The 72,089-nt window shown below is 45.1% G+C and overlaps 3 pseudogenes; all 3 read right to left on the bottom strand.

Annotated features, from left to right (window-relative positions):
* Positions 1-22,786: 22,786 nt before the first annotated feature.
* LOC147728501 (28S ribosomal RNA) lies at positions 22,787-24,744 on the bottom strand (annotated as a pseudogene).
* A 469-nt stretch (positions 24,745-25,213) lies between these two features.
* Positions 25,214-25,365, bottom strand: LOC147728500 (5.8S ribosomal RNA; annotated as a pseudogene).
* A 1,012-nt stretch (positions 25,366-26,377) lies between these two features.
* Positions 26,378-28,161, bottom strand: LOC147728499 (18S ribosomal RNA; annotated as a pseudogene).
* Positions 28,162-72,089: the final 43,928 nt, after the last annotated feature.

The raw sequence follows: 72,089 nt of genomic DNA, 5'->3' as shown, positions 1-72,089 counted from the left end.
AACCTTCACCCCAGCCCAACTTGCACCAACCTTTTTCTCAGAACACTGCATGTGGTGCGTTTCCTGAGGAAAGGCCACCTAGACCTCTAAGTGGTCCAGATGTGCCAAAACAGATTGGATTATCTTGGGACTGTTTAAACCACGCACATTCCAAGTGAGGAACTTTATATTACCACTGAGCTAGATCAAATATGGACTAAAGAATAGTTTAAGAGCTAGTACCAGTGTCAGGCAATAAAGGTTCAGCGACAGTACAGTTAAAAAGAGGTGCCCCCCAACATACACCCCGTTCCCCCACCCACTTCAGTGTGCCCAACTTGCTAAAGCCATCCCTCCTCTGAATAAACAATCCCCAACTTAAACAACATTTAGTTTGCAACTTGCGGGGAACTCCCATAAGGGGAGCGCGGAGTGCTACTAGCCTCCTACGATGCAGGAGATGGCTGATCAGGTCTAGTATCTGTGCAAAAGTACTATAAGCAAAGTAAAAACAAATAATGCATCATTGAAACTAGCAGGCAAAGGTCATCCCATTGCTTAAGGACAATTGCAGCATCCTCACAGTCTACAACATGAGCTGAAGACATTGTCCCTGTAGAAACAGCAGGTGAACACAAATTTTGTTATTGTCCAAACACCCTACTGTTCATCATCCCCAGAATCAACTTTTGTTGCACGTCGCCTCTTTTTCAGTTTCTTAGCATGCTCCATCGCCACCTTAGGAGTGGTAAAAATCCTGCAATCTCCGTCTTGGAAAATTTTTAGGTGGGCCGGTTACAGCATAGCATAGGGAACGCCTTCAGTTTGTAGTAATTTTTTTACCATGCCAAACTCCCTCTGCGCCGCCCGACCTGCCACTGTGAAATCAGGGAAAAAGGACAGTGAATTCCCCTGGTAGTCAGTGGTGCCCTTTTCTCGTGCCAGGTGCAGTATAGTGTCTCGATCCCTACAATTTAAAAGCCTAGCAATTATAGGGCGGGGAGGAGCTCCAGGGACCGGCCTCGCTAGGCCCGCTCAACAATAAACATGGTGGACAAGTTCACCGGGGCAAAGGTATCTTTGAGCCGGGTCTCAATGAAGGTCTCCATCCTACATATGTTGGTGGACTACGGCAGGTCTGTGATTCGTATATTGTTGCGGCGAGACCGGGCGTCTAAGTCCTCATTCTTGGCTTGGATGTGCGCTAACACCTTTTCCATATTGAGCATTTTGCCCAATACTTCTCCAAGACCATCCTCTGTGGCAGAGGCCCCCAATTTCCGCCTACAGTGGTCCCAATTGTTTCAGGGACGACTTGCCTATCTGTCCTCCAGGGTTTGTTAACTTGATCCTACAATTTACAGTAGATATTTGTCGGATAGAGGATCAGCCGGGCAGAGCTGCACTAAAGTGTAGCCATCTTGCCGCACACCCTCGAGCGCCCCCCATACACATCTTCATTGTCATATGCAGGGTTTAGCTGCCTGTCTGATATGTTACTAGGACACCCAGCCTCTTTGAGCACCTTGCAACTCCTCTCTGCCCACATTTGTACATCACAATGTTTTATTTTCCTCATACATTTACCCCTTGACCCCCTTACAGCTCTATCTTCACCTTCCGATATGGAGTAGTACTCATCCTCCTCCTTATTAAAAGCTTTCCTCTTATCAAAAAAAGCTACTCTCTGTGACTCCTGAACTAACTCCCTAAATTCCTTTGTAATTAAATCTGTAGCCTTGGCAAATTGGTTAGCCACATTTGAAGTCTGATCTTCCACACCTAGACTTATTCCTTAACACTATATTTAATTCATATTTATTATTATTATTATTATTATTATTAATAATATATTTTTTAATGCAGTAAAATAATCTAACCTACCAAACTCCACTCTAAACCTACCATTACTGAGCAACCTAAATTTGTCTACTTCCTAAAGAAACAAGTCCAAAACCAAATAATGTGTAAAGCATTCCTAAAAACTCTAACAATACAAAACATTTCCCTAGAATCATTATCCAAACCTATCTCATATTTCCAAATTAAGTGTTTCATAGATCACATTTAGAAAAAATGTTTTACTATTTGAATGTCTCTTTATTTTTTATTCTAAGATGGCTCGCCAAAATGCTTGAGTCGCATACGTGTTTCCATCGTCATTGTGCCCAATTTCCTTTAAAAAAAGAGGCTGCACGGTGTGTGCCCATTTCAAAGATGACCCCCCGTTCTTAACAACTCTTGAAGCCAAAATGGGCCACAACTGCCCACACAGCACACGCGACCGTGCGCAAGCCAGCTGTTCAACTGTCGCTTTGGCGATTCAAATCCCAAAGGAATTTTTACCAAGCACAAACTTTTATTATTTGCATAGCAAAGTACTTTACCACTAATGCTTGAAATGTCCTTACATTTAAGATAAACTCTGCAATAAATTGTTACTTTTGATCTCTTCAAAGTAAAAAAGCTTCAAATTAAAATCAGTGGTCTTGATAAAAATACTTACCTTCCACACTTTTTATTTAGTAAATAAATATAGTTTAAATCCATGATGTGGATTTTTATCCTTACATCAACCACACTTACTCTTATTAACTTCCCTATAAAATCACCAATACCATTTACATTAAACAATATAATCTCAAAAGGACTACTAAACACATATACTTCTCTGCTCAGAAGCAGCATACAAAAGAGGAACAGGGCTGGCAGGGAGCATGTTTTGGACTGCAAAGTTCTATTTTATTGTTTGGTTGTTAAAGTTCTTTTTGGAATTCTGTAAAGGCTTGCTGCTTGGAAGTGCCAATAAAAGGTTTATGCATAATGCTAGCCTCCTGTCTTTCCATAAAATAACCTCCAGTATGCCAGAACAACAGCATACTTGCAGACATAGCACACATACACGGACACACACACATACTAACACACACACTCTCACTATATCTCTTGCACTCTCGAACATTTGGAATTCTGTAACACACAGATACACTGCCACTCACACTTCCATTAGTTCATCTGCTTTTATTGTGTCTGAAAAGCATGCCCTGCTGCTACTATTATACCTGCCTTGCCTTTTAGTGAAGATTAATAAAAATATATTCTCCATACGCTATTCAAAAGTAATAATATACTGCCTTGTCAATGTTTGTTGTGAATGAAAAGTACACTTCCTTAAAATAGCTGTAAGGGGCTTATATTTGGCTTCATGTGTGAATCAAGCAGTTACAGTATTGGAAATGAAATAATCAATTTTCTAACATGTAATATCACAGCATCCAACTGATCCTATGAAATGATTGACTTTTTCTGCAACCATGGATTTTATCCAGTAACAATTAGCATTTTGGGGTTTTTGAGACCCAACTTTTAAAGTAAAAAAAAACTACAAGTCCTGGAATCAAGAACTGTGGTGAAGGGAAAGCATATGAATGGCTGAAGGTGTTACATGATCCTCAATCCATCAGCATACCCCAAAGCCTCAGCCCTACTCTCCCTCCTCTTACCATCCCACATTATCAGTACACTCTCCCCTCTTGCACCAACCTCGTTGCTGCAGATGGAATTAAGTAGGCATCTAGTACTACGGAAAGAGTAGGTACTCTGTAGTTGCCTTTCTAGAAATATGTGCACATTCATGAGAGTTGTGTAATTTTTATATGTGCAGAGTAAAAGGTGTTCTCATGTAACTGCTGGGTGATGGTGAATAGTGTGAGTGAGTGCAACATGAGTGGTGCGAGTGCAGGGTGACAAATGTGCTGATGTGTCAGGTGAGCTGCATGAATGCAATGTGAGAGTAGGACCCATGTGGGTGTAGGGTGAGAGGAGTGTGTGCAGAGTGGGAGGAGTTGGTGCAGGCTGGTGGGAGCAGTGTAAATGCAGGGTGAGTGGTGTGCCTGTGTGTGGTGCAGGGTGAGCAACGAGAGTGAAGAGTGATCTGTGAAAGTGACTGGTGAGTGCATGGTTAGAAGAGTTAGTGCAGAGTGAGGGTTGTGTCCCTATGAGTTTTGGCAGACTAATGTCCCTATGTGCAGGCAGGATGAACAGAGTGCCTGTATGAATGCAGGCTGAGAGGTTTGTCCATGTGAGAGCGAGTGAGCGGAGGAAGTGCAGGGTGAGTGGTGTAATTCCAGGGTGTGTGCTGTGTACGTTTGCATCGTGTGAGTGTAGGTGAGTGCAGTGCCCATGTGATAGAAGGGTGAGCTGTGTGAGTAACAGAGGTGCCTATGTGAGTGAACAGTGAGAGATGTGACAGTTTAAGAGTAGGGTGAGAGGAGTGACTGCAGGGTGAGTGATGTGACAAATGAGTTTGAGTGTTGGTGAAAGTGCAAACTGGGAGGAATGAATGCATGGTGAGCGATGTGCTTGTTTGAGTGAGATTGCACAGTGAGCAGTGAAAGTGACAGGTGAGTGAAGTATCACACGTGCAGGGTGAGTAGTGTGTTTGTGTAAGTGCAGGGTGAAAGGTGTGAGTGCTTGGTTAGTGGTATGAGTACAGTGTGACCACTATGAGCGCAGGGTGAGCAGTGTGCTCATGTGACTGCAGGGTAAGTTGAGGGAAAACAACGTGAGTGGTAAGTGGAGGGAGAACAATGTGAGTTCATGGCAAGGGGCATAAGTGCAGTGTGACCGCTATGAGATCAGAGTGAGTGGTGTGCTTTTGTGAGTGCAGGGTAAGAGGACGGTGGACGTGTGAGTACAGGGTAGCATCGTGAGTACATTGTGATCACTGTAAGTGTAGAGTGCACAGTGAAAGTGACAAGTAAGTGCAGGATCATGTGCGTGCAGGCTGAGCGGTGAGTTCGTGTGAGTGCAGGGTAGGAGGAGGGTGAATGGTATGGGCAGTGTGAGTGCAGTGTGATCACTGAGAGTTCAGGGTGAACATGTAAGTGAAAGGTGAGTGGTGAGAATGAGGAGGAAGTTGTCTGAATTCAGGATGTATTGACACCTGGAGTAACTCAGCATTGTATTGATGGCTGACGTAGGGTTTCAGATATAAGCTAAACTATTGCTAATATGGCATCAACCAGGGATGGAGGGAGAAGGAAATAAATAATGTGCGGACCCTGCATCAAACTTTAAGTCTCCTGATTGGGGTTGCCAGCTGATTGGATTTCTACCAGCACAACCAGTATTTTGATGTCCCTGCCAGAACAAAAAAAAGCGAAATCACCTAAAGCCAGTTTTTTTAGCAGTTTATTGTGCATAGCTCAAATAGCACATATAAATAGCACTTTTAAATGTGTTCTAGGGCTTCATTACTGATCCATGACTAATAATTAAAGGAAACAAAGACAGAAAATTCATGTTACAAATAAATACATACCATCTTATTTACAGCCCTATTTAGTGTCAAGGTGAGGCCATGGCAGACTCTTTAAACAACAACAAATGGCCGGTATCTTTCTCTTGGAAAGGTGGCATCCCTACTACTGAGATGCCTTTCCATGAAATGCATGCTCCCACTGTGGCAGTTAAAATAAAATACAATTGTAAGGAATAGTCAGAATGCTGACCCAGGAGGTACTGGAAACAGTGAAAAACACAAAGCCTTGTTAACGTGTTCACAAAGGCATGTAAATATATAAATGTTCTTTTAAAGAACTGTAAAAAAAACTTGGGTCTGTCAGATATAAGATTCCAGACACTGCTCAGCCGAGCCAACAGCAGCTCAAGCTGCAGCAGCCCAGGCTGAGACAGACGACAGGGAGTGCTAAAGCCCTTTTAGACCTATGACGTTGCACACCGATCTGCAGGACCAAGCCCTCATAGCCCAAGTTGTTCCATCGCCAAACATAACTGAGGCTTTACTCCGAAGAATTCAGTCATGTGCTGGAGCCATTTTGAGACAGCTCAAAGGTTATTTTATTTTGGGTGGACTATTCATCCTTTTTTAGGGAGTATTTGTTTTAGCAGAGGTGAGGAACAAATTTCACAGTGGAGGTGCAGCCTTCAATGTTGTAATGCTGCAGTCAAAGTGTAGAAATCGAAAATAATTTCTGTTAGCATAAGCTGAAGCCATCTTGTCTGTGGCATCCATTTTGTTAGCTATGTAATTCTTCTGTCTTCCTGCTGCATGCCTTTCATTTCTGCTTGTGTCATCAGCTTTAGTTAACTCCTTCAGTACTGAGCCAGAGCAATGTATGAGCTCAGAAAGGCCTGTAGGTGCTAGAATGCACCTGTTTGAGAATGTAACCGTCTACCATTTCCTACTGATGTAAGCAGTTCTGTTTCCCCTCCCACTCTGCTGACTAAGTGATATCCATCTGCCCATGTTTGTCAGTGGCTATTCCTGTGAATACTTGTACCTTCTATTTGAATCTACATGCTTACCCTGCAACAAACCCAGTATAAAAGGCCCATCTTCTGTGTATTCAAGTCACTACCTCCTGGAACACTTGAGGGTGTTGCATGAATGTGGTCTCACTCATGAGTGAATAAACTTGTTATTTTGAATTTCAGCTTCAGTGTCAATCTCTATTTTGTTGGTCTAAGGACCCGTGGACAAAGATAAGGTAACCCCTGCACCGGTGTGCCCTTAAAAAGGCACATTTCCACAAAAGGGATTGTTAAAAATTCAAGCATCACACAAAGAGCAGGTGTAGCAAATGAGGCACACCCATTCACCAGGAGAGTGGTAAGGGTGTAGTAATTAGCTGGTGGGGCATTTTAGAGCACACTGTTGCAAATGTATTGCTAAAGCATGGTGTGATAGCACACCCATTTACAGACAACACATTTTCCATTGAAAAGGCCCCTAAAATTGCAGAGGCTTGCTGTTTCCCTGATAAAACCATATAGCGCACAAAGGATCGAGGGTCATATTTATTAAAGTCCAGGGACACTTTTTCACCATGTAAAGTGCTACATGCGTAATGCAGGGTTCTCATAAAGATGAATGAAGCCACACAAAGCCACCCAGCCTTGCTTTGAGTGGCCACATAAATCATGAGTAAGGTCATGCAACACAACCCAAATTGCTGCATTGCCTTACTCCGCACAAAGGGAGGTGTTTCATGGGCATTGTTGTGGGCTTTCCCTTTCAACACCCATGGAATTTGATGCTGCCCCAGATTTACAAAGTAATGTAAACCTGGGGAAGCACCAAATCCATACTCATTCTAAGGTGAGTCGTAACAAGGAGAAATATATTTATTTCTCCTCACTGTTTCCTCTTTCCATGAGTGCTGCATTCCGCAGCACACATAGAAAGAGGATAACACCTCTTTGGATTGTATTTTTTTCTTTTTTAGATTGTTTTTGTGCAAGAAGGTGCCCCTTCCTGCACAAAAACAATCCTGCCTGCAACAGAGCATTCTTTCACCATGGTGCAAGGGTGCCTACATTGGCGCTCGGTTGCCGAAACTGCTCCAGCACAGGCAGGACAGACAAGAATGAAACCTACTGCTTAAATACAGTGTACGCCTGCCCTTTCACTTCGGCATAGGGCAGCTCAGCAAAGTGCCATTCTGCACTGCTCTATGCCAAAATGCCATAAGTGAGGCCCCATGTCTGAAAATTGGGTTTCAGCAAATATTTATCATTTGCACATCACCTACTAAAGTGCTGTTAGAACCCGGAGTCTCTAGTTGGCAACTGTATGCACCTTTGTCAAATTGGGACCCTTCGTCTTCGTCAGGGCAAGGGAGTTACACGCTGAAGATAACCCCTACTCACCCCCCTGGTAGCTTGGCACGAGCAGACTGGCTTATCCCAGAGGCAGGGTGTTAAGCATTTGTAACCACATACAGTAATATAGATGAACCACTAAAAACTGATGCCACACCGGGATGTATCAAGAATAAGTAAACTTTATATATTTAACACAAGACCTTCATGACAAAAATCCACAGTACGAATATGCTTTACGGTTACTCAAAAATGGCTTTAGCTTCAAGTGTGTCTGGCAACAGATAACCCCAATGGGAGTTATCGCTTCAACGCACAACAGTTCTCGGAGTACAACTCACCTGCAAGGAGCGCAGCGTCGAGGCCGGAGTCACAGCTGGACTCTAACTGGACAGTACCTCTAGAAAAACAACAAAGGCTCTTCTCGGCATCAGGAAGCTGCGATGTCATGTGGCACATAGAAGCGTTGGTTCCTTGCTTCAGGAGAAAGCGACACGGCGGGGTCCTGAATGCTGATGCAGACAGGGGGGGCGGCTTCGGTCCTTACCAGAGAGGAGGTGACGTTACTGAAGTGCCGGCACCATAAGTTGTTGCTGATGTCTTCGAGGCAATGAGTGCTTGGTCACTCATGTCGATGATCGGCTCTGCCCAGATGACGATCTCGGGGCCGATTGCTGAGTTCCTCTGTAGCAGCTGAAACCGCAGTTCCAGCTTCGCTCAGACAGAAGAGGTGAAGTCGTTAGTATCCCTGCGTCTTCGAACAGGAGGCTAGCTCATCTCTAGCCCTTGGAGAATATTCAGCAAGATGATGAAAGTTTCTACCTTGGTCCTTTCTACCTCTCCTTGGCACAAGAGGCACCACCACAGGCCAACCCACTACAGCGCTCTGGCAGAGGGGCAGTACAACGGCTGCAGTATCCGGGTTATCTTCCTCCACAGAGTGTTGTCTTGTTCGTTCCCAAAGTGATCCTAAAGTTCTGGGGTCTGGGCCCCAGTATTTATACCCATAAATCATTTGTCCTCTGATGGCAGAGGGTCCTCTGCCTGGTCAGAACCAGTTCCAGGTGCATTCTACCAGTGTGTGTCTTTTTCCTTGTTTGGTGGGCCAGGGTCTTCAGACTCACCACAGGGAGTGGAGCCAACATTGTCGGAGATGGCCGAGCTCTATTCAGACCCAGGTGCCTACTCCTCCCCACCAATCTCAGGTTGATCAGCCTAGTGCCGTCGCACCCTACCTCCTGGAATCCCCCCAGCCCTGTCACTCGCAAACCCAGACACACAATACACAGACTAGCAGAAGCAGACTGGAATGTCAGGTAAAAGAAAACAGTCTTTCTAAAAGTGGTATTTTGAAACACAGAATGTCAAAATCAACTTTCCTAAAAAATGCATCTTATCGTTCTGAGTTCAGGCATATTAAACTCGCTTCTCTACCTTGTTCAGTTAGGATTATAGGATGCTGTAATCGAAACTGCCCAGTCTGGCCTACGGGGAACAGGTAGTCTTGCAATAGTGAAAAAACACACTTGGGTGTAATTCACTACCAGGTCACGCCACACTCTTCAGGGCATGACCTGCCTCCTACATACGACGCACCCTGCCCGCAAGCCTTCTGTAGGGGTGACTAACATGTCTCAAAGGCAATGTTCACATACGGCCGAGTGGTGGCACACATCGAGTCAAACAGCAGCACAGGCTGTGTACGGTGCTCTGCGGTGGTAGGCCCGAGTCATACTTTCAAGGTACTCCGGTGGGTGACACAACTGGTGCTGCAAGCCCACCAGTAGCTTTTGAATTTCAAGCCCCGGGCACACCTTGTGCACGACACGAGGGTCTGACAGTAAATCAAATACACTTATCATGGAATCACAAATTAAACATTACTTTACTCAGGAAGCACTTGCACTGCGCCCTGGGCGGCAGTGGCACTGTGCCCAAAGCGTCTAAACCAGCCAACATCAATAAAATTAGAGGAGGCAATCCATCAAAAAGAGGAAGGAAGACCCATGCCATTGGTACTAGGTCTAACAAGTGCTTTAATGTGGTTTGTTCTGTTTGTTTACATCACACTTCAGAAGTACAAAAAATATTCTTCATTTGTGCTTTCCGAACTGATATTTAAAAAAACATATATTTGTACATTGCCTTTACAGATATTTTAATTTTATAGTGTTTTAGAAAAATCATTTTACACTCCCTGTGTCCCAAAAGGATTGTTACATAGTTAAGTTTACAAAAGCGTCTCAATTTTCAGTGAAAGGAGGAAAAGTAAATGCCAATTTACATGTTAAAAGAATAAGAAACAATATAGCAGAGAGCATATCCTAACATTTGACCTCTGTCTTTAAATGAAGAGGAAATGAGTCAAAATAAAAAAAGCATCTTTATTGCGTGTTTACCTTCTGAAGCTCAGCAAATTTATTTTAGGGGTTCTGCAGCACTTTCCACACCCCTACTTCAAGCATCTATGTGTTTTAATGATGAAGATTACAAGACATTGAGACCTCATTCTGAGTTACTCAGAATCTCAGAAGTGGAAGGAAACAGTGGTTCTAACTGAATCGAGAGTTTTGAGTAATGCACTTAGTTTCATGTGCTGATACCATATGCAGAATAATCTCTGTTGTGTCCTTAGAATGTATTTGCTGGGTCAAACCTGGCAAAAGCTGTTCACAGGAAGCAGACCACTAACAGAAATTGCCTCTGAAAATTGGTATAAGAACACCAGGTCCCCAATAATTTTACATTCAGTTGTGGACAACTGAAATTTCCAGCTTTACAGAAGCACTTGGAATGAGAGTTTTAGATTATGACCTCAAATGCCAGCTATTCCTGCAATATACACCTCTGCCAAACACCATAAGTGTCCAGCACATTACTGTGAGACACACATAATGTATGAGCAAAATGTGAACCTTAGAAACGTCTGACCTGGGAAAGCTAGCTAGCAAAGGCGCCTCGGTCCCAACCTTAGAAAAGGGTATTAAGATTCATGAATCCTTTTTCATTGATTTAAGAAGCTTGTTTGTCAAGCCATGTAAGCCAAATAGAAAGCACGTCTACCAACCACCACGTTGGTGTACTGGGGAGTGCAGACAAGCCCGAATTGATCTGGGCAGAGCAATCAAAGGCAAATCAAGCAGGAGTGTCAGGCTTGTTAGGGCGGCATATTAGAATGTAGTTTCTAAATCTAAGCATGCCTGGGATGAGCAGAGATGGCAAGATCTAAAAGTAGCAGGTGCCCAAAAAGACCCGAGAAGATTCTGGAGGGTCCCCAAATGGGGAAGTGAGGGTAATCCTGATAAACCACAAAACTGGGTTGCGCAAGATGAATGGGTGGCATATTTTATACCACAGTATGCTAAGGGCGTGGAACCAAACATAATCACGGAGGTTCCACATTTACCATTCTCGGATGATCCATTTAACCTAGGTGATGTGCTCCATGCCTTAGATCTAGTCATCCCAGGAAGAGCACCAGGTATAGATGGAGTCCCTGCTGACATAATCTTGCAGAATAAAGACTCCTGGGGCAGGTATGTACTGCTCTTGGCAAATATATTAGCTAAAGGAGCCCCCTATACCCCAATCTTGGAACGGGGCTGAAATAATACCTGTATTCAAGAAAGGGGATAAATCACTACCTGGCAATTACCGCCCAATCAGCTTAATTGACACAAAAAATTTTGGTAGGCTGATTTTAAATAAGGTTCTGGAGTGGGAACAGGATCACATATCCTATCCCATCTTCAGGCGGGATTTAGAGCCTCTATTAGTACAGTCGACCAAGTCCTGCATTTTGCTATGCTGTACTGGAAGACTGTACAAATAGGACGGGGCAGCCTATATGCCGCGTTTATCGATCTTAGGGCAGCATTCGATCTTGTCCCTCGCCCAACATTATGGTGTGTCCTTAATGATATGGGAATGCCGAGTCCCCTCCTCGCATTAATCATAAAACTACATGAGCATAATTTTGCACAGATCAGATGGGGCCGCCCAGGAAATATTACCTCCCAGTTTCCTGTCGAAAGAGGGGTTAGGCAAGGCTGCGTCCTTGCACCAACCCTATTTTCTATGTTTATTAATGATGTGGCGAAAACATTGATCAAATCAAATATTGACGCCCCAATTCTGGCAGAAGCGAAAGTTCCCATTTTAATGTTTGCCGACGATTGTCTGAATATTGCAAAAACCCAGAGTGGATTGCAAAAAGCTTTAGGAATCTTTGAAAACTTTTGTTCCACTCATGGTTTGGAAGTGAATGTTTTAACGTCAAAATTCATGTCTTTTAACAAATCAAAATCTTTCAAAAGTATTGTAATTATGAATAAACAACCATTCGAGAAGGTTCAAGCTTTTAATTATTTGGGTGTCTACATCCAACATGAACTTTCTTGGAAACAACAGGTTGAGCTGGCAACCCTTAAACATCGCCAACTTGCCGGAGCATTGGGTCTAGAACATACCAGGACCCTCACAAAACTAATAGCCCCAGTTTTAATAGTATACAATGGTAAAGTTGTTAGTTCTGCACTATACGGTGCAGAGATCTCGGGGTTTGAGAACCTGAGTAAATTGACAGTTTCTGAAAATCGGTTTCTAAGAATCCTTATCAAACCACCCCAGAGTACCCCCATGAAGCCCTTACTTTACAATCTGGGAATGAGTCCAATTGCTCTTATTGCTTCTTTACGTCCAATTCTATACTGGAGGCAGTTATGGTCCACACCCGAACTGAGAATATATGCTAGTGGACTTATGGATGTAATCAAGAGTGACACTTTCCATAAGATCAAGTGGTTATCTAAAATTGGTGGGGTAATAATGGATTTAGGGCTGAAGTAATTGCGGGAAGATCCTGCTAACGCTAGGTTTCCTCCTAAAAAGGTCTTAAAAGGCTTGTATTGGAAGGCAGTGGCCTCTAAAGCTTATAGGAACACTGCCACACTTTCACTGACTGGCATCTTTCTGGACTTTAAAGATGGGGCCAACTTTGAAGACTTTTGGGATGTCATCACAAAACCCTTAGACCGTAAGCTTTACTTTCAACTCAGAATCGGAAGCCTACCAGTTAGAGCATTTATAATAGTTGGTCTAGCGGGAATAAGGTTGCCTGCCCTGGTTGTTTGGCCCCTAGGGAAACAATTAACCATCTATTATTTGTCTGTCCTGTGTACGCAGCAACTCGCCGGACCTGGTTGAGCCCTATGTGTAGACTATTGGGCACCAGGAGCGGGATGGTTGCTGTTAGAATAATTCGTACTTCTACCGACGAGCCTGTGTTTGTAGCTGTGGCTACGTTTTTAGGGTGGGCTTGGGCAATAAGAAGCAAATTGATAGCAGGGTAATCTTCTCTATAGGACCTAACGTATGCACTTTTCTACCTTTGAATCATGTTGTAACTATATCAAGTGAATTTTATGAGTTTGTAATTTTAATTCTATTTATTGTTTTATTCCTTGATGAACTGTATCTGTATTATATGCTTTTATGACAATTGTTGAATAAAGCTTGCTTGACTTGACTTGAAAACAGATATGGCTTTTGAGTATGACTTACAGAGCCGGTGTAACGGCCCTGTTGAGATCATGATTCTACGTAGCAGCTCACTAAACATTGCTGCTCTCACACGCTGTGACAGAGGGCCTAATTAACAAAAAGTGTAAAAGTGCGTGCAGAAACTGACACAAGATACAGCTTTCCAGGCATATTCCTGGCAATTTTACATAGGATTTTTTATGATTTTCAAATTGAATTACAATTCTAATTACAACTACATGACACATCTTGAGGCTTATTTACAAGCCCCGTGCGTCACAAGAACGTCACTTTTTTGACGTTTCGGTGGCACACAGGGCTTAACCATATCTACAAGACCACGTAAAACAACCCTGCGTGGCTTTTCATGGCCTTGTAGATATGGAGTAAAGCAAGCAGCACAAGTTGCTGCCTTGCCTTACTCTGTGTGAAAGAGGCATTCCATGGGTTTTGCTGTAGGTGTTCCCACTCAACACCCAAGGAATTTGATGTTGCCACAGACTTACACAATCTGGTAAACCTGGGGCAGTGCAGAAACAATGTGCCTCCCTTGAGCAGGTGTAAAGTGGAGAAATTCTTACATTTCTCCTCGTCTTTTCCACTTTCTACCTGTGCTGCATTCTGCAGCACACATACAAGACATAGAAAGAGGAAAAGCCTTGCCTGATTGTTTTTGTGTAAGAAGGTGTCCCTTCCTGTTCAAACACATTTGTACCAACAATACAGAAACCCTTGCACCATGGTGTAAGGGTGCCTGCGATCGTGCACTGTTGTAAATTGTGTGCCCGCACTGACTAAAAGGACAGGAATACATCTTATCAAGAAGCCCCCTAGTTATTTTCAGCATTCACAAACTTACAGTCAAAACACATCTGCTTCCATTTCGTCAGGGGTCGTAAGCGCTATATGACTACATTCCCTACACCGTGCATTAGGTCTCTTACTGCGTAATTCTGAAAATTCTTGGTAGTGAATCAGTCATAAAACCATTTATGCATGGCAGGTATCCTTATGTGGGTAACTGTCACGCAATAAATAGAGCCATCACGCCAGTAAAAGTATGTTTAGGGCCATAAATGGCTATGTGATGTGAACTAGGAATCTCTGATAGTATGATTAATGCCACGAGAACTCTAGACAATAGTGTGTTGAAAAATCGAGGTCTTAATTTTCATATGAGGCTCAAAGCATTAAATTAGTAGCTATGTATTCTCTACAGAGACATCTGTGAGAAATGTTTTCGCCTTTTTATCTGGGGGGCTGGTTGTGCTGCATAGTTGCATTTGCACGTTCACAGTGGAACCATTCTAAAGCAAGCAGCCAAAAGGATTACTGACAAAAATACATTGATTAATGAACCATTTGTAATACAAAATAGGGGAGTTGAAGAAAATATCAGGAGAAGTAGAACAAATCCTCGCAGGGCTCTTGAGACGTTTAACCTAAAAAATATTGAAAACATTAAGGGGCTATCCTATGTTTGTCCCAGACGACAACCCTTCCCCGACTTGGAATCATCCACTTGGCACGTTGCTATATGCAAAGGAACACTTTCTTGGTTCCTAGTTCTACCCCCCTTTCACTGCGCCTTGGTTTGTTCATCTTGTGACAAAGAAGCGCAAAAGAATACCAAATGACTTTTTGCTTAATTTTTTTAATATACTTTTAACAATAGCTGGAGGTTAAAAATACACTGCAGAGGCTTTAGCCTGGATGAGAGCATCGCCTCAAATGAGTATGCTTTATCCAAATCGAGTGTTCTTTTGTCTGTCACTGCATTCATATGGTTCATGTGGGGCAGATGTGCCTGTGGAACTGTTTTATATCTTGGTAGAGACGAGTTCTCTCCCCGCCAAGACTATGCGTTTAAATTGGTGGGCAGACAATAGTTTAACGTCGGTGGAGACAAATCTGGTAAGGTGCACTGAAAAGTGTTCAATGCCCCCCTTCCCATAGGAGGAAACTCCCAAGGTGGGGGGGTATTTATTTTAATTTTTAAAAAGAAAATCCTGCTACCTCAACCATCCCCTCACATTCTAGGTATCTGCCAGACAGCTCCGATCCTCCTACATCGCCCTTGCCTCCTTCCCCAGGATCCACAAGACCAGAACCGGAGGAAGGTCTTTCTCCCACCTCGCCACCAAGACCTGGAACAACCTGCCCCTCCACCTCAGGCAATCTGTGTCGCTGACCCAATCCAGCAAGGACCTCAAGACCTTACTCCTCCACCCAGTTTGACCAGCAGTCCCCCTCCCCCAGCACATTGAGACCCTCAAAGGTGAGTAGTCGCGCTATGTAAGACCCTGATTGATTGATTGAGAGCCGCTCAACAAACTTACAATGCAGTTGCAGGAACCGCCTTGACTTTTCACGTCAATGCTAGAAATGCCAGCTGGCATTTCTATATCTGACAGGTGGTATCTCTGTCAGGGCGATGGAGTAATTTACTTTGTGGCCCTGATGCAGGATGGGCCACCCGCCCGTCAGAAATTATGTCAGGCCATATACTAGTAGTTTCATGGAGGATAAAATTAAGCACTGCCTTTAGAAATTTCTATTTGTCAGTGGCATAGCAGGGTACCATGGGTACTAACGCAAGGTCATCACTTCATAATAAAAGACAGCCATAATCACGTGCCGGGCCCTCCAAGTCCACTGAGCCTTTGTCACTGCATGTGCCCCAATCCTGCTGTTCATGGTTCACTCAATGTAAATATGTTGCAATGTGATTGGGACATCATTTGATCTACCTCATAGGTTGTTTACATTTAACTTTGTGGTGACCTGTATACAACACATAGAGCTTTTATTGTTCTTGTCAATTGATCGTTGTTGTTGTGCATAATTTATCTGGATGCAGTATCTGATTGAGGAAAAAATCTGATATATATATATTTATTCATATATATATATTTACTAGCAGCCCGCCCCAGCGTTGCCTGGGGCAGAAGGGGGCTGGGGCAGCATTTCAGGCTTGCCCGTCCCTCCGCCCGTCCCTCGGCCCGTCCCACGGCCCGTCCCTCTGCCCGTCCCACGGCCTGTCCCTCCGCCCGTCCCACGGCCCGTCCCTCTGCCCGTCCCTCGGCCCGTCCCTCCAGGTTCACTTACCTTAGTCGCTGCTCCTCCTCGCGCTGCTGATTTTATCGCTCCACTGCTCCTCTGCTTCTCGCTGGTCACGTCCCTCGGCCCGTCCCTGCAGGTTCACATACCTTACTCGCCGATCCTCCTCGCGCTGCTGATTTTACCACTGGTCATTACCGCTTGTCCGCCGCTCCTCCCCGCCTGTCCGCAGCTCCTCCCAGCGATCATGTCCTCCGCACTTCCTGTTGCTCCTGAACACCGCTCCTCCCGCGCTCTCGATGTCATGATGCAGACGTCGTGGCCGGCGCTTCTTTCAGGGGACTACTTTGTTTTTAAAGTTAATTTTTTTAATTTACGTTTTATTTTAATTTTATGTAGCCTATGTCCATCTACACACCCTGACAATTTCAAGGATGTATCGGGTGTGTGGATTGGCACTGTGGTTCCCGAGTTTACCTTGCCAAAAGGGTTGTGTTCTCTCTTTATAATAGTAGTATGTATATATATACTTGCTGTAGTTTTTCACAAGTCCCATTCTTCTGTATGGGGTCATACTATGACAGGTGCAACAAGCTTTGACCTGGCTCCACTGGTCTGGGCCAGATGCTCATATGCCACTTGAGGAATTTGTCTGGCAGCGCATGCTGGAAGCAGTAGACTAGTGCAACCCAGTGGTGCTGACGGTTTGCCAGTCGTGGCACACCTGCTTGGCACAACTGTGGCTGTCTTCCTCCATTGAGGTCATGCAGGCAAAATATGCCTGACACTCAAAAACTACCCAAGAGCCCACATCAATGTTGGGTATTCAAGGACAAAACTGATGAGGATGAGTTTGTGGGAGCCAGATGGGAGACTAGAACTGGCTCAGTGTGCTGACCGTGGAGTTCATATTCCAGTACTAAGGTTAATCAGACTGTGCAGTCACTTGATTTGTCCACACTGCAAGAGTTTGGGACAGCATGGTGCATGGACGTGAAAGTCAGCCCATCCCTCATCTTTTATAGTGAAGCTTCTCTTTTGAGAGTAGCACAATTTGAGGTAGGCGGCAATCTTATGGCAGTATCGGATAGCATCACACTGGTGGGACCTGACTGCTGTCGGCTCTGTATCAGTTATCAGTCTACTGTCTTGGTTTTGGTCAGTATTTCTCATACAGCTCCCTATTTCTCCAGGCAGCTGGGCAGTGGGTCAATTTTCTAAGGAGCTCCTTACTGTAGGATACCACCAACACCTCTTTCCCCTCAATGCCACCTGCTTTTTTCAAACTTCCTCCAAAGCATCACTTTTAGCAGAACAGTTGCAAGAGACAAGGTATATTCCTGATCTGATAAGGGAGCTGACTACCGAAGATACCAGCCCTGAACTCAGACATATTTATTGAGTACAGTGAGTGTGCTGCCTGGTCATTGACTATTGAGAAATGCTTGAAACACTGATCTATAGCAAACTAGCACATTAAAATGTGCATAGTAGGGCTATGCTCAGGCTAGGGGTCTCTCTGATCACAGAAGGTCCACATGTCTTTCTAGGATTTGCTTATTCATAAAACGTTTCATCCCGGTCTGCCAGGAAGAAGGGTGCATCAGGGTGAGTCCTGACTCAGACATATAGAACAAATGTTCTGCCACTCTGTCTGCCATTGTACCTCTTTGTCTGCACTAAACCTCTAGGGATGAGGGGAAGCAGGAAGGGTACTAGGTGCTGTTTTGCACATCAATGGACCACTTGTCCCACCCATCCTTCAGTGGGGCCTGATTCACTTCAAAGGGACCTCAGAAATGTTCGGTGAGTTACCCCCAGCTGGCATTCCTGTCTGGCAACGTTCAGCTCTGACCTTCATCTTGTTGGCTGTTTGCATACAGGAATCCCAATATCGATTCCCATCTCTATACCGTCAAGCATATATGTCTTCTGCCCATGTTCATTCTACCACAGCTATGAAATGTAGACATGCACTTGCATGTGATATGTGAGGTCATAAGCAGAGCATCACTGTGGTGCAAGTTATATGTTTGTTAGTTAGGTACAACTGGTGAATGTCACTGTTTTATGTTTTCAAACAGTAGTGCTTGCACAGTAAATGTTAAGGCTTTTACCGTCAGTTAAAATTTTACTACCTTTCTCACATATAACTCTATCTTAACCTTTTCTTTTTTCAGAGGATCGTTTTTATTTAAAGTAAGTAATATCTTTTGATGATACATTTGCTGCCAGGCAACACCCCTCCTAGTGACGATCTGGTCACATACAACCACCTCTCATTTTCTTTTTTATGCTTTTTTACTCCTTGGGACTCCAAAAGTACTTCTGCAGGAGTCTCATGAAAGCACACAGGGGCAGCGCTAGCTCCTGTTGGACTTGAGTGGGTCCGCACAAATCGTATTTATTTTTTTTGCCCCGTAGCTAGGTGTGCCCTTATGTGATTTTTTGTTTTAAAGGAATTGGGGACCAAGCCTTAAAATGATGGCCACAACATTTCTCTTCATGTTAGGGCCACCAATAACATCACACAGTCCTGCTGGTGTGCCGAAGGATTGATCAATCATATTGTGTGTTTTGATGTTTTTTCCCATAGGTGTCCTGCGGAAGTGCCATGAGATTCCTTCCCGAACAGATATCCATACATTTTGAGCCTTAATTTCTCTACAACGGCTGAACAAAGTTACACCGAATCACATAAAAACACTCTTTCTGGATACATTTTTAGTTTTCTTCCGAATCTGTTGTAATTCCATTCAGCCATTTTTTTTATGTATCGTCAAATTTTTTCTATGAAAAATGCACAGAAATAAATGGGAAGATAAACTGGGTATTGATGCTAGACTTTTTTATGATTCTCAAATGGGAAGATAAACTGGGTATTGATGCTAGACTTTTTTATGATTCTTTGAAATTTGGATCTACGATATTATGTGCTGCCCCGCTGCAATCGCAGCATTATAAAACATTGTACTCTTTGTACTTTACTCCTGCAAAGATTGCAAAATGGGGAGGGAATCAAGGAATCAATTGTCCCAGATGTAATGAACTGGAAGCAGATAGCGTACACATTTTTGCTACATGCCCACAACTAAGAACTCTGATTAGGGAAATTGAGGGGTTGTTGGCGAACTCACTGGATATTGAGATATCTCTTACACCAGCTTTGATTATGTTAGGGGTGAGCGATGACGAGCAGACTCAATATGCTGAATTCCTTTTCGTAGTAATGGCTGTCTATAGACTAACAATAGCCAGGGTATGGCTAGATAAAAGCCCTCCGAAAATGCAATGCTGGCTGGCAAATACCCTATATGCATATAATATAGAGGAAAAATTTTTTGCCCGAAAGGGGAGGAGTGGAAGACGCTTGGGGAGAAGAATTTGGGAGCCATTATGTAAATGGAAAGAGAGACAAAGAAGGAATAGCTAGGGGTAGGGGTAGGTAGTTGCCTTTACTTTGATGTTGAGTTTTTATTTTTGTTTTTTTTTCTTTTCTTTTTTACTGATTGTGGACTCTGTTTATTAATTTTAGCTGATTTGTATAATTGTGTACATTGTGTTTGGTCAGATTTATTGTATAATTTATTTGTCAGTATTTAAGGCTTGTGATATAGGTAATGCTCATAATCTATTGTTGTAATGAAGAAAAATAAGAAAATCTTATAAATAAAAAAAAAAAAAAAAGAAAAATGCACAGAAAAAAAGCGTTTTGAAAGCACCCTATTCTCTCGCCCCTCCTTGACAGATCACCCCAAAACTTTCCAGAACGAAGCAGAGAAGGATGAATTTGTTTTGGAACTTTTCATGAAGATATGTCAAATGGGACCCCTCCCGGCCCTCAAAAGCCCCTACAAAAAAACAGAACCCCATTCCCGGGGGCCGGCTCAATGCTTGTGTCAAGGGGAGCCCTGCTCCGGTACAAATGCTCAAATTCTGCCACCGGGTGGGACCACACATTTGTTTCCTTGCCCGGGCAGTTGCAGAGAAACAGAGATTGCTCCTGTCCAGCAGGAGCAGAGAAAAAATCTGCTCCAGCTGGGAGGGAGCGAAACTGGATCCTGTGGCACCCAATATGGATGCATGAAGGGGAACTGGCGGGGATTGAGGGGGGACATGTGCTTCACCCGTGTCTCCCAACATTCAAAGTCTTGTGGATGCCGCAAAGCGGGACCTCATCCCCGGGGCCTAGGATGGGTATCTTAGGCCCAGGGATGAGGTCCTTGGGCCAAGTACTGGTTGGGGGAGGGGATCAGCACACCCCTACCCTTTAAATGAATTTTGGCCCCCAGGGAATGGGGTTGCCAGAACCAGTATTGGCTTGGAGAGGTGCGCCACACTTCTCTCCCCTTTAAATACATTTCTGATCCAGGGGATGGGGTCCCCGGGGCTAGCAGTAGGTTAGGAAGGGAGGACGCATGCCCCCTTCCAAATATACAAAAAAGTCAAAAGAATTGTCGGCTGCTGCTGACACCCAGGATGGCTGTAGCCCCTCTTTTATAATTCACTGTTCTTAACAAGGAGTGCCCTATAATACCCTAGGGCTTTTTTCAAGCACATATTTTATTGCTGGTGGTGCCTCTAGAAGAAGTGCGGGCACCACCAAACATTTATGTTATGTGGTTCAGGGCTACAGGGAGTGCAGCAGCCCCCAGAAACATTAAAAAAACAATACATCTCGTCAGTTATTAAAACCATGATCCAGGAAGCTTACCATCATTCTTTTAAAGCATTCTAAGTTGCAGCTGTAGGCTCATCAGTTGGAGCGCATGGACATCTAGTTGTTGTTTCTAAGGTTGCACCTTTTGCCTTGAAATGTTTTTAAAGAAAGAGTCAAAGGCATGATAATATTTTATTTTTACAGTTTTTATTCAAATTATATTATGGCAATTAAGTTTATTAAACATTCTAATGTGTGAATGTATGAAATATACATTTTATTATAGTTCTGGTGACTTTTTCACAAAGCCGAGGAGAGTAGGTGTGTGTTGGGAGGGATCCTTGATGAAGGTTTGACTGCAGGGCCTACCCCTTAACCTCCCCCCTGGGGTTATACTCTCCCAAAAATTGGGTCAGTCCAGAAGTAGCAGGTATTTTTACTGCCAATGCATGTGCTTGATTGCATGCCTCATACAAATTTACCAGTGCAAAAGGCTGTGTAAGTGGGGAGGTGATACATATTTAAGAATTACCCTGATTAAATCCCCGCACCTATTCAGGCCTGTGAGACTAGGGCAAAAACATGTTGGTTAAGGAAGGGTCACAAACTATTGAATCCTATATACCCCAAATTATTATTTAGTTTTATTGTCCCTAACCATTCCACAAATAAAGGGATACCTTGGAGCAGTTGAGGGATTTTTAATCTTTAGTTATGTCCCCTAATTCCTTCCTTGGAACATGGACGAGCCCACTCTGACCTTTTTGGAGTCAGGGTGAACCCAATGATGAAGCATGACATTACTAGAGTGTTTGAGTGATATTTAAAGAAAATTAGGATTTTCCTTTCCCTAGCTTTATGGTGGAGAGTCTAGTTGGGGCAAGTACTCCCTCATCACGTCACGTGTCATGACACTAGGTGGGATACCTGCGAGTATTGTAGACTTTTTCACAAAGCCAATATGTCTACCTCACATAAAATGACATCCTTTATATTGTTACACATATTCAGCTGTGCATGGGCCCCCAGACAGGCCCTCGACCCAACTCCCCACTGTGAGGTTCGGCACCCAACTCCCCGCTGCGAGGGTCTTCCCCCAGCTCCACAGGCCCAACTTCCTGCTGCACCCAAATTCCCGATGCACTGAACCCACCTTGCAATTGGCCAATGGCCATGCACAGTAGGGAATTAGCTGCCAATGGTGGCTCAACCCTCTGGTGTACATGGCCAAATATGGGTGTAGGTCACCAGCGAGGGGTTGGGCCATATGCAGCAGAAAGTAGGACGCTAGCGACGGGTTGAGCGCAGGGCCTGGTCACATGTCAAGTCCTGTTTCCAACCCCATGCCACAAAACAGCTATGAACATGTTACTTTACATTAAAACATAGAAATTCAGTGATAAAACAAAGGTTAAATGGGCGTGCACGTTGGGCATGGTAATGATATCTTACGTTCCATCAAATAATCCTTAGAAATTCACTGAAAAAACAAAAGATTATTACGAAATTATAGTTTGGTGGAAATATCAGTTAAAACATACTGTTCTAAACTAACAAAACAACTGAAATTCACCAGTTATAGTTATCTCAAGAACCTATAACTCATGACCTAAATTAACTTTAACTCGCGCCCTTGATCTGCACTGCTTATTGCATCCCACATTACATAACTCATAACACGCTTGATGACATCATTGATAAAATCACTGCAACATCTGAAATTAGATCATTTATGACAAACACTGTGCATGGCTGGAGCCAGACCGTCTACAGATGATTTGCAACAGGTGTTCCAGGAACAAGCTGTGCACTAAGGGTGATGGAGGCGGCCCCCTTCCGTACGCACTCCATTCCCTGAGGAAGCTGCTCTGTGCACTGGCGCAGAAGTTGGCTATTCCAGGGCAACAGAGGCTTTACAGCACTGCAGTGTCATTGCTGTTTTGGGAGATTCTGATTTAGAGGCGTTCCAACATAATCCCACATATGGCAGCTCCAGTTCATTGGCTCCTCAGCCAAGTACATACACTATATGACTCAAGTTACGGTTACTATCATACTGACCAGGATTACTATTGCAACCCCACATCATCAGTAGGGTAAAATGAACATATCTCACAATGGCTTAAGCCCAGCTCACATTCCCTATTAGTGGGTGAACAATCCAACACTTGGTGAATTGAGTTTCACAATAGGAAGAGTCAACATCGAAAGATCAAAAAGCAACATCAATATGAATGCTTGGCAGCCTCAAGCCAGTTATCCCTGTGGTAACTTTTCGACATCTCGCGCTTGAAACCCAGAAAGTCAGAAGGATTGTGAAGCTCTGCTTTTATGGTCTGTATTCATACTGAAAATCAAGATCACGTGAGCTTTTGCCTTCTGCTCCACAGGAGGTTTCTGTTCTCCTTGACCTCGCCTTGGGACACCTGCATTATCATTAGACAGTTGTACTGTACTAACAGTGGCATAAGAAAGGCCCCTGCAACCCCGCAGTGCAGGGGGCCTGAGCTCCTGTCCTGACAGCTCCTGAGTGAGCCTGGGGGAGGCCCTCTGTGTACTCTGCTGGGGCCCTCAAGTTTCATTAGCCACTGTGTCTTAGTCAAACTCCTCACCTGCCACTGTCTATGGAGCAGGTCACACCCAGCAGGCACATGGCACTTGAAGCCAGAAGTAAGAGTTCCACAGGGCATGACCCCCGCCTCAATGGGTAAGTGAAAAAACTATAAGAGTAGTGGTATTTCACATTTAGCCCATGGGCCTCTCACCTATCCTATACTTCTCATGCCTCTTCACAGTGCCAGACTAGAGTTAAGCTCAACACCCTCATCTCCCTGTTGATTCTGTCAAGCCCTTTCCCTTGGCTGAGGTTTTGCTGGATAGTAGGTAAGGACTGTGGGAAGCCCGTTCATCCATTCATGTGCATTGCTAATTAGATGACAAGGCAGTTGGTTATTTATATCTCCTTGTGGTGGCTCATCAGCGTCACATGGGTCTTGCTTCCAGCAATATAAAGGTTGTCCCGGAGTGCAGCTACGCTTAAAGTTGCCCTTAATAAAACATGACTCCCAGATTGGCTCGAGATAATGCACCCTTCAGTACTTCTCTAGCAATTAGTATTGCCTATTTCTTATAGCACTTTTGGCACCTCAATTACAAAAGTGCCTGAGACCAGTTCTCCTCAGTTGGCAGTCTTGTGGAAGCAGGGCCTTGTCCTCGCTCCCCATCCTGCCACACAAGAATGGCCGGGGCGGTTGCAGGGGAAGGGAAAAGAGGCAGTCAATCTCCCTCTGCCCGAGGACATGGTGAAATTGCAGCTGGGGGGCTGTAACACTCTCTTTATAAGCAGAGAGCCACCTCCCACCCCCAAACCATCCATGTTCACTCAGAGTCAGTCATGGTGCATTAATGTAGATGAAATGTGCCTTGCAAGGTCTGGGTGCACCCAGGTAGTAGTCCTGCAAAGGGGATCACACCCTCTTGAACTCTCTCTTCAAAGTTATTTTCAGCTTTCCCTTACAGTACTTGTTGCAATTAGTCTTGCATCTGTATTAGACCTAGATGGACTTTACCTCCCGCTGTGGGCTGGGTTCCCAAGCAACTTTTCTCTGAGAAGACCCAATCCCAGACTGCCAGGGCCCACTACAGCACTAACATCGTCCTAGGTATAAGCTTCTAGAGGATAGACTTGGGCCTCCTAAGCCACACAGAGAAGTTAGTCTTCTGTATGTTTCATTTCCTGTGCTCATCACTGGGTGGGGATTTGGTGCTGGGCTCTTCTCTCTACACTCGCCATTACTGAGGGAACCCTGGTTAGTTCATCTCCCTCCGCTTATTAATATGCTTAAATTCAGCGAGTTGCTATGTCTGATCTGATGTCGTAGTTGGATGGCAAAGCATGGGGGAGCCAGATCAATTGTTTGGCAACCTGGAGATGGGGACCCTGTTTCACACAGGGGTTGGTACAACAGCACACCCTTTCCCAGGTCAGAGACCAAAGCTCTTGGGGGCAAGCATGGCAACCATCACCTGCCGGCAGGGGACAGTCTGAGGCACAGAAATGGGTGCTCAAGGCTGAGCACATGGTCTGCCGTGGAACACGACTGACTGCCACATGCAGCACACAGACAGGCATCCCATGTTTTTCAGTAGCAGGTCAGACTGGGCACACATTCACCCCAGCAAGGCAGGGAATGCTGGGCTCATCAGCAGTGTACATCTGCAGTGGGACTGGGGGAGGCCTTGCAATGGGCAATCAGGCGTCTGACCTTGGAAGTATGAAGAGAGCCGAGACACTTGCGACAGCCACAATGGTGCCTTGAAAGAGCCCTAGTGTAAAAAATGTTCAAGTAACCCTTAGACAGACATAGCCCCAGAAGGAATCTAGGTATGCAAGCTGTGTTTAAAGTGTTGTTGATCAATGTGTCCTAAAATTCCACCAATTCTCGCAGCTGGCTGTGTTCTTCATTGACGAGCGAGCCAAGTGATCCATCAACAGCTTTAGCAACATTCTCCCACCTGCTGGTGCAGGAGAAGGGGGGAAAAAGTCAGATCCAGCCATCTGTCCCTGAGCAATCAGATAGCGCAGCACCCTATCACACTTCCCCTCTTGAAGTCAGCCTCCACAATTTCAAAACGTGTTTCCAGGTGCTCGGTTCGGGGGCCCTATCCCACTGCCAGCAGGCAGGAAAGTGAGAGGCTTCCACAGCAGCAGAGGCAGGAGGCTCCACCATCTGCCTTCCTGGGCAGGGCCTGACTAGTCTTTAAACCCCAGCCTGATCACACAGGACCAGTACCTGGCAAAGAGGGACGGTTGCCCCACCTGCACTTCAGCGATCCACCTTGCAAGACTGGTGGTGGGAGTCAGAGCTCGGCCCCTGCATGTCAAGAGTCTGCAGCTTAGACAGAAGACTGAGCCATACCAGTGAGCTGGGGTTCCCTTTGCCATGATGGGAGGCACCAAGGGGAGAAGAGCCAGTTTCCCCAATGCCTTCAAATCAACTCACCTAATCCGGTACATACATAGAAGCTCCAGCCCGCAGGGACAGTATCTCTTCTCACCCATCAAAGCACTCCTTCTCACCCAGGTTGCTCTGCCACCCATAACAGGCCACTCTTCAGTCACTTGAAACCAGGCAGGCTTGGATCAGGCTTGAGAGGGCCTAGGTGGCAGGACTTTCAGGTGGCCCCAGCCCTAGTAGGCACTGGAATATGGTTACCCCCGGGGTGTGCTGGGTGAGAATGTGTTCCCTCCCTGGAGTGCTGTCTCTCCCATGGTGTCCCCAGAGGGTCCAGGACATCATCCACCCTTGTCCCTCATGTGTTGGTTGGTTGGATTTTCCTGGGTGGAGGAGCTTGCGCCATGCCTGGTCCTCATCAAAGTGCCCAGCAGTCACTGACCGCTCCACCTGCCAGGACTCGTAATGGGAGGTCTAGCCCTGTGCTTTGGGTTGCATCTGGGAGACACTTGAGGGGTCAGACTGTCACTGTCAGTCCCCAGAACTGTTCCACAGTTAATAATCCTTCTGCAGGTTCACTTACGGAAACCTTGTTGCAACTTTTACTTTGTCTACATAGTCAAGTTTGTTCATCTTCTCTGGGCTCCTCCAGAGCCGTTGCTGACCCCAGCGGGCCGAGCCATGAACCGCGCTAAACCATGCAATCGGTAGTAGCAACAGGCAGTGTGTTCAAGGGGCAGGGGTTAATCAACTCAAGCTTATGACCCTCACTTACTGAGAATTCCATGTTCAGGGTAAATATTTGCAATCCCCTAACCTTACCAGCAACAGGGCTCTGTAGGTTACCTTCACCTGTCAGAGAATGGGTAGACGCATGCTGATCCATTCAGTGTAGCATGTGTGCAGCAGCGGAAAACTCAGGTCTTTATAGACCTGCTATTGCTTGATCTAGTGTGTCTGAACACTACTTGCCCCTCTAAGATGATGAAAGCCAACCACTAGGGGTCACATAACTAGTTAGCATGGAAGAGTCATGTTTTTTATTGGAATTACCCACACAAATTGCACCACCAACTAAGAATGGCCATGCACCACTGCTTACAAAATTGAGAAGAGCTATCCATCTGAGGATCCTTTCCATGTCCGGACCAAATGAGGTTTCCAGTGTCATGTCAAATCAATCCACAGGCGCCACACCTGGTTATGCCCTTACATCAATTTTATATTTGCAAGCCTTCTCCGCCCTGAAACAAAAACACTTTGGCTTCCTGGAAGAAGCTCAGAAGGTCATGGGAACATTTCTGCAGGATCGCTAGTTAGCATTGTCTATGGTTAATACTACAAAAGTATCTGATCATCTTCGCACCCCTGACTTTCATTCTTGATTAATGAAAACATTCTTGGCAGATACTTTTACTTTGGTTTGTCTTGTGCCAGTCCAAGAATTTCAACTATAGAGGCCCAGTGCCCAGAGGCCGTGTCTCTTAATCATGGTTGCAATCTCAAAAACCAACAAAATAGAACTAGAGTTCTATTCCATTATTCATAGCTAAAGTATTCAGGCGATCGTCCTGCTGTAAATACATTTGCAAAGTCAAAGTAAAAGGTTCGGACCCCCAGGACACTAAGTCAAGAGCATCACAGGTTAATCGAGAGGTAGGGGCAGTGAGAGGCAGTTTCTCACCTTGTAGCGGACTTCCAGCTTGATCCCAAGAGTCATCTAAATTCTTTTTAACTGCAATAACTTTAATGTATGCTGTTTTACCGTGGCTTGTATTTCAGTGGCTGCTGGCACCAGACTTGCACTCCAATGGATCTTCACAAAAGCCTTTGAAGCGTACTAATTTAAATTACAGGGTCTCGTAAGAGTCTTGTATTGTTATTTTTCACCACTAACTGCCCAGTAAAAAATGGTCAATTTGTGCTCCTGCTGCCTTCCTTGTATGTGATAGCCATGTCTCATCCCCCCTTTCCAGAAATTAACCCAAATTCCCCACTACCTGTTGTCAACATGGTAGGTAGGGAAAGTTCCAAAGCTGATAGTGCAGACATCTATGTGTATCCTTGCTGTCACTAGATGTGCAATCAGCCTGAGGTTATCTAAAGTCACCAAAGTGGCCTGATGAGCTTGGATAGGTCTTGGTCTGATAAAGGCCGTGCCCATCGGCATTAAATTACTGTAGAAATACCACAATTATCAAAGTAACAGAAGGAGTGATCAAAGAAACAATAAATTATTTAATGAGACATTCACAGTTCTACTCTACCGGCCATGTGACTTAAAAATGCACAACTTAATGTTTGAGAAAATCATATGCTACAGGCGGGATCAGCCAGATAGCCGCACCTGCTGGATGGGAGAAGGAGCTGCGTTCCCGTCCTGGACCTACCTTCACACCGCTTCGTAGCCATCCTTGGGAGCCCCTGCTTGCCTGCAGGGGCCTGGGAAGACAGGGAAGTTACACGGACACACTCCACAACAACAGACTGGAGAGGCGCATTCTGAGTAGGATACAGCAGTGCTGTGTCCCAACCAGGACAGAAAAGTCCACATCACAGAACAGTTGTTCAGAGCTGCTGCGGAAATGTTCTGTGTGCAGGAGTCGCTTTATTCAGTATGTTTCTCTTTGTAGTAAACATTTATTGTTGTCTAGTCCAGTAACGTTGTTTACCACCTCCACTACCTATAATTTAATCTGGGCAATGGCATGTCTGTACTTTGTCCAATGAAGTGCAGGGCTTGACGCTGCAATATTAATGCGGATTCTGCTCTTATATTCGGTCAGTCTGACCTTGACTTTCCCTTCAGTTTTGTCTATTTAAAGCATCTCACATGGACATTTGATCACATACACAACGTTGCTCGTCTGAATTGTTATATAATGGAGTTATAAGTTATATAATGGAATTTTTTCCCCTGAACGTCGATGGTTAAGTGTGTTTCCTATCATAACGTTTTTACAATTTATTGATTTATTTTGAAGGTATTGTATAGCGCAAACAAGACCCTTGCGGGTATCAGAGCTCATTGCAGGGCAAATATAGGATGACAAATACATATAAAACACAGAGTTATGAGAGTACAGTACTGATCAAGAATGTGGCCGTTTGGAGAGAATTTCTTTTATAATATTTGCCCTGGTATATGCAAACAATGGTTTCTGCATGCACCGGTTTCTGAAGTCGGCTTCCTGTTGTAGAAGCTGTCACCGGTGTAAAACAATCTTCTTGATTTTTTGAGAGTTGGTGGAAATTTTGAGGTGAACACCATTCTGTTGGTAGAGTCCTTTGGTTTATTCTGGAGTAAATCCTTGCATTCTACCGACAATGCTTTTTGTTCCTTGTGATTCAGTAAATAATTTGGATAGCCTCGGTGTTTATAGTTTTCCTTGAGATCTGTCAATGTTATTCTGCATTCAGATATATCAGATGAAATCCTTCTTACCCTCAAAAACTGTGAATATGGTATGTTTCTAATCAGAGTCGGAGGATTAAAGCTTTGAAACAACAACAAATTATTCTTGTCTGTAGGTTTTTTATACATGCTGGTTTTAAGACCATCCTCTTGCACTGTGATCCATACATCCAAAAACAATATCACTGTTTCGCTAATGTAAGGGAAACGTTGTTTACAACGCGGTCGTTACATCGTGATGCCATTACATCGCGGTTTTTAGAACGCAAGTCGTTACAACGATTTGCGCTGGATGGCGCTCTAGGACAAGGAATAGTATAATTTACTATCCAACACCTTCCCTACTGTATGTAGACTGTAGTTGGAATAGTAAATTATACTACTCCTAAGTCCAGCGCCCTCCAACGCAAGTCGTTGTAACAACTTGCGTTGCAAAAAACGTGATGTAATGGCATGCGATTTATTAGCATGCGCTGTAATGTCATACAACCCTAATGTAATGAGTGAACTGGATTCTGGGATTCTTAGTGTAGAGCTTATTGATGTTGTCCAATAGTGTTGTCTCAGAGTTGGTCCAAATCAAAATAACCTCGTCTATGTAACGACAGAAGAACTGAAGGTTGTCAGTCCATTGTGATTGGTTCACTATGTGCTCATCCTCAAAATCTTGCCATAAAGGTGTTAGCGTAAGTGGGTGCCCCCGCAAACCTCATTGAAGTCCTGCTTAGTTGTAAGTAGAATTCATTTTTCCATTCGAAATAACAGTGGTGGAGACAAAAATGGAGTAACTTCAATAGAAGAATGTTGTTAGTTCTAATGGATTCCTGTTTCAACAAAGCCATTCAATAGCTTCCAACCCTTCCAAATGGGCAATGGATGTATATAATCAGACTATATCAATCATGCAGAGTAGCCAATTGGTGGTGTCTTGTTGTGGAATCATTTCTAATTTTTTCAACAAATCAATAGTTTTTTTGATGTAAGTCTGCCAAGATTGTACAAAAGGTTGAATGAATCTGTCTAAAAACCTCCCAATTGGCTCAAATAATGACCCACACCCTGATGCTATTGGTCAAAACGGAGAATTGTGTTTACTATTGTGGATTTTGGAAAGCATGTATAGTTTTGGTCTCATTGGATGTTGAGTAGTCAAATATTGTTTGGTGTTTTCATCTATCCATTCCATATTTAAAGCTTTTTCCAAGATCTTCTGCAAAAGATTGATGAACTCCAAGGTGGAGTCTGTGGCAAGTGGCATATATGTAGAGGTATCCTGTATATGTTCTGAGACTTTGTACTCATAAAATGTTGTATCCATCAGGCCTTAACCTCCACCCCTATCAGCTTTCTGGAATGTGATCTGTGAGTTTTTTCTTTTTTGCCAATTCCAAAAGAATGCTCTTGTCAGCCTGACTGAAATTTTGTTTTGAATTTTTTCTTTGTGTTTGTTCCAATTTACCAAAATCTTTTTTCACAAGGGTTTCAAATATGTCCAGCGTTTCATGGGATATCGGTGCCTCAAATGTGCTTTTTGGTTTGAATAGAGGGATGGTCACTTCTTTTGGGTCTAGCGGGGTCATCACATTCTCAAGGAAATTCTTTAATCTAAGCACCCTCATAAATCTAAAAAAGGCAATTTCATTTTCAAGAGGTGAACCTTTATGTGTGGGCAAAAATGAAGTGCCTTTGTTGAGAATTTTTTTCTGGATTGCTATTAATGTTAATGTTAATGATGAAATGTTTATCACTAAATCTTGATGTGACTCCTTTCTCAATTTTTCTTTTTCTTTGTCCTCTCCTAGTCTTTTTTCTAAAGCACTTCCCTTGTTGGACTCTTGATCTGGTGGTTTTCCCATATCTGGTGTCTGAGACTACTATTCTGTTCAGCATTTTACGACTATTTTGAGGCAATCAAGGCATCCGTGCTCATAGATCTTCATGTCTTCTTTGTGTGTGTAAGTAGGGTCATTAAGAAATGGTGGGGATGCATTAGATAACATTTGCACTGACGTTGGTGATGACACACTTTTTTTAGGCTTTTGACTATGACTAAAGCATGTCGCACAGGGTGATTTAGACAACCCACTCTATCAATTAACCATCACCCCCCAGCAAACCTCTCGCACAAGGCAAGAAAATCCCTTAAACACAAACTCATCAGGCAATTCCCCGAATCCCTCTTCGTAGATGTATACCACTGCCCCTCAAAAGGCCAACTAAAGATGGACCTCATCTTCCACACAGTCAGACCAGGCTATTGGATCTCAAACCTGAGTGAAAATCGCCTAATAACCAAAACTACCAAGACGATCCATAGCTGCATTATCAAAAATGGGGTGTCCCAAAATGGTCCTGGACCTGGGTACAATGCGTTAACAAAAACAGTGGTCCTCGACCTGATTCAATTCAGAGATTATATCACAAAAGTAATCCTTGGTTTTCTAACTTGGAGCCCAAATGAATTTTGCTCTTTGAAAAGGATTCAGAATTCTTCATACAAACACAGAGCCCAACAACTAAATCATGTTTATAAAAATATATATGGTACATTTTATTTTGCCAAACAATGCATGTAACCTCTTATAGTTCAAAGGTTTTCAAAATCCAGTTTTTTACAATATTTACAATGTTTTTATAAAGGTACGTATAACAGGGTGCTCATGAAAACGTGCATAGAATTGGTGCTCGAAAAGATGGCGCAAGTGATTGAGAAAGAGAAAGGAAAGATTGGTGACAATTTCTACAAGTGAAAATACTGATTCAATACTTTTAAACAGTATAACCTGTCCACTCTTAAAATTCAAAATCTAGTGTATCAAGAACTCATTCATTTAGTTTAGCACGTTTTACACTAGATTGTTAGGTGGTCCAGGAGGTCTTAATAAGAGTGTCGATGTTTCGACCCGACTTAATGCCTTGGGATAATTAATAGCCTCTGCTCGCGGGTCTTCTTCAGGACTAGGGAGCACCCTCCGTACCTGACGTAAAGGAGTACCCTAATAGTGATTAAGGTAGTAGTCATCAATAATCGACCAAGGATCTATGTATCCAGAATGGAAGCCGTAGGGTATTAATCCACTTTCAAGGGTGGTGAACTAATTCAGTATGCGACCCAGGATCTATATATCTGTGTTCCCATGGTGTTTTTGCTTCGTCAGAGTTAGTTCGCTACGGTGCTGAATTCCCACTGTCAAGTAATATGGAGAATTCACTCAGGGTGTTGGTATCCAAATTATCTTCCCGATTCAATGGGGAGTATTACACTTTAGTGCCGGTGTGGTCACTCTCTTTTTAATGTTGTAACCCAAAACATGGTAAACAGGATAATCCGCTCTGTTGCGCCGGGGCAACAGAGCGGATTATCCTGTTTACCATGTTTTGGGTTACAACATTAAAAAGAGAGTGACCACACCGGCACTAAAGTGTAATACTCCCCATTGAATCGGGAAGATAATTTGGATACCAACACCCTGAGTGAATTCTCCATATTACTTGACAGTGGGAATTCAGCACCGTAGCGAACTAACTCTGACGAAGCAAAAACACCATGGGAACACGGATATATAGATCCTGGGTCGCATACTGAATTAGTTCACCACCCTTGAAAGTGGATTAATACCCTACGGCTTCCATTCTGGATACATAGATCCTTGGTCGATTATTGATGACTACTACCTTAATCACTATTAGGGTACTCCTTTACGTCAGGTACGGAGGGTGCTCCCTAGTCCTGAAGAAGACCCGCGAGCAGAGGCTATTAATTATCCCAAGGCATTAAGTCGGGTCGAAACGTCGACACTCTTATTAAGACCTCCTGGAACACCTAACAATCTAGTGTAAAACGTGCTAAACTAAATGAATGAGTTCTTGATACACTAGATTTTGAATTTTAAGAGTGGACAGGTTATACTGTTTAAAAGTATTGAATCAGTATTTTCACTTGTAGAAATTGTCACCAATCTTTCCTTTCTCTTTCTCAATCACTTGCGCCATCTTTTCGAGCACCAATTCTATGCACGTTTTCATGAGCACCCTGTTATACGTACCTTTATAAAAACATTGTAAATATTGTAAAAAACTGGATTTTGAAAACCTTTGAACTATAAGAGGTTACATGCATTGTTTGGCAAAATAAAATGTACCATATATATTTTTATAAACATGATTTAGTTGTTGGGCTCTGTGTTTGTATGAAGAATTCTGAATCCTTTTCAAAGAGCAAAATTCATTTGGGCTCCAAGTTAGAAAACCAAGGATTACTTTTGTGATATAATCTCTGAATTGAATCAGGTCGAGGACCACTGTTTTTGTTAACGATCCATAGCTGCAAGCTCTCCCTCTACACCCCGAACCTCTCACCCAATCGTGGGATCACCTCAGTAACCATTTACTCCAATGACACAGTCCTGATTCAAGCCAATAACGCCAACCTGGAGGCCTTTGACCGCTTATTCCCCTCCCTACTAGTAAACTCTGTCACACCGGACGCCCCCCAAGACCACCACCCCTATACGATGATCAACACCCCTACACCACCCACACGGAGTACAGGCTCCCCTATACATCCCTCTTCCATCCACAACCCCCCAATAAGCAAGGCCACATCATCATCCACCTCCACAGTCCACTCTCCTGAAGTACTCCAGAGACGGCCCACCCCCCCGCAAGACCCAGATGACAAGACGGCTACCACCAAGCCCTCCCACACCCAACCCCTTCTCTCCCTCAAGAGAAATCGTCCTCCACCCCCCAAACTCCACTCTCTACCTCCCCATACCACGACCCAAGCAATCCCTCAAGCCCTAGCAGACACCCAGATCAACCCTAAAACACAACACAATCAAAACAGCCCCCAAACGCAACAAGAAGGCCCACACTGCCGCCTCACCCGCATCGAAAACCAAATAGACACCATAATTCAAGGCCTAAACCTCATCCTCACCAACCTCTCGATTGGACACATCCCAAACCCCAAGAACCAGCCCTCGACACTCCCCCCCACACCTTCACCCCTCCCAACCAAACTAACTCACATCTCCACCCTAACACACAACCTCCCACCCTGCCCGTGGCCGGGAGACCGAACAGAGCGGAGAAAGCCATGACCTGGAAAGAGGCGCTCGAAACGGCTGCCTCTTACAACAACATCCCTACCCGGCCCACACCCGAATCGGCTGCCTCTTACACCAACCTCACCACCCGACCCTCCCAGTCCTCTATTCAGGTAATCACCAGTCTAAGAAACGATAATCCCCCACGCAGACCCCCTAGACCCCCGATCTCCCTCATCACCATTCCCACCGAACCTACAAAAAAAGACCCCCCCGGGACCAACTGCCTACTCATAAACTGCAGATCGGCCACCGAACACTCCACAGAGCTAGACCATCCTCAACCACAACACAGACATAGCATTCATCACGGAGACATGGCTCAATGATTCTTCAACACCTACCCTAGATATGCTTGTCCCACCAGGCTACTCCATCATCAACAAAGATAGAAAGAACCAGAAAAAAGGTGGAGGCGTGGCAATCATCCACAAGAACGCCCTCTCGGTGGCTGAAGCTAACGCTTTTGACTACAACTCCTTTGAATGCCTGACAACTAACATCAAAACCAGCGACAACCATTTAACACAATGCCACCTACTATATCATCCCCCAGGTAACAACGCCACATTCACGGAGCAACTTTCAAACCTGATCGCCAACTGCTCTCTCAAAGAGTCCAACACCCTCATTCTGGGGGATCTTAATCTACATTGGAACAATGAGAACAATGCCATTATTAAATCCCTAAACGATCTTCTGCACTCCAACAACCTCTCCCAACACTGCACAGAAGAGACCCACTACAAAGGGGCGATCCTAGACGCCATCATCGCCCGCCATGATGCAATCTCCATCGACCACATCCTCCCGGTAGACTGGTCGGACCACCACCTAATCCTATTTCAACTTTCCCAAGGGATCCAGTCTTGCCCCCCCACCGAAACCCCCCCCCACATGGTCCAGAACCCTATCACAAATTAACATCTCAGAACTAGAAGAAAGAATAGCCTCCGCCCTACCAATCTCCACAGAAGGACTATCAGCTACCGAACTCACCTCACACTACAACACGACCACGTCCAACATCCTAAACCAACTGGCACCCCTTAAACGGAAAAAGCAAAGGAATATACCATCAAGAACTTGGTTTAACAAAGACATCAATAAGGAGAGGAGACTGCTCAGAGCCACAGAGCGACACTGGAGAAAGAACCCCTCCACCATCCATCGCAGGGAACTCAGGGAAGTATGAAGAAGGTACAAAAACAGTATCAACAACGAAAAAACAAACTTCTTCTGCAATGCGCTGGACAAGGCTAAAAATCGACCCAGAGAACTCTTTGACATCATCAAAAAACAAACATCCAAGCCAACAATTGCCCTTGTACAGCCCTCCAAAACTCTATGTGACAACTTCGTCACCTTCTTCAACGATAAAATAGCCAGGTTCGAACTATCACTAGACACCAGCCCTCCCTTGTCTACCAGCATCATTCCAACAACTACAGAAACCACCTCCACTGATCCCACCGCTAACACCTGGTCTTCCTTCGACCTTGTCCATGAAGCCGAGATCCTCAATCTAATCTCATCCTCCAAACCCTCTTCCCACAACCTCGATCCCATCCCCTCCCAAATGGCCAAAGACCTCAAACGCACTCTCGCGCCACTCTGGTGTGAAATCATCAACAGCTCCCTAAAGACTGGCACCATCCCGGACTGCCTCAAAGTCGGCCAGGTAACTCCCCTCCTGAAGAAACCAGGCTTAGACCCCAACGACCTCAACAACTTCAGACCAGTCTCAAGTCTGCCTTTTCTAGCAAAAATCCTAGAAAAATGTGTACTACGCCAACTCAACAACCAGCTTAATAACATCAACCTCCTGGACCATAATCAATCTGGCTTCAGAAAAGGATATAGTACTGAAACTGCAATCCTGAACATAGTAGATGACATACGCAACTCCCTTGACGCAGACCAGTGCTGCCTACTCATTCTCCTCGACCTGTCAGCGGCATTCGACACGGTTGACCACAAGCTCCTCATCAAGTCCCTTAAGGAAAGAGTAGGTGCAAACGATATGGTCCTGCAATGGTTTGACTCCTTCCTCCAGAACCGCTTCCAAAGAGTCAAAATAAAAACCTTCACATCCGACCCCCTCCCCGTCACCAGAGGGGTTCCCCAAGGATCTGTTCTCTCCCCGCAACTATTCAACATATACATGGTACCCCTCACCATCATACTGAAGAAAGCAAACATCCCCTTCCATCTTTATGCAGATGACACACAGATCTACATAGAAACCACCTCCTTCAAAGACATCCTAAAGCTCAATAACACACTCAAAGAAATCCAAGCCTGGCTAGGGAAAAACCATCTCAAATTCAATCAAGGAAAAACAGAACTTCTCCTCATCTCCAACAAGGATGACAACCCCCAAATCACGGAATGGATGAAAGCTATCGACGCTCTCAGTGGGAATCTCACTCTGACTAACTCAGTAAAGTCTCTCGGAATCACCCTTGACCATAAACTTTCAATGACGAACCACATCAAGAACTCCGCAAAGAGCGCCTTCCTCAATCTGAAACTCCTCAACAAAATCAAACCTCACATCCCGCAGAGGGATCTCCAAATAGCCACCCAATCTTTGGTGCTATCCAGACTGGACTATGGGATAGCAACCTTAACAGGCACAGCCCTATCACACCTAGCGCCAATGAAGACAACCCTCAATGCAGCCGCCAGAATGGTCTCAGGGGCAAAGAAATTCGACCACATTTCCCCAGCACTCAAAGACTTAAAATGGCTCCCAATGGAAATGCGCGCCAGCTTCAGAACGGCTTGTCTGACACACAAAGCCTTGCACACAGGGAAACCGGAATACCTAGCCTCCAAGCTCAGGAAGGCGGGCCAGTCCAGAAACCTCAGAAGCTCAAACACCCTACTACTCATCCCCATGAAAACCCGGAAACAAAAAACCGCAACGCGCTCGTTTGCCGGCAACGCCCCAAAAATCTGGAACTCCATCCCAGTTGACATCAGGACTACGACTTCATTTCAAGACTTCAAGAGACGCCTCAAAATCCTCTACCTCAACCGGGCATTCCCGAACTCTACCTCAGCAGCCCCCCCTGCAACTATGACTACCTCTAACCCACTACCTCAAACTCGCCCCTCAGGCGCCAATTAACTATGTTAATCCTTGATCTTACATGAATCTCTTTTCCTTGATATATTATTATGTAACCGTTCCCTGCAGCTCGATTGTAAAGCGCTCCGATACCCTCGGGTCTGGCCAGCGCTATAGAAAACTCCAAAAATAAAATAAATAAAATAAATAAAATACTATTACCACCAATCTAATTGGGTTACTGAGGAATCTGGTTTACAACTGTTGTTTATTAATCAACTGCTGTTGCGCTAATAACATTTTTTCTTGTTGTGTATTTTTTTACAATGATGCCCCTGACGAAGGGACCAAGGTCCCGAAATGCATTGGGCTTATGTTGACAACATTACATGTTATGAAGCATTTAAATTATCAATTGTGTTTTTAAGACAATATCATTGAATATTGTTGGAATATATATTTGTTGTGCAACCCAAAAACTTTTTGAGAAGTTTAACTGCTTATGTTTATGTAAAATTGAAGTAAAACATAGACTACACACTAAAAATATTGTGTTTAATATGTAAGAACAGATGTATATCACTCTATTGTAGAGCACACCTTGTTATAGATACCATGTGGTTTCTAGCCTCACACACATATTAGCACAAGTGTGGGCATACTTAAGGATATATGTATACAGCTAATAAGCCACAAAAGTACCGTACAACAGTTAGAACGTTATTACAAGCACAGACCATGTGGCCCCACCTTGGCTAACATAACAGAACATGTCACAGAAAACAACGACATAGCAATGAGAGATCTGCGTTACATCTCTCAACGCTATGTTACGAGAACATATGGTAGAGGGAGGGTGACTGGGCCACATATTGGCAACTACATTGACACCTGCTAGAGGGTAAACGCCTATGATAAAGATTACAGATAACGATGGATCAGATCACTATGACCGCAATGGGATTTGGTCGACATTCTCACAATTTTATGAGAAATTAATACCTCTCATGGTACATCCGCAGGAGCAGAGATAGATGCCTTCCTGTCTGATACAGCATTACTGTGGTTGTCAGGAGAACAGAGGGAATATCTAACGCAATCGATAGAGGAGGAGGAGGTAAGAGAAGGTTGTAGCTCTTTGCCGGATGGAAAAGTACCAGGACAGGATGGGCTAACTAGAGAGTTTTACAAGGAAATCGCAAACCTGTACGCGGGCATGTATGCAGAGGCAGACACTATGCAAACCACCCCACACACTCTGGTAGGTTCTTATATCACCCTATTAAAACCTGACTAACAGCCAAACTGCAGTGAGTTATACTGCTCCTTGTCCCTCACTAATATAGATCCAAAGATTCTGACGAAAATCTTTGCCACTAGTCTTCAACACCTACTGACTAATATGGTCCTCCCAGACCAGTCAGGATTTATACTGGCTTGCTCCACTCATAACGTTCACAAGATCTTTGCGTAACTACACCAATTAAACCCATACCAGAGAGCTGTGGTGGTATTATTAGATTCCGCCAGAGGATCTGACTCTGTATAACGGAACTACATGTTCACAATACTGAAACAAATGGGGATCCCTGAGTCTTTACTGAGCTGGATAGATCTTCTGTAACCAGCCCCAAGAACATGCCTGCGCAGAAATGGGCACACACTGGCACCGCTGTATATATATTGAGGCACTAGGCACGGTTGCCCCCTTTCACCTATACTAATTGTCATAATTCCTCAGCTAAAACGCAGAGAGTTCAGTATTAAAAATCCGACCCCTGTCCTGTGCTTCCACGCACTAGTGTAATATGCAATGTCATGGGTGCTATATGTCAAAAGTGTTTCACCTTATGTGTTATAATGTTGTTTTAGGTACAGTAATATTTATATGTTATGATTACACTTTGACATCCGTGCATAGTTCTGATTAGACTTTGTCATCTGTGCGTTGTTGAGGGAACTAGCACTCGGACCTGGTTGGTCTTTCATTCATGCTATTTGTGCGCTGTGACCGCGGAGAAAGGATTGGCAGCGTTTAAAGAGGAGACCTGCGCAGCTTACCGACTCCATGGCGATTCGAATGGAAGCAACAAGCCCTAGACAATGACGCAACGCACTACATCAAACGTGCGTAGTGTGACGGCCATCTTGGGTGTGGCTTTGCTATTAAAGCCACACCCAACTTCAGGAAAGCGATTTGCCTTCAACCAGTTCCTGTATCCTGTTTCTTCTTCCAGATTGGCGTGGCTCCAGAGTGCTCCAAAGTCTAGAGGGTCCCTAAAGAAAAGAAAGAACATGAGAAAGCTACGCAAAATATTTAATTAAGGCGCCCATCTCAAGACAATTGTTTTAAGAATATTTGCTTAATTAAGTACAATTTTTAGAAAGTTTTTTCTACGGCAAAGAAATGACAAGAATCTAAAGAAGAAAACTTGTTTTGACCATTCAACTATATAAATAGGAAAAAAACACTTACCTTAACATAGTATTCCTGATGTACAATTTTGGTGACATTTTGGTAGTTTTGTTTTATGAATTATTTTTTCTTCCAGTGGTAAGTACTTCGAGGGGGGACCTAAAAGAGACAAAAAAGACACTTGAAGACGCAATATTCTTCAACTACACGTCCTCCCTCTCAATAGAAGGTTCTCTACAACAGGAACATCACAAATCTACTAGGACGCAATACTTGCCAGCTCAAGATCGCAGGTAGGGAAAAGTGAAGAAAGTCATTAAAGCTGTTTAAAAGAACACACTGAGATATAGTACAAAACAAGTAGTATAGCTGATTAATCAGGATCGTGTTACCTCACAGGTCGACAACAAGAGCCTTCACCAACAACCAGAATTCCGGGCCTCCTCCCTGAATCACATTAAGTAGCCTTAGTGAATATTCATACATGTGCTGGTTATAAGGTAGGGTACTGGGAAGTTGGTCTGTGAAATCAACCCACGCACAAGAGAAGGTAAGAAAGTGCATGGTCGGTTAGACACTAATCACATTGGCACAGACAGAGACATGCGGCAGCAGCATTGTGCTTCCAACAAAGACCAATAAGCATCTCCCTATACGCAGATGACATGGTCCTATTGTTGGACTGTAAGTTTCCACCTTGGCCTGTGAGGCCTGCAAAACTAAGTTACATTGCAAAACCAAGTCAACATGGCAGACGGATTGCAACAATCAGCCCCGAACACACAGAGACAGCCCCACCATAACCCTGTGGCTAAAGCCATTTTCAAAGGATTGTTTGCGGCTGTCTGGAACTGGTCACTGAACAATGGGACTCTGATATGGTGTGCAAACAGGCCTCGAGTGGGAAGGCTGAGAGCAGTATATGGACAATCCCCAGATGATATGGTGTGCAAACTGGCCTTGAGTGGGATGGCTGATAGTAATGCATGGACAATATTCACTTGATATTATTGTATGTAGATGGTTCATGTTTTCAACTTGCTGATGGAACAACTACCACTGCATATGCTATCACCACTCTCCAGACAGTAGTAGAGAGTGAAAAAATACTATACCAGTCAGTCCAAGCTGCTGAATTAATGGCCCTGACCAGAGCCTGTGAGTTAAGTGATGGCCTAGATGTTAACATATATACTGACAGCCAATACGCATTTGGAGTTGTGCACAACTTCGGACGCCAGTGGGCTAATCATAATTTCCTTACTTCGCATGGAACTAGAATACAACATGGGCCCCTCATACACAGGTTACTGATGCTTTGGCACTTCCTCGGACCATGACCATCGTAAAGTGTAGCGCCCATAAAAAGGTGACTGATGATGTTGGCAGAGGCAATGACTTTGCTGACCAAACAGCCAAAGAGACAGCACGAGATATGTCGAGCAGAATGTATGTAGCAGGTCCAGCACGATGGGTCCCTGAAGGAGGGATGTGTGAAACTACAACTGAAAGTGTAAAGGAAATATAGGCTGAAGCAACAATAGAGGAATTGGCAGTATGGGAAGAGAGTACAGCAAAGTTAGATGAAACAGGATGTTGGACTGATTTATCAGAGATGGATGGTCCTGCAATGGTTTGACTCCTTCCTCCAGAACCGCTTCCAAAGAGTCAAAATAAAAACCTTCACATCCGACCCCCTCCCCGTCACCAGAGGGGTTCCCCAAGGATCTGTTCTCTCCCCGCAACTATTCAACATATACATGGTACCCCTCACCATCATACTGAAGAAAGCAAACATCCCCTTCCATCTTTATGCAGATGACACACAGATCTACATAGAAACCACCTCCTTCAAAGACATCCTAAAGCTCCATAACACACTCAAAGAAATCCAAGCCTGGCTAGGGAAAAACCATCTCAAACTCAATCAAGGAAAAACAGAACTTCTCCTCATCTCCAACAAGGATGACAACCCCCAAATCACGGAATGGATGAAAGCTATCGACGCTCTCAGTGGGAATCTCACTCTGACTAACTCAGTAAAGTCTCTCGGAATCACCCTTGACCATAAACTTTCAATGACGAACCACATCAAGAACTCCGCAAAGAGCGCCTTCCTCAATCTGAAACTCCTCAACAAAATCAAACCTCACATCCCGCAGAGGGATCTCCAAATAGCCACCCAATCTTTGGTGCTATCCAGACTGGACTATGGGATAGCAACCTTAACAGGCACAGCCCTATCACACCTAGCGCCAATGAAGACAACCCTCAATGCAGCCGCCAGAATGGTCTCAGGGGCAAAGAAATTCGACCACATTTCCCCAGCACTCAAAGACTTAAAATGGCTCCCAATGGAAATGCGCGCCAGCTTCAGAACGGCTTGTCTGACACACAAAGCCTTGCACACAGGGAAACCGGAATACCTAGCCTCCAAGCTCAGGAAGGCGGGCCAGTCCAGAAACCTCAGAAGCTCGAACACCCTACTACTCATCCCCATGAAAACCCGGAAACAAAAAACCGCAAGGCGCTCGTTTGCCGGCAACGCCCCAAAAATCTGGAACTCCATCCCAGTTGACATCAGGACTACGACTTCATTTCAAGACTTCAAGAGACGCCTTAAAATCCTCTACCTCAACCGGGCATTCCCGAACTCTACCTCAGCAGCTCACCCTGCAACTATGACTACCTCTAACCCACTACCTCAAACTCGCCCCTCAGGCGCCAATTAACTATGTTAATCCTTGATCTTACATGAATCTCTTTTCCTTGATATATTATTATGTAACCGTTCCCTGCAGCTCGATTGTAAAGCGCTCCGATACCCTCGGGTCTGGCCAGCGCTATAGAAAACTCCAAAAATAAAATAAATAAAATAAATAAAATACTATTACCACCAATCTAATTGGGTTACTGAGGAATCTGGTTTACAACTGTTGTTTATTAATCAACTGCTGTTGCGCTAATAACATTTTTTCTTGTTGTGTATTTTTTTACAATGATGCCCCTGACGAAGGGACCAAGGTCCCGAAATGCATTGGGCTTATGTTGACAACATTACATGTTATGAAGCATTTAAATTATCAATTGTGTTTTTAAGACAATATCATTGAATATTGTTGGGATATATATTTGTTGTGCAACCCAAAAACTTTTTGAGAAGTTTAACTGCTTATGTTTATGTAAAATTGAAGTAAAACATAGACTACACACTAAAAATATTGTGTTTAATATGTAAGAACAGATGTATATCACTCTATTGTAGAGCACACCTTGTTATAGATACCATGTGGTTTCTAGCCTCACACACATATTAGCACAAGTGTGGGCATACTTAAGGATATATGTATACAGCTAATAAGCCACAAAAGTACCGTACAACAGTTAGAACGTTATTACAAGTACAGACCATGTGGCCCCACCTTGGCTAACATAACAGAACATGTCACAGAAAACAACGACATAGCAATGAGAGATCTGCGTTACATCTCTCAACGCTATGTTACGAGAACATATGGTAGAGGGAGGGTGACTGGGCCACATATTGGCAACTACATTGACACCTGCTAGAGAGTAAACGCCTATGATAAAGATTACAGATAACGATGGATCAGATCACTATGACCGCAATGGGATTTGGTCGACATTCTCACAATTTTATGAGAAATTAATACCTCTCATGGTACATCCGCAGGAGCAGAGATAGATGCCTTCCTGTCTGATACAGCATTACTGTGGTTGTCAGGAGAACAGAGGGAATATCTAACGCAATCGATAGAGGAGGAGGAGGTAAGAGAAGGTTGTAGCTCTTTGCCGGATGGAAAAGTACCAGGACAGGATGGGCTAACTAGAGAGTTTTACAAGGAAATCGCAAACCTGTACGCGGGCATGTATGCAGAGGCAGACACTATGCAAACCACCCCACACACTCTGGTAGGTTCTTATATCACCCTATTAAAACCTGACTAACAGCCAAACTGCAGTGAGTTATACTGCTCCTTGTCCCTCACTAATATAGATCCAAAGATTCTGACGAAAATCTTTGCCACTAGTCTTCAACACCTACTGACTAATATGGTCCTCCCAGACCAGTCAGGATTTATACTGGCTTGCTCCACTCATAACGTTCACAAGATCTTTGCGTAACTACACCAATTAAACCCATACCAGAGAGCTGTGGTGGTATTATTAGATTCCGCCAGAGGATCTGACTCTGTATAACGGAACTACATGTTCACAATACTGAAACAAATGGGGATCCCTGAGTCTTTACTGAGCTGGATAGATCTTCTGTAACCAGCCCCAAGAACATGCCTGCGCAGAAATGGGCACACACTGGCACCGCTGTATATATATTGAGGCACTAGGCACGGTTGCCCCCTTTCACCTATACTAATTGTCATAATTCCTCAGCTAAAACGCAGAGAGTTCAGTATTAAAAATCCGACCCCTGTCCCGTGCTTCCACGCACTAGTGTAATATGCAATGTCATGGGTGCTATATGTCAAAAGTGTTTCACCTTATGTGTTATAATGTTGTTTTAAGTACAGTAATATTTATATGTTATGATTACACTTTGACATCCGTGCATAGTTCTGATTAGACTTTGTCATCTGTGCGTTGTTGAGGGAACTAGCACTCGGACCTGGTTGGTCTTTCATTCATGCTATTTGTGCGCTGTGACCGCGGAGAAAGGATTGGCAGCGTTTAAAGAGGAGACCTGCGCAGCTTACCGACTCCATGGCGATTCGAATGGAAGCAACAAGCCCTAGACAATGACGCAACGCACTACATCAAACGTGCGTAGTGTGACGGCCATCTTGGGTGTGGCTTTGCTATTAAAGCCACACCCAACTTCAGGAAAGCGATTTGCCTTCAACCAGTTCCTGTATCCTGTTTCTTCTTCCAGATTGGCGTGGCTCCAGAGTGCTCCACAGTCTAGAGGGTCCCTAAAGAAAAGAAAGAACATGAGAAAGCTACGCAAAATATTTAATTAAGGCGCCCATCTCAAGACAATTGTTTTAAGAATATTTGCTTAATTAAGTACAATTTTTAGAAAGTTTTTTCTACGGCAAAGAAATGACAAGAATCTAAAGAAGAAAACTTGTTTTGACCATTCAACTATATATATAGGAAAAAAACACTTACCTTAACATAGTATTCCTGATGTACAATTTTGGTGACATTTTGGTAGTTTTGTTTTATGAATTATTTTTTCTTCCAGTGGTAAGTACTTCGAGGGGGGACCTAAAAGAGACAAAAAAGACACTTGAAGACGCAATATTCTTCAACTACACGTCCTCCCTCTCAATAGAAGGTTCTCTACAACAGGAACATCACAAATCTACTAGGACGCAATACTTGCCAGCTCAAGATCGCAGGTAGGGAAAAGTGAAGAAAGTCATTAAAGCTGTTTAAAAGAACACACTGAGATATAGTACAAAACAAGTAGTATAGCTGATTAATCAGGATCGTGTTACCTCACAGGTCGACAACAAGAGCCTTCACCAACAACCAGAATTCCGGGCCTCCTCCCTGAATCACATTAAGTAGCCTTAGTGAATATTCATACATGTGCTGGTTATAAGGTAGGGTACTGGGAAGTTGGTCTGTGAAATCAACCCACGCACAAGAGAAGGTAAGAAAGTGCATGGTCGGTTAGACACTAATCACATTGGCACAGACAGAGACATGCGGCAGCAGCATTGTGCTTCCAACAAAGACCAATAAGCATCTCCCTATACGCAGATGACATGGTCCTATTGTTGGACTGTAAGTTTCCACCTTGGCCTGTGAGGCCTGCAAAACTAAGTTACATTGCAAAACCAAGTCAACATGGCAGACGGATTGCAACAATCAGCCCCGAACACACAGAGACAGCCCCACCATAACCCTGTGGCTAAAGCCATTTTCAAAGGATTGTTTGCGGCTGTCTGGAACTGGTCACTGAACAATGGGACTCTGATATGGTGTGCAAACAGGCCTCGAGTGGGAAGGCTGAGAGCAGTATATGGACAATCCCCAGATGATATGGTGTGCAAACTGGCCTTGAGTGGGATGGCTGATAGTAATGCATGGACAATATTCACTTGATATTATTGTATGTAGATGGTTCATGTTTTCAACTTGCTGATGGAACAACTACCACTGCATATGCTATCACCACTCTCCAGACAGTAGTAGAGAGTAAAAAAATACTATACCAGTCAGTCCAAGCTGCTGAATTAATGGCCCTGACCAGAGCCTGTGAGTTAAGTGATGGCCTAGATGTTAACATATATACTGACAGCCAATACGCATTTGGAGTTGTGCACAACTTCGGACGCCAGTGGGCTAATCATAATTTCCTTACTTCGCATGGAACTAGAATACAACATGGGCCCCTCATACACAGGTTACTGATGCTTTGGCACTTCCTCGGACCATGACCATCGTAAAGTGTAGCGCCCATAAAAAGGTGACTGATGATGTTGGCAGAGGCAATGACTTTGCTGACCAAACAGCCAAAGAGACAGCACAAGATATGTCGAGCAGAATGTATGTAGCAGGTCCAGCACGATGGGTCCCTGAAGGAGGGATGTGTGAAACTACAACTGAAAGTGTAAAGGAAATATAGGCTGAAGCAACAATAGAGGAATTGGCAGTATGGGAAGAGAGTACAGCAAAGTTAGATGAAACAGGATGTTGGACTGATTTATCAGAGATGGATGCTCCCCGATTCCTACATCCTTCCAGTGGTAACAATGGCGCATAGTCCAGCCCACATTAGCAAAAAAGGGATCTGTAAACTTTTAGCCCCAGTCTGGCACAATGACAATATCCCTTGCACAGCTGAACAGTTAGTTAAAACCTGCATGGTTTGCATGATGCATAACCCAGGGAAAGGCACTCCGACACCTGCGGGCAATTTTGTACCACCTTCCCATCCCTTTGAAGTACTCCAGATGGACTTCATAGAATTGGAATGTTGTAATAATCTACTGTATGCATTGGTGGTGGTCTGCGCATTCAGTAAATGGATTGAGGCGTACCCCACCAAAGATTGCACTGTCCTCACTACTGGTAAGGTTTTGATTAAGGAATTCTTCCCTCGATTCGGGATTCCTAGGATCATTTGGAGTGATAACGGAAGTCATTTTATTGGTCAGATCGTACAGAAGGTGCTTGAGGGATTAGGCATCAAGCAACATTTTCACGCTGCTAATCACCCCCAGTCTGCGGGATTGGTAGAGAAATATAATGGAACACTAAAATTAAAGCTAGCAAAGATACAGGCTAGCACCGGACTGAAATGGCCGGATGCCCTTCCCCTAACCCAACTGTCCACTAGTGCTAACGCCCATTCCTGTATTGGACTTTCTCCCCCATACGAGATAGTGTCTGGAGGACCAGCAAATATCTGGGGGGTGCAGAGACCTAAGAAATATTCTGACATTGAATACCCCCTGCTTCTTGACTATTTGAATGAATTAACTAACAATTTACGTTCTATACACCAACAGCTCAGTGACCTCCTGCCCCCCAAACCCAACAGCCCACGTCACCCCATCCAGCCAGGCGATTGGGTACTCGTCTGAAACTTCCAGAGGAAAAAGAACTTGGAGCCCCAGTGGATGGAACCACAACAGGTCCTTTTGGCCACCAGGATAGTGTGAAAGTCACTGGGAAAAAGAACTGGATCCACGCATTACTTTGCAAAAGAGTGCCATTGCCACTGCCCTACGACCAGTGGGTAAGAGAAGGAAAAGTGGATTTCGAGTGCAAAAAAGTACCCAGGTTCATTCCATTTAGTGATGCCAGACTGACCTGGACAAGCACAGAGGAAGAGGATAACAATATCCTGAGAGAAGCAACCCAAGCACTCGGAGAACCCTTGTTCTCTGATCACACAGTCCCCGGGTCCGCCAGATACAACCTTCGACCCAGAATAAAGGGCTAAGTAAAAAGTAAAAAGGTTCTCTACCCTCTACCCTGCCTGGCCTAACACTCGCTGCAGCGCTGTGATACTTGCCGGCAGAGATATCTGACCGGTGCCGGTGCAGCGGACCAGAGTGTGTCAATAGAACTACTGGAATCACTGTCCAGTGAAGCAACCACCAATCACAGGCAGCAACTAGGGAGGGCCGGGCAAGGTATGACGGGGAGACAAGTCCGTACTGTGAAAGAAATAGTAAAGAGCCAGACCATGAAGAAAACCCGGAGACTTGATGTGATATTTGGGAAAAAGACTTTGATATTGTTCCTATTGACTATGCTGATATTCCTCCTTTCTAGTGGAGGATATGTTTTACATTAATTTCTGGTTGCCCAGCCTGTTCCCCCTCCTACCCCAGTGGAAAACTGACACATGACCTTGCCAGACCACACGCTAAGTCGACGAACTGAATTTCGCAACAATACCTTTGTTCAATTACTCAACCAGCATCAGATGGCTATGAATATGATCAACTGCTGGGTGCACGGCCTCCTTCCACACTCGGCCAGTAGAGCTGTAACATTCCTCCCGCTGCCATTTACGTACAACGGATCTTGCAGCGCCTGGTGGGAACTCAATAATGTTTGTGCATACAACACCTTTGCCGGCGCCACTGGCTCCACTCAGCTCAGAATTAGTCTGTTTTCTCTATGTTGGTCGGCAGGGAGTAGGGTCTTTGGCAATAGTGAGGAGCAGAAAAGATACTGTGATTATGCAAAAAAAACACGTTGTAGTCCTATTTTCACCACACTAACAATACCACTGTGGTCACCTTCCCCATCGCCGTCTATAGACGGCAAGCGCCATTCTGTGTTCAAGGGGCAGGTACCACACTCGTGTGAACAAGCAGCTGTTCAACAATGGTTAAGCTGAATAGTACCAATGCCCCTCTGGGGACAGCCGCCCCAAACTCATACTTCATATGCAGGACAAAGGGTACAACTGGCTCCCTGAGGGCTGGGGAAGGATGTGCTACCTGGTCTTTATCATCCCACCCATATATAGTGCTACTTCGATGCACCATGTCCAGAAGGGAGCAGCAGCGGTGGACCAGACTGACACTACTGGACAGATATTATCGGACATGGCTAAAGGGTGGTTGCCTTTCTGGGGTCCCATGATGAATAGTGGGGCCATCCGACACCTGACCCGAGTGGTTGAGGCCACCATCAACGTGACCGTTGGGGCCCTGAGTAATATCACTGCAGAACTCTAAGCAAACCACCTTGTTACACTTCAGAACAGACTTGTGCTGGATATCATCCTAGCAGATCGCAGAGGAGTGTGTACATTGATCGGGACCAGCTGCTGTATATATATTCCAGATTATGCTCCAACAGTTTATGAGGCCATCCCAAAGTTGCACATCATATCCTCGGTTGTACACGAGGATAATGGGACATGGTCTATCACTTCCTGGTTCTGGGGCCTGGTGTCTACATGGGGCTGGAGGATACTCATATTCCTCTGCATTATTATTGGTATCATGTTCTCTTGCTGCCTTTGCATTCATTGTGGCCCTGCGCTCTGTGGCCTCTGTGTCTCTGCTATGCTCCCAAAGCCTACTAATGCTCACCAACAGAGCGAGAGGATAATGCTCCAACAACAAGTGGATGACCTGATGAGTATTGAAATAGACTGAGATAGTTGCCTTGGTATGGCAAAAGGAGGGACTGTTGGACTGTAAGTTTCCACCTCGGCCTGTGAGGCCTGTAAAACTAAGTGACATTGCCAAACCAAGTCAACATGGCAGGCGGATTGCAACACTCAGCCCCGAACACACAGAGACATCCCCACCCTAACCCTGTGGCTAAAGCCGTTTTCAAAGGATTGTTTGCGGCTGTCTGGAACTGGTCACTGAACAATGGGACTCTGATATGGTCTGCAAACAGGCCTCGAGTGGGAAGGCTGAGAGCAGTACATGGACAATCCCCACTTGATATGGTGTGCAAACTGGCCTCGAGTGGAATGACTGAGAGCGATGCATGGACAATACTCACTTGATATGGTGAGCACACTGGGCCTTGAGTGGGGATGCTGAGAATGGTGTGTAAATAATGTTTACCTGAGATGTTGATTTCGCTCGCTAGCTGGGCGGGGCTTATGCTTTCAATTATATAAGATCGTGCGCTGCGGAGTAAAGCAGCAGCCTCCGTAGAATTGTCTGAGGACTAAGCATGGGCGAATTTTGCGAATCTCGCATTCGCGAATTTTGCGGATTTGCGAACTCGCAATCCGCAAAATTCGCGAATTCTTGCGAATTTGCGGATTTTTTTTTTTTGTGTTCGCAAGGATTTCTGCCAGTTCGCGAGGGGTTCGTACCAGTTCGCAATTGCGAACTTACATTTCGTCGCGCAACGGTCGCGAATTATGTTGTTTCTACGTCTGGTTCATCATCACAGGTTCCCAGCACCCTCTGTTTCACCACTGCAACCCTCTGTTACATCAATGCCACCCTCTGGTTCATCATTACTGTAGATTATGGGGGGGAAAAGCAAGCACACCAGCCCTGCTTCAACTGAGATGAATTAATTTGGGGTTAGTTTATTAATGTGTCACTGTTTTAAAATTCCAGTCTGGCACCTGCTTCCTTATCTGTAATTTTGCTTTCTGTTGCAGTGCATTTTTTTTCCCCAGGACCTTCTTTGTGGCCTACTTGTAGCTATTGTATGAGCCTGCTGTGAGGGTCAGAGCAGGGTCATACAATTGTTGCAACTAGCAACTGAATTCTGGAGGGGCCCCAGTCAGGAAGCACTACCGGGAATTGTTACTAATGATGAGTTTGAACTCTTGCCCCTGCAGACTGCTTTCAGTTTTGAAAAACTCGTTTTTCTGCAATTTCGCGGGGTTCGCGGGGTGCGAACACGCGCGAGATCGGATTCGGAAGCCGCAAAGTCGTGCGAATATGCAATTTGTTTTTTTTGCGGCGTGTTAGTTGGCAAGGTTTTGTGCGTTTTTGCGAGCCGCTCGTAGCGCAAGACGCGAAGTTACCCTCGCGGTCGTTCAAGGGCGCAGCCATCTTGTTTGCCTGACGTATTTCCGTTTCCGGGCGCGAAGTGTAATCTCGCAAAGTCCGCGGCTTGCCAGTACAGTCTCGCGCGTGTTCGCAAGGAAAATCTCGCGCGAACTTACCCGCGCGGTCGTGAACGGGCGCGGCCATCTTGTTTCTCATTCATTGCTATGGTTCTGGGCATGGTCTTTGTATCCTCTGTCAATCTCTGCCATCCTTTGCTTGTTTGAGGTTTTTTTTGATCTATTTTACTTATTATCTATCCCTCTATTTTTCTAGCCCTATATTTTTGTGTTTGCTGCTACTTTTGGTTAATTTTAAACTACTTTTTTAAACTCTTTTCTTTTCTTCTCTTCCCTATTCTATTTTCTTTATTCCTTTCCGCCCAGACCATGGTGAAGGGAGCCGGGAAGCATCCCGAGAAGGGGAAGGGTCTCGCACCCCATGTCCGGCTCCCGTGCGGGCGTTTGAGGGGGGAGGAGGGAGTACCCAGGGAGATCTTTACCCCGGAGGAGGTGGCCCAACTCATTTTTTATGTTCAGCGCCGCCTCCCCAGGACCATCATGGGAGGCGGCAAGATCAGGGCCGGGTACGGGGCCTGGGAGCGCCGGAAGCGGTGGGAGAAGGTGTGCCAGGCCATTTACCACCACTCTCGGGTCTGGCGCACCTACAACCAGGCCACCCACCGCTGGACGGATGTCCTGACCCGTGAGCGAGATCTGCTCGACCTCCTTGGCCTTGAGATCCCCGGGCTTGGTGAGTAGTAGTAGCTATGTCTTTACTACTATGTTTTCTCCTGCTGTGTTATTATATTGCAAATTTTTGTTTTTTACCAAGAGCAATAATGCTGCTCATTACATTGTAGGTAAATTTTATTTCAAAATCTTCTGTGCATTTCAGGTACACTGCTCTCCTTCTTCTCAGTAGTGTTGCTACTATGCTTATTTGTTTTAGATTTTGTGTTCATTTCATTGGCCTGTGAAATTATGTATGAGTGTAGTTGAAAGAACTGCGTAATGCTACACACTAAGGTTCAGATTTTTAATTACCAGCGCATCCCTGCAAAGTTGCAGGGATGCGCCAGTAATTGTGCGTCACGCCACCATCACCCATGGTGCGCCGTATTTACAATGCGGCGCGCCATGGGCCCAAAACGTCACCAAAGCGTTACGCATCTGTGCCGTAAAGGCGGCGCATTGCTGGAGTTGCGTCGCAACGATGGTGCAGCTCCATCAATGCTCTGGGGTGCCCTATCTCCCCAATGCTGCGTCAAGCCGTACGTCTGCTTCAAGCAGGCGCAGGGTTTGAGTCACGCATCATTGTCCTCAAAGTGACTGATTGAAATCTTGTAGATTTCCCTCAGCCAGTTTTAGGATGCGTTCCTGCGCAGGAACGCCCTCCCTTGCGCCGGAACACCCCTATTGGCGCAGGGCTTTACAACGTGATGCATCTCCCAGATGCGTCACGTTGTTAATATACGCCGCACCATTGCGCCTCTTTTGTGCTGTCGCTGCGTCACAAAAGTCACGCAACAATGGAGCAAAAGAGCCGGAAGGGCCTTCTAAATCAGCCCCTACAGACTCAAGTCCAGTCCTTCCTTTGTACACATGGCGATAAGAAGAAATAGTGGTGGTGGATTAATAGTTTGAGTATTTTAATGACTGGTGAATGTAGTAGGAAACTTTAGTGTTGTCGCTGATCTTCAATCACGATGGACTTTGGCTGTCACTTTGCGTGCTGCGGACTGCTGCCTGCCAATCCTAGGCAAACCTTTTTAGTACTTTGTTTAGTGAGTTACTTAGGGTAGTTTCCAATTCGACGGTCCTCAAATCAAGCAATACTAAAGTAATGACGTAGTCGACCACATGAGATTGGTCAATAATATATCCCATGGAGTTGTTCCCTATTTGCTATTTCGCAAAAATATTTTGTTACTTTGTTAGTTCTTTTTTAAATGTTTGATTTGGTTGAGAAATATCATCCATGTTTTCTGTTTTTCTTTCTTTCATGTTGTACATCAGCTTCCCCCAGGGGCAAGAGGAGGACACAGGAGGAGGAGGAGGAGGGTGCTGTTGTCGATGCAGGCCAGGACCGGGCAGTCGAGGGCTCCTTTGCTGGCCCCAGTAAGTTTTAATTTTAATATAGAGTACTTATTTTTTCCTAGCGTTCCTCATTCGATTTTTTCTAAATCGTCTTTGATCTTCTTGTAGACAGGATCTAAATTCTTATCCTGCCTCGACTATGACTCCGTGTGGTATTACTAGATTATTCTTATTAGTCTGTCTGTGTAGCTAACTAAGATTGCACATTTGGCATTTCCATTGGACTCCCATTCTAGTCAGCAATAGCTCTATGCACTGAGTGTAGTCCTCTGGGATTGTCCATAATGTCTTTTCAAGTATTCTAAATGTTTATGCTTTGACCATTGCCAACAATAAAAAGGTGAATGACCACCACCAAGAAATAATAAGATACTACTTTACTTTTGGTTTCGATAGGAGGACAATCCATTCTACTACTGTTGCAGGGACAAATCTGCACAAACAGAACTATGGACACTAAATAATGCATCGCTTAGCTTATCAATTATAATAGGTGCTGTAACTGTTAGACTTTCCACATACCTCAGTGATAACAGACTTTGTAGTTGAACCCCCAATCTCCTTACTGACTAGATAGTGTGGCAGAGTCATTTAGCTCCCAAAGTCACCGATGGCAGAGGCACGGACTCATGCTTGCAAAAATTCGAAAACCTTTAGCTCATCCACTCTAGTCTGGAGGACCAAAAACCACAGAGTCTATTTAAGTTTAAAAGCTTTATTAAAAGTAAACACATTTATTAAATTCAAGTTTGTCATAAAAGTGAACGTGTAACTGAAAATGGAAAAGTGCTTAGTGCTGACGATTAATTGGACACATTTCTTGTGGTCGAGCCGAGCTCTCACCTGGTTTGAACTTGATCCTGCTCGTGTTCTTAGAAGTCAAGGTTCTGTCTGTTAGGAGAAAAAGTGGTGCGTGTTAAAAAGTAAAAAGCAAACATTCATCAGTTGTGCCAAAAAGTGCAGCAAGACAACAGCCTTCCCTGGAAAAAGGGACATTTTTACTCTAGAGTACACAGTCAAAAATTATTAAATTGTACACTTTTTTTCACATTTCTTTCTTCCTCCTAGACCAAATATTATATAGTAGTGAGTGGTGTATTCTAACATTATTAAATGTACTTTGTAGGTGGAACATCTGGAGACGGGGCCAGCGCGGAGGTGGTGGTGGCATTGGACGAGGAGGACAACTCTGGGGAGGAGGCGGTGCAAGTGCCGGACAAGGACATGCCTGTGAGGGTTCACACGGTGGTGGCGGGCAGAGGTAAGCTATACATTCCTTAGTCATTGGGATTGAAGACTGCAGAGTGTGCTTTCTGCACGGGTGTATTATAAAAAAAGCAGGTAGTAGCCTCCTCTAAATGTACTTCGACTTAGCTGTGAAGTTTTTGGCGAGAAGAATCCCAATCAGATCTGAGGTGAACTTGATGGATGGGATGAACGAAAAGCGAAAGAAGGGTGTAAGTGTGGAAGCACGAGAAATGTAATGATGACTGGCAAAGAAGAATGATATGTGTTTGCTTGGTCCCCGAGGTGGCTGGGAAGGTAAGAAAATGGTATGGTGCATGGCTGGGTGAATGATGAAGCAAGGATGGGTGGAAGGAGAACAGCCTGGGTGGGTGAGACAGAAACTGTATGTGTGCAATATACTTTGAATGGATGGATGCCTGGATCATTCATGGTACTATCTGACTCTTAGATAGCATATGTGAATCTAGAGAGAGTAGACGGTCACTGGATGAACTAAGTGTTACTTTGAAGAGCATGTAACACCGCACCCGCACGTCCGTTGCAGTGTAGGAAAGGGAAGGAAAAGAAGTTGTAACGTTGTCCAAAGACTACCATGAATAGTAGCAGTAGTTTGTATTGCAACTGCAAGCACAGCATATATCCAGTTATTACGGTGGACACTCCCTACCTCCCTTAATAACTTTAGTTTAGTAGTAGTACGTCATTCATGTGTGGGGGTATCACTGTTCACTCAATAATAAGCAAAGCACCTAAAGTCATCCCATATGTCATCAAATACATCCCATGTGAAGTGATAGATAATCCGATAATTTAGCTTCTTCATTTTCCTTTTCTAATACTCATTTGCACTGTAGGGTGAAAGCTAAATTAATTAAGCAGTAGCCCTTTTAACAGAGTATTCTCAGTGCCACCCGTAATAGAAAAGTAAGAGCTTCACCACCTGCATGTACTGGACCGGTACAGTAACGCAAGTCTGTCTCACTCACCATGGTGTGCGTCTGTTTTTCTCGGGTGCAAGTTCACTGCGCTGGCATTATGCCGGCTTGCATAAGATAACGTACCAATTTTCCTAAACAAGAGAGAAGAAGAAGAATAAGAGTGGTGTACTGTCATAGTCGACTGTAATAGAAGTCCATAGTGCTCGTAGAATTTGTTCCTTAAACTCCCACTAATGTTAGAGCAAGGATGAAGAAGTCGGAGGTTACATAGATACTGTCCTAAATAGTTATGCACTGTGCTTTCAATTTGCTACTTGTACTGTGACAACTTTCTGCTCAATCATTTTGTGTTAATCTTAAGGAGCATTGGTTACAGACTATGTCTTTCTTTTTTCATGTAGTTGCTCCTTCCAAATCCAAGACACCATCAAGGAGGAAGGAGCTGGCTCGAATGGCCCGGCAACGGAGGCTGGATGCCACTGTTGCTGAATATCGGCGGCTGGTGGCCCTGGAGGAGGAGGAGACGCAGTCTGGTACAACAACAACGTCCACTGGGACAGCTGCATCCTCCTCCGTGCGTGCTGCCAGCCAGCGCAGTGCTCCAGCGGTACGGAGCCGGGCTACCAAAGCCAAACGCCACCGCCCAGCAGCAAAGAAAGCAGCTGCCCCTCACAGGATTTGCAAGGCACACCGGCGCCGCTTATCCCTCAGACTGTCCTACCTGGAGCAGGAGGTCCATAATTATAAGAACGTGGTGGAGGGCCTCCGCTTCGAACTTGCCACCCTCCGCAAGGAGCATGATGCCCTAGCTGCTAATTCCAACAGCACCCTGCCATAGTGTCCCTTGCCCCTTTTTTAGAGACTTTTGGGGGGTGGGAATTGGGAGTTGTGATTTTTGGGGACTTTTGAAGGACAATCGTTGGGGTTAGGGAGGGTCTTGCGGGAGATTCTTTTGTTAGGGCTATAAAAATATACTTTTTGAAACTTTATCTGACCATACCTGTTTTTTACTGCTTTTGAGTCTGGTGGGTGGGGGTTTAACATAACAGTAAGTTTGTTTTCCTGAATAGTCCTAGGACTTTAGTAGTACTACCGTCAATCAAATCTCTCGTCTCTCCTAATACTCCATTATACTACCTCCAACCAAACGCCTATCTTACCTGTAATTTCTGTTTGCAAGTAGGGCTAGGCCCAGGGCTGGCTCCACGGGAAACAGCAAATAAGGTTGGCAATCCTGGGCGGATAAAATTTCCTCATAGCGGTGGTACTATTGGTGTGACACAGTGGCAGTTGCTTGCCTATGAAAAAAAAGAAAATGAAATCTGGTTTGTCCTCCTGAGCAATACAAAGGTACAATACAGAATATAGCAGGTGACAGAAGTACACTAGAACAGTGCCACATTGTAGCCTAACAAATGTTAAAGTATAATTAATTCGGTTGAAGTTCTTTGACATTAGCCATGGGTCTTTGTCAAGCAGAGTAAGAATATATCCTCGGATTTCTTCACCAGCCTGTTGCTATCACCTTATCCTCCCCAGCAAGTGTGTGGATTTATTGCTGTAATTTAGTCACACATCAATCAAAACCACACAGCCCGGGGGAAGAGGGTTAGGGTTTGAAAAATGGATGGGTACGGGGGTTTTTGGGAAAGATTTTGGGAGACAAGAAAAAGTAGCACAGCATGGACAAACACATGTGAACATAAACAAATCTTTGGGTACAAACCTATCCATCAATCTTTGAAAGTGCATACACTTCTGCATGCATGTCAGTTAAAAGTAAGTAGTACTTTCGACAACTGTGGAAGAAAGAATGCGACAGTACAGGGCGTGGGTGGAAATATTGATAACTATATTCAACATAAGGTCTCTGTAGCCAGATACCTGAGAGCCTTGCTGGTCACTATAAATCCATTCACAACAACACTCAATGGGGTTGGTCTGGAAGGTATAGTAGATAGAAAAGGAGAAATTGCTTTTTTTCTAGGTGTCCCCTCACTCACCAGGGTTGCCCCTTGGTGACATGCTTCATCATTGGGGCCATCCCAGTCCTCTAAGGGCTGGGGCGTGCTGCGACTTGCGAATTACGTAGGAGCACTTACAAATGACTATGTGTGGTGCAGATGTGATAGTGGAGTGGACTAAGTGATGTGTTAAGGGATCAATTTAGAAGCAGAGAGAGATCCAAGAAATGCAGTCACAGTCAGAGAAAAAGGCAAGGGATACTGTATCTATGTGGTTGTAGTGGTCCTGTTGGAAGTGGTAAGTAAGTTGCCTGCAGAAAAAAAATCCTCCTTTTAGCGGCACTCCTCCATTGCAGCCGCCGCTTCGTCCATCGATGTTGGTCACCAGAAGACACCCTGTAAAAAAAAGCACAGCATAGACAAACAATGGAACATAAACAATTCTTTGGGTACAAACCTATCCATCAATCTTTGAAAGTGCATGCACTACTGCATGCATGTCAGTGAAAAGTAAGTAGTACATTCGACAACTGTGGAAGAAAGAATGCGACAGTACAGGGCCTGTGTGGAATTATTGATAACGATATTCAACATAAGGTCTCTGTACTTAGCCAGATACCCGAATGCCTTGCTGGTCACTATAAATCCATTCACAACAACACTCAGTGGGGTTGGTCTGGAAGGTATAGTAGATAGAAAAGGAGAAATTGCTTGTTTTCTAGGTGTCCCCTCACTCACCAGGGTTGCCCCTTGGTGACATGCTTCATCATTGGGGCCATCCCAGTCCTCTACGGCCTGGGGCGTGCTGCGACTTGCGAATTACGTAGGAGCACTTACAAATGACTATGTGTGGTGCAGATGTGATAGTGGAGTGGACTAAGTGATGTGTTAAGGGATCAATTTAGAAGCAGAGAGAGATCCAAGAAATGCAGTCACAGTCAGAGAAAAAGGCAAGGGATACTGTATCTATGTGGTTGTAGTGGTCCTGTTGGAAGTGGTAAGTAAGTTGCCTGCAGAAAAAAAATCCTCCTTTTAGCGGCACTCCTCCATTGCAGCCGCCGCTTCGTCCATCGATGTTGGTCACCAGAAGACACCCTGTAAAAAAAAGCACAGCATAGACAAACAATGGAACATAAACAATTCTTTGGGTACAAACCTATCCATCAATCTTTGAAAGTGCATGCACTACTGCATGCATGTCAGTGAAAAGTAAGTAGTACATTAGACAACTGTGGAAGAAAGAATGCGACAGTACAGGGCCTGTGTGGAATTATTGATAACGATATTCAACATAAGGTCTCTGTACTTAGCCAGATACCCGAGAGCCTTGCTGGTCACTATAAATCCATTCACAACAACACTCAGTGGGGTTGGTCTGGAAGGTATAGTAGATAGAAAAGGAGAAATTGCTTGTTTTCTAGGTGTCCCCTCACTCACCAGGGTTGCCCCTTGGTGACATGCTTCATCATTGGGGCCATCCCAGTCCTCTACGGCCTGGGGCGTGCTGCGACTTGCGAATTACGTAGGAGCACTTACAAATGACTATGTGTGGTGCAGATGTGATAGTGGAGTGGACTAAGTGATGTGTTAAGGGATCAATTTAGAAGCAGAGAGAGATCCAAGAAATGCAGTCACAGTCAGAGAAAAAGGCAAGGGATACTGTATCTATGTGGTTGTAGTGGTCCTGTTGGAAGTGGTAAGTAAGTTGCCTGCAGAAAAAAAATCCTCCTATTAGCGGCACTCCTCCATTGCAGCCGACGCTTCGTCCATCGATGTTGGTCACCAGAAGACACCCTGTCCACTGCCTGCCTGATGCTGAATTGTGGCTCGCTACTGTGAAGCCTGACTCCATCCTTTTTTCCCCATTGCAGAGACTGAAACCCGGCCTGTAATTATTAAACGAAAAACAGGAAGTGATATAATATTACAACACCACTGATAAATAAATATAAGGTATGTAGGCTGTGGAGTGCAAAAAGTCACAATTTGATTTTCCTAGTAGACAGTACAATATTTTTGAAAGTGCGTACTCTGAGTCACCTTTTGAAGGATAAATAAGTATGGGCAAATTAATGTAGGGGATCTTGCCCCTCAAGCTAGGTGTACTGTAAACTGTGTTTTAGAACAAAATTAGATCTTCCTAGCAGTGCTCCCACCCAGACCCTTACTAAAGCCAGTCGCAAAAATGTAGAAGACCCCCAATCAAATCTCAAAAAACGAGGCCTAGCAGAAAACTGGTGACAAAACTTACTTTGAAAGTAAAAGTAGGCCGAAGTACCCCCTTCCTAATTACCCATTACCCACCGTGGATTGCATTCAAACCACTTGCAAGCAACCAAGCAAAAGTAGCCATAGCCAGCATCGCTCCAAGACTCGAAATCCCCCCCACTCAAACACATGCAATAGAAATACTGCTAACCCTAACGAACCCTAAGTTAAGAATAGTGGCAAAGGCTTTCTTTAACTATGCCAAATCCCCCCTTTCCCACCATGGATTTTCTTCAAATGACTTGCAACCAAAATTACACATTCTCACGAGTGCTCTAAGACCCCAGAACTCAGTTGCAAAAATCTAGAACACCCCGAAACACATGCAATCCTGCTGCTAGGGCTAACCCTAACGAACCCTAAGTTAAAAAAGTGCCAAAAGGCTTTTCCGCGAGGATTTTGTCCCAACCACTTCTACCCGGTATTAGACCTTCCCAGGAATGCCCCAAGACCCGCCAAACCACCCGCCAAGAAGCATAACACCCCCAAACAGGCCAAAAGCAAAATCTCATACTTGCAATATTTCTGGGCCTTCGGTCCAAACGCGCTGCGTAGCTAGGCCATAAGTCGGGGTTGGCACGACGGATTTCCTGAAAAGCAAATGCAATCAAGATTAGAGTGTCCCAGCAATGCTCCCAGACCACGAAACTCACCCACAAACACCAAGAAGCCCCCCAAACAGGCCCCCGAAAACGCTACATAGAGCAAAATGTCAGAAATAGCCAAAAAAAAATCGGCCTGGATTTTGTCCCAACCACTTCTACCCGGTATTAGACCTTCCCAGGATTGCCCCAAGACCCGCCAAACCACCCGCCAAGAAGCATAACACCCCCAAACAGGCCAAAAGCAAAATCTCATACTTGCAATATTTCTGGGCGTTCGGTCCAAACGCGCTGCGTAGCTAGGCCATAAGTCGGGGTTGCCATGACGGATTTCCTGAAAAGCAAATGCAATCAAGATTAGAGTGTCCCAGCAGTGCTCCCAGACCACGAAACTCACCCACAAACAGACGGAACCCCCCCTAAGAGCACCTCAAAGGCAAGCAAGTCATCAAAAACACAAAAAAATTTCCGCCTGGGATTTGGTCCAAAACACTTTTATCCGGTATTAGAGCTTCCCAGCAATGGCCCCAGAGCCGTCAACCCAGGAGAAAACGAGTAGAAGACCCCCAAACAGCCAAAGAGCAAAAGTACAAAAATGGGGACTTATTTAGTCAATTTTTCACAAATTTCCCAAATCACTCCGCGCGCGCTCTGCAGCTAGGCCCTAACTCCCCTCTGCCACCATGGATTTGCTTGAAACCTCTTGCAAAGTAAAGTATATATAGCCAGCAGTGCTCCCAGACCACGAAACTCACCCACAAACACCAGGAAGCCCCCCAAACAGGCCCCAGAAAACGCTACATAGAGCAAAATGTCAGAAATAGCCAAAAAAAAATCGGCCTGGATTTTGTCCCAACCACTTCTACCCGGTATTAGACCTTCCCAGGAATGCCCCAAGACCCGCCAAACCACCCGCCAAGAAGCATAACACCCCCAAACAGGCCAAAAGCAAAATCTCATACTTGCAATATTTCTGGGCCTTCGGTCCAAACGCGCTGCGTAGCTAGGCCATAAGTCGGGGTTGCCACGACGGATTTCCTGAAAAGCAAATGCAATCAAGATTAGAGTGTCCCAGCAGTGCTCCCAGACCACGAAACTCACCCACAAACAGACGGAACCCCCCCTAAGAGCACCTCAAAGGCAAGCAAGTCATCAAAAACACAAAAAATTTTCCGCCTGGGATTTGGTCCAAAACACTTTTATCCGGTATTAGAGCTTCCCAGCAATGGCCCCAGAGCCGTCAACCCAGGAGAAAACGAGTAGAAGACCCCCAAACAGCCAAAGAGCAAAAGTACAAAAATGGGGACTTAGTCAATTTTTCACAAATTTCCCAAATCACTCCGCGCGCGCTCTGCAGCTAGGCCCTAACTCCCCTCTGCCACCATGGATTTGCTTGAAACCTCTTGCAAAGTAAAGTATATATAGCCAGCAGTGCTCCCAGACCACGAAACTCACCCAGAAACACCAGGAAGCCCCCCAAACAGGCCCCTGAAAACGCTACATAGAGCAAAATGTCAGAAATAGCCAAAAAAAAATCGGCCTGGATTTTGTCCCAACCACTTCTACCCGGTATTAGACCTTCCCAGGAATGCCCCAAGACCCGCCAAACCACCCGCCAAGAAGCATAACACCCCCAAACAGGCCAAAAGCAAAATCTCATACTTGCAATATTTCTGGGCCTTCGGTCCAAACGCGCTGCGTAGCTAGGCCATAAGTCGGGGTTGCCACGACGGATTTCCTGAAAAGCAAATGCAATCAAGATTAGAGTGTCCCAGCAGTGCTCCCAGACCACGAAACTCACCCACAAACAGACGGAACCCCCCCTAAGAGCACCTCAAAGGCAAGCAAGTCATCAAAAACACAAAAAATTTTCCGCCTGGGATTTGGTCCAAAACACTTTTATCCGGTATTAGAGCTTCCCAGCAATGGCCCCAGAGCCATCAACCCAGGAGAAAACGAGTAGAAGACCCCCAAACAGCCAAAGAGCAAAAGTACAAAAATGGGGACTTAGTCAATTTTTCACAAATTTCCCAAATCACTCCGCGCGCGCTCTGCAGCTAGGTCCTAACTCCCCTCTGCCACCATGGATTTGCTTGAAACCTCTTGCAAAGTAAAGTATATATAGCCAGCAGTGCTCCCAGACCACGAAACTCACCCACAAACACCAGGAAGCCCCCCAAACAGGCCCCCGAAAACGCGACATAGAGCAAAATGTCAGAAATAGCCCAAAAAAAATCGGCCTGGATTTTGTCCCAACCACTTCTACCAGGTATTAGACCTTCCCAGGAATGCCCCAAGACCCGCCAAACCACCCGCCAAGAAGCATAACACCCCCAAACAGGCCAAAAGCAAAATCTCATACTTGCAATATTTCTGGGCCTTCGGTCCAAACGCGCTGCGTAGCTAGGCCATAAGTCGGGGTTGGCACGACGGATTTCCTGAAAAGCAAATGCAATCAAGATTAGAGTGTCCCAGCAATGCTCCCAGACCACGAAACTCACCCACAAACACCAGGAAGCCCCCCAAACAGGCCCCCGAAAACGCTACATAGAGCAAATGTCAGAAATAGCCAAAAAAAAATCGGCCTGGATTTTGTCCCAACCACTTCTACCCGGTATTCGACCTTCCCAGGAATGCCCCAAGACCCGCCAAACCACCCGCCAAGAAGCATAACACCCCCAAACAGGCCAAAAGCAAAATCTCATACTTGCAATATTTCTGGGCCTTCGGTCCAAACGCGCTGCGTAGCTAGGCCATAAGTCGGGGTTGGCACGACGGATTTCCTGAAAAGCAAATGTAATCAAGATTAGAGTGTCCCAGCAATGCTCCCAGACCACAAAACTCACCCACAAACACCAGGAAGCCCCCCAAACAGGCCTCCGAAAACGCTACATAGAGCAAAATGTCAGAAATAGCCCAAAAAAAATCGGCCTGGATTTTGTCCCAACCACTTCTACCCGGTATTAGACCTTCCCAGGAATGCCCCAAGACCCGCCAAACCACCCGCCAAGAAGCATAACACCCCCAAACAGGCCAAAAGCAAAATCTCATACTTGCAATATTTCTGGGCCTTCGGTCCAAACGCGCTGCGTAGCTAGGCCATAAGTCGGGGTTGGCACGACGGATTTCCTGAAAAGCAAATGCAATCAAGATTAGAGTGTCCCAGCAATGCTCCCAGACCACGAAACTCACCCACAAACAGACGGAACCCCCCCTAAGAGCACCTAAAAGGCAAGCAAGTCATCAAAAACACAAAAAAATGTCTTCCTGGGATTTGGTCCAAACCACTTTTATCCGGTATTAGAGCTTCCCAACAATGGTCCCAGAGCCGTCAACTCACCTGCAAAGAGGTACAACAACACCCCCACAAGTGCTGAGTCTTTCTTCATTGGGCGTAAACCAGCCCTCTGGTTTGATGGAAATAGGAGTCTGGAGGAGGAGGATAGAGGAGCATGTTCTTCTGAACTTGTGAACCTGAGGAATGCAGACTGCGGCAACTTCAAATCAATTAGCAAACCAGCGAAGACAGTTCTGCTGATGGGCTTGATTTTGTGATTATCTGATTAAAGTTTGAAATATATTAACTGTGCACAACAAAGAAAGACAGACACACAGGAATAAAAGTGAATAGGGACGAAAAAGAAAGTTATTGATTCGTTGTCTCATTTTCAGGGCTCGGTATCACGGTCCAGGAATGAGAATAAGGCTTCGTCATCATACTCTGCGAATTCAGGCAGGGTGAGCTCAGTGTCACCTGACAGAGTAGAAATTCCCTCATCTATGCTGCTGGCCACCTCCTCTTCATCCGGCACGCTCTCTCGTACTCTGAAATCTGGTGGTATGAGGTGCTGATTCATCTTGATCCTTGTTAACCTCTCCACAATTTTGGGCGAGAGGCGGCTCCGTTTGGGAGTTACAATCCCACCAGCCGCACTGAAAACCCGTTCAGAAGACACGCTTGCGAGTGGGCAAGACAAGTAGTTTAAAGCCAGGTTGGTGAGCTGTGGCCACAATTCTTTTTTCCCATGCCAATACGCCAATGGGTCAGAATTAACATAGACCTCTGTTGAGTCATTCAGATAGTCCTTCACCATCGACTCAAGGTCCTCATCCAAGGTTCCTCCACTTTGCTTAGCTCTTGCTGTGCCTCTGACCTTTTGAGAACCAAACCCACGCAGAGCTAGCCAATCCTCTTCAGCCTCCAATGTTTCTGTTGTGTTTCGTGCAGATGATCCGGTTGCCGGTGTCTTTAACGGCTGAGAGGTCACTTGTGCCACAGCCACAGGTGCAGAAGTGGATTGTTTTGACTGGGGATGGCCTGCTGATGTACTGCCATTTCCTTCAATTTCCAGCCGTTCTGTTTCAAACCTCTTGGCTGACAAGGCTAGCCAACGTTTGTACTTTGGAACATGTTCATCATCAAAAGGAAAGAATGCTTGGCCTGCCAGCGCCTTTTTGTAGCGTGAATCCAGAATAGTAGCACAAATGTAATGCTGTTCTGAGTGGATCTTTTTAAGACGTTCATCACCTTGTAGGAGCTCTAATAATTGCTCAGCCAGAAGCAAAGAGTCTTGGTTTTTGTCATCTTTTCCAAACACAGAACACACCTCCTTCAGTTGGTCCTCCAGCATGTACAACAATGGGATAGCTTTTCCCAAATTAGAGTCCTCCTTGCTGACTGCACGCGTGAAGAACTCAAAAGGACGAAGCATGCGTGTCAGGCTTTCAACTATGTTCCATTGCGGCCCACCCATCCTCAGCTCCTCTGTACCCTCTTTAAGGAAATATTGATCGAGTTCCGTATACTGCTCATACAGACGCTCAAGCATGTAGAAGGTTGAGTTCCAACGTGTTACCACCTCCTGGATGAGTGCTTTCACTGGCATTTGACGTTGATGTAGCAGGCTCCTCAGCTGCTTCCGGGCCTTAAAAGAATGGCTGAAATGCTTGCACATTTTTCGGCAGGTCTCCAATACACTGTACGCTGCACTGCCTTTATTACCCAAGAATTTTTGGACAACCAGGTTTATACAGTGCGCCAAACACGGCACTCTGAAATAGTAACCGTCCCTCATGGCCTTAACTATATTGGCGCCATTGTCCGTGGAAACATAACCAACCTTGCGTTTTAGTGGGGACAGCCAGTTAAGGACCTTTGTGTTAAAGACATCCAAAATGTTTTCTGCTGTGTGACGTTTCTCCAAACCAAACATGGCTAGTGTTGCATGTTTCCGAGCACCTTTAAAAACAATGTTCGTGTCAACACCTGCGTTTAGCTTTGCTTTAGCCCCTGAAAAAGAGACCCAGTGTGCAGTGATGCACATGTAATCAGCGCCTGCGCCACTGGTCCACATGTCTGTTGTCAGATGTATAGTGTGAACAGCACTCTTCTGCAAAGCTGCCCCAATCACCTTCAGAACATCTTCATGTAGTGCTGGAACCGCAACTCGGGCAAAATAGAACCGGCTAGGAACCTTCCATTTAGGGCAGAGCGCTGCCACTAATTCTAGAAAACCAACCCCTTCTACAAAAGAAAAAGGGAGAAGGTCCAGAGCTAGCATTTTAGCCAGCTTAGTGTTATACAGACGGGTCATTGGGTGGTTGCGTTCATATTGCGCTTCTGTAAACAACATCTTTTTAATGTTGCCCTGGACCAAGGATTTACGGGATGATGATGATCTCTTCGACCCAGTTACGCTCGCTGATGAACTTTTCCGCATTGATGTCTCACTCTCTCCCACACTCTTAGTGTGGCTCCCATGGGGTGTGCTGCTGACAGGGGAACTGGGTGTAAGTGAAGTGTTCGAATCGTCTTCTTCCTCCTCGTCATCATCAGATGAAAAATCAACGTTTTCATTGCGTGCAATTCGGGCTTCCTTGATCGAGTGTAGGTGCGCAAACCATTGGACATCGTGCGTTCTCCTAAGATGACCTCTCTGGCCTCCGGTACCATAGTTGGAACCCAACTTACCACGACTAACTCGAAGCTTACAAATGCTACAAATGGCTACGTTTTCCTTTTTTGGGCAAACACTAAAGAAGTCCCAAACTGGAGACTTGAAATGTCTTCGGGGGCCGGAGGAGGCGGCGATACTGGTGGTGGTGGTCCTGCTGCTAATGCCAGATGAAGTGGAGGATGTGGATTGCCGAACTTCAGTACGTTTTGCACTTTCACCACCACGAATTGAGGTCGAGGACGAGGTGGGTACCTTCTTGCGAGGAAGAAATATGGAAGCGGTAGGTTTTGGTGTACTACTTAACTCCAAATCTAATGATTCCATTTCCATTGCCTCCTCGCAGACATCATCATCACGCTCAGCAGCTTCTCGGGATAGGGTCAAAATGTCTCTTTGCTGCATGCCCGGTGGGGCTGCAGTGACCTTTGTGATGACTGGCTCGTCGTCATCGTGAGAGGCTTCATCACCAGCAGTATCTGTCGCTTCTTGTTGAGCCTCATCACACTCCATAGCTATGAGTTTTTCGACGACCTTCCTTTTACGCTTAGGTACCTTTGTCAGATCCTGGTGTGCCTCACTCTCAGGCTGCCGTGGTGGTACCCATTCGTCATCCAGATCATCAGTAGGAGGTGGGCTTGAAGAAGATGTAGACACCCCCCTTGATCTTTTCCTTGCTGGGGATATGGAAGACAGTGAATGATCATCAGGAGGAGTGGCTTCCAATGATACCTCGGCTTCATTGTCGATTTCCTGATGTGCCCCTACTTCGGGAGGAACAACTATTGTGGGCACTTGTGAACCTCCATGCACCTTTGCTTGCGCATCTCCTTTTGCTGCCTCTCCTTCCACATGTACTTGGGCGTGTACTTGCACATGGTGTTGTTGTTGCGGCTGTGGTTGTTCAACACTTGTCAGATGAGTTACAACAACCTGTGTTGATTCAGGGACATTGCTGCTACTTTCTTGCGATGAGCCAACATCACTGGTCGATGGTGATTGGAGAAGTACACTGACTGCCTCTGAAGCACTCAAGGGCTTTGACTTAAGTTGGCATGGTGGTGGAGGCACTGAACCCAATGGAGCAGGGGTGCTGCTCCCAGCTTGGTCCCCAGCAGATCCTGCTGCTGCAGGCGTACTTTTTTTTTTTCTCCCAAAAAACGTGGCGGGTGGCACACCAGCCTCCTTGGTAACTTGCTTCTTCTGCTCCTTACTAGCAACTTTCTTGCTAGAGGAGCTACGGAGACCTTTCTTTGGGGCCATCTTCTTCAGAGCAGGTCAGACAGCAGGCCGCAGTTGCACGAATTGTAGAGTTGTCTGAGGCCAGACGTGACGTCGCGTGACGTTATGCTGCACACACACACCGCTGCAGGACTTCTTCCTGGCACTGGTGGTTCTCTTGAGTCTTGTGCACCTAAAAAAAATGGAAGACAGAGGAACATCAGTTCAGTTATAGAGCACAAAAAAATCGAAAAACACTGCAAAATCAGCACAATCCCAATCCATCCATGCCCTCCATAATGTTTAAATTCAAGACAACCCACAGAAAGACTAGGCCCATGCAAGACTCACTACCCCTGGGCATAAATAAAGGTTGGAAAGTAGGCAAAATGGTTGGAGGCCTAACAACAAAGCCTGCATTCAAAATGGCCACTTGCCTCCTAGCACATGGCCAGGGCCTGCCTGTACCAGCACTCAAAATGGCCCCCACCCACATGGCCTGTCCCCATGAACAATCCAAAAAATCGAAAAACACAGAAAAATCAGCACAATCCCCATGCCATCCATGCCCTCCATGATGTTTAAATTCAAGACACCCCACAGAAAGACTAGGCCCATGCACCACTCACTACCCCTGGTCAAAAGGCCCCAACAACAGGTCAAAAATCGAAAAACACAGAAAAATCAGCACAATCCCATTCCATCCATGCCCTCCATGATGTTTAAGTTCAAGACAGCCCACAGAAAGACTAGGCCCATGCTAGACTCAAATACCCCTGGTGAAAAGGCCACAAGTACAAGCCCAAAAAACGAAAATCACTGAAAAATCAGCACAATCCCATTCCATCCATGGCCTCCATGATGTTTAAATTCAAGACAACCCACAGAAAGACTAGGCCCATGCAAGACTCACTACCCCTGGGCATAAATAAAGGTTGAAAAGTAGGCAAAATGGTTGGAGGCCTAACAACAAAGCCTGCATTCAAAATGGCCACTTGCCTGCCAGCACATGGCCAGTGCCTGTAGCTGCACTCAAAATGGCCACCAGCCACATGGCATGTCCCTCCCCATGAACACCCCCAAAAATCGAAAAACACTGCAAAATCAGCACAATCCCATTCCATCCATGGCCTCCATGATGTTTAAATTCAAGACAACCCACAGAAAGACTAGGCCCATGCAAGACTCACTACCCCTGGGGATAAATAAAGGTTGAAAAGTAGGCAAAATGGTTGGAGGCCTAACAACAAAGCCTGCATTCAAAATGGCCACTTGCCTCCTAGCACATGGCCAGGGCCTGCCTGTACCAGCACTCAAAATGGCCCCCACCCACATGGCCTGTCCCCATGAACACCCCCAAAAATCGAAAAACACTGCAAAATCAGCACAATCCCATTCCATCCATGCCCTCCATGATGTTTAAATTCAAGACACCCCACAGAAAGACTAGGCCCATGCACCACTCACTACCCCTGATCAAGGCCCCAACAACAGGTCAAAAATCGAAAAACACTGCAAAATCAGCACAATCCCATTCCATCCATGCCCTCCATGATGTTTAAATTCAAGACACCCCACAGAAAGACTAGGCCCATGCACCACTCACTACCCCTGGTCAAGGCCCCAACAACAGGTCAAAAATCGAAAAACACAGAAAAATCAGCACAATCCCATTCCATCCATGCCCTCCATGATGTTTAAGTTCAAGACAGCCCACAGAAAGACTAGGCCCATGCTAGACTCAAATACCCCTGGTGAAAAGGCCACAAGTACAGGCCCAAAAAACGAAAATCACTGAAAAATCAGCACAATCCCATTCCATCCATGGCCTCCATGATGTTTAAATTCAAGACAACCCACAGAAAGACTAGGCCCATGCAAGACTCACTACCCCTGGGCATAAATAAAGGTTGAAAAGTAGGCAAAATGGTTGGAGGCCTAACAACAAAGCCTGCATTCAAAATGGCCAATTGCCTGCCAGCACATGGCCAGTGCCTGTAGCTGCACTCAAAATGGCCACCAGCCCCATGGCATGTCCCTCCCCATGAACACCCCCAAAAATCGAAAAACACTGCAAAATCAGCACAATCCCATTCCATCCATGGCCTCCATGATGTTTAAATTCAAGACAACCCACAGAAAGACTAGGCCCATGCAAGACTCACTACCCCTGGGCATAAATAAAGGTTGAAAAGTAGGCAAAATGGTTGGAGGCCTAACAACAAAGCCTGCATTCAAAATGGCCACTTGCCTCCTAGCACATGGCCAGGGCCTGCCTGTACCAGCACTCAAAATGGCCCCCACCCACATGGCCTGTCCCCATGAGCAATCCAAAAATTCGAAAAACACAGAAAAATCTGCACAATCCCCATGGCATCCATGCCCTCCATGATGTTTAAATTCAAGACACCCCACAGAAAGACTAGGCCCATGCACCACTCACTACCCCTGGTCAAGGCCCCAACAACAGGTCAAAAATCGAAAAACACAGAAAAATCAGCACAATCCCATTCCATCCATGCCCTCCATGATGTTTAAGTTCAAGACAGCCCACAGAAAGACTAGGCCCATGCACCACTCACTACCCCTGGTCAAGGCCCCAACAACAGGTCAAAAATCGAAAAACACAGAAAAATCAGCACAATCCCAATTCATCCATGGCCTCCATGATGTTTAAGTTCAAGACAACCCACAGAAAGACTCAGTCCACCCACCACTGAGTACCCCTGGGCAAAAGGCCCCAAAACAGCCCAAAAATCGAAAATTCCAAAATTTTTATTGCAGCAACTGTAATGCCCCAAACAAACTTACTTGTAAAATTTCTAATCCAACAGTGATCCAAAGAAAGTCAAAAAGGCCTCAAATCCAAATATCCAGCAGCATCCACAAAAAGTAATCCTTCCAGCTCCAGACCCAAATGAAAAGTGACCAGGAGATGGACAAAGCACTGGGAGGAGCCTGCTGAACAGGAACAGGAAGTTGAAGACTGTGGGGCACTTCCTTCCTCCCACCCCCCTGCCCCCCTCCCCAAAATGGACTCCTCGCTAAAAAAGTGCAGGCAAATGTCAAACTAAGGAGTTATTCAGATAAAAATCATCATTTCTAGAAGGTTTATGCTGCTTGCTGGTGGATTTCTTGTGCAGAATTGCAAATTTATATTTTCGCTCGCCGCATCTCAAATCTCGCAATTGCGAAGTACCGCGAGACGTGATCTCGCCGTACTCGCGTTGACAAACTCTCGCTGTGCAAGTTGGCAAGCCGCGATGACGTAATCGCGCTCGCCAAATTCCCGCGGGATCACACAGCAATATCGATAATGGCGCAGCACTCGCAAAATATCGAGAAAAACAACTCGGCAAACGATGATAAACGCCGCACGCCGCAAAAATTGTATCACCAACGCCGCGCGCCGCCCAAAAAATCCGCTGCGTGCGAATTTGCGGATTTTGCGGGAAATTCGCGAATCTCGCGGATTGCGAATTTCCCAAAAATCCGCAAAATCCGCGAGCGTAACGGATTTTCCGCCCATGCTTACTGAGGACCGTTCTGGTACTCTGTATAACTCGAGTTATTAGGGTAATAAACTTCCTTCTCCCTTCAGCTGGTGTCCTGCGTCTCTGATTTAATAATTGCGGGTCCTCCAGGAGCTCCAGGTGAACCCGAAGATTAAGGTGAGCCCTGAACCACTGACCACTTCTTTGAGGAGGGGTCTTTGGGGGTCGGTTCTTCATTATATGTACGAGAGCCTGAAGTGCACCTTGCAACACTCCGTTGGGAATACATTTACATTGAACAACACTCGGGACTCAGCATCAATTGGACAAAGTTGGTTATAATTCCACTGACACAATGTAAATCACCACATATGTTGGAATATCGCCTGGAGTGAAGTACGGAACCTATAAAATACATGGGGATATCCATAGGGATCCAGACTTTGTGATCCAGGAAGATGATAGCAGGACGATGGAGAGCCTAGATGATCAAGTGTCGAGATGGAGAAGTCATTATGAAAATTATGATAATGCCGCGATTCCTATATCTCTGCACTAATTTGCCAATAGTGCTACCTAGAACCCTCTTCCGTATACTACACAAACTCCTGGTTAAGTTGGCATGGTGAGGAAGACAATCTTGCATCAGTTGGAGTGTAATGACAATGCCATATAAGTAAGGTGGATTCAGTGCACTGGACATACACTTATACTATCTCTGCACTCAGGCGCAATTCCTGCATTACTGGTACCACCCCCATCTAGCAGAGGAAGAGGGTGACACACACACCATCCTCCTACGCTATATTTTACCACATAGGCGTACAGGTATACTATGCACCAAAATATACACAATACATTGCACAACATCTGCATGGGAGGCCTTAGGCACGTGGTCCAAGAAGTTCCCATTATTAGCCCTACCACTCACAATTGGACATCTGGGTGACACAGGATTCGGGGTGCTATCGGTGCACAAACATGCAAGCTAGAGACAATCAGCGATATGTACCCTGAGGGTAAATTCTTTAACCTAGAAGACTTAACCTACATTCAAAATATAACACCGCTCTTCACATTTATATATTACCGTCTCCATTCAGCCATACAGGAACTATATCCTACGTACCCAGATGAACCCCCCACGCTTTGCGCGTTACCAACACTACTAACTAGTCCTACATACAACCACTGGGTCAATTAATTATATATTGCGGCTCAAGAGTACTAGCTGCAGACACCTATTAAAGCGCTTGAACGAAGCGCTTGAACGTTGGAACGCAACATTAGACCCACAATTGACACTGAAGGAATGGGGATTCTGCTGTAATTTGACAAGGCTGTTAACATCCAATTGCAGTCAACGTATCATTCACTTCAAGTATATGCAACACATTTACTACACACCTACTAGGCTGTTCAAATATGGGCTTAAGGGTGAGCATAATTGTAAGAGATATGGGAGGGGTGGCGC

The sequence above is a fragment of the Lissotriton vulgaris genome, chromosome 3_1 (assembly GCF_964263255.1).
Source record: "Lissotriton vulgaris chromosome 3_1, aLisVul1.2, whole genome shotgun sequence".
Lineage (NCBI taxonomy): Eukaryota > Metazoa > Chordata > Amphibia > Caudata > Salamandridae > Lissotriton > Lissotriton vulgaris.
Note: the sequence above shows the minus strand (reverse complement) of the source record. Positions and strands in the feature narration are given on the sequence as shown.